This window comes from Taudactylus pleione, unplaced genomic scaffold (genome assembly GCF_031769625.1).
Source record: "Taudactylus pleione unplaced genomic scaffold, aTauple2 ptg000406l, whole genome shotgun sequence".
Lineage (NCBI taxonomy): Eukaryota > Metazoa > Chordata > Amphibia > Anura > Myobatrachidae > Taudactylus > Taudactylus pleione.
Genome location: NW_028284808.1, coordinates 4510128 through 4582216, shown reverse-complemented (window position 1 = coordinate 4582216; position 72089 = coordinate 4510128).

Sequence of the window (72089 nt, the reverse complement as noted above, 5' to 3'; positions counted from 1 at the left end):
TTACATCACCAATAGTACAGATGATCCAAAGAAGGTGATTGAGTAGAAAATGGACGAAATACAGCAGCTGAAGTGGGAATTTAGGAGGAAGCACAACCTCACTTTAGCTGCCATGGGCAAGGAATTAACTGGATGGGTCACCTGTAGTTCTCTGGGATAGGATAGTCGACACCAGAAATGGTGGCGAATGTAGGGAAACATTTACTCTGTATCCTGGGTGTCATCATACTTATCGGCCTGATATTCAAATGTGTTCCAATTCTGACCTGGTGAAAGAGGCTAACCAGAAATGCAAATTTAATGAGTCTAAGGAGGGGCAATGTTGAAAATGTGGCAGATTTGTTGTATAATCCTGAAATCGAAAGCACAATGAAGTAATAGAAATGTGAATAGGTTTAGTCAATGTTTAATTATATGTATAGTTAATGTTACATCGGACATCATAGAAAATGAAGTGCTAATTTCCCCAAGCATTCTTTATAGGTTAGATGAGTTTCCATGTCCTACCGATCCGTTGATTGCGTATAAAGGTTGACTTACCATTACCCCTGTAGTCCCCAACACAAATGTAATAGTCGATGTCTGACTTGCAATATAAATATGTATACATATACTTAAGTTATTAATTAGTATTTGTATGTATTAATATGTTTTTTTGAGGTATAATAGTTTATGGAGGCTATGAAAGGATGGGCTGTCAAAGTCCGAAAATATTTAAATATACTAAAAAATAACTCATATCCAGACATTAACATTAACTGGCATATTCTCATGACATATTTCAAAAAGCCATAACCTGTGTGTATTTTTGTGATCTATACACATATACCACTTTCTTTTAAGGAACCATATTCCATTCTATTGAAGTAACAAGTTCCAAGGTTTCATAAACAATAAGGCTTGTTGTTCCCCCAAGCAGACAGGGTGTCATAAAATGTGATATTTATTCATCAGTTATCCTCCTTTGGTTGTGTTTGATGTGTAAATAAGTATGTCATGCCTGGGGTCTTAATACCAATATATAGTACCTCTTGTCTGTTGTTGTCATGGCTCCTCTTTTGACCCATACTGGACAATAGACATGTCAGTTTATGATTGCCAAGGGTACAATACTTTGATCCTGATTAGAACTGAAGGCATACACTTATGCATACCACTATCTGTGTGCATTTTAAATGATCTAAACAGTAAAAACCTATTTCTTATAACAATGACCCATAGTCTCAATGTAAAGCAAATACATCTATATGCATGCTACAAAACATTTATACAGTCAAACCTATTTAATCTATTTCTCACTTTAATATATATATATATATATATATATATATATATATATATATATATACAGTATATCTAAAATAACAATTAATGATGTTATCAATTTAGGCAATGTATCTCATCCTCATATTCCTAAGGTATATTTCATTTTACAATTGATTACCAGCTAGCTGCGGTGACAAGTTCCCCCTTGTGGCCGTGAGAGATTAACTTGATTTGCTACACATTAACCTAACGTACTTGTTCTCAATGCATTTTTAGGTATTTCTTGTAACCATACTTTCCTTTCATAATCATGATTTTACTATAACCATTGTACCACTGTAATGGTTGCATATTTACTCTAAGATAACACCAAAAATACAAATATATATTGAAGAGAAGAATACCAGCTATACATGTAGTCCAGGGATGGAACCACATATTAACATTGTGTTTGGGGTCATAATGTACAGAATTGTGTTAGCATAAATCTGGTGATTGCGAATATATTGTCGCACATTGCGGCAAGCAGATATTGGCAATGATGGATTTATGTTTATTAATAGCAAATAACAATGGTTGATTTGAGCTAGTTTTATCGGAGGGAACCCAGAGGTGAACTCCTGTAACAGCATCATGAGCCTAGGCATCACCCACTGTTTGGACCAACCAATGACCCCCAGTGAACTGGCAACGACCCACCCCTGGACCAATGGGAGAAGACACAACTTGCTATTATACACACCCATAAATTAACTATATAAATTGGGCTCCCTGGATCCAGAGAGTAGTAGCTATATTATTCCAGTCATCTTTTGACGACTGACGATCCAGGGAGCACATGTGAACGTATGTATACTGGTTTGTAACTCTGACCTTTTGTTTCTTGAACTATATTGTACCACTGTATAACTTGTAATAATTAATGTTATATATACTTTCAATACAATATTTACTTTTGTGCAGTGGACCACAGAAACTGGTGTGTGTGTGTGTGTTCACTTGCTTTCACAATAAGGTTATCATAACAAGATATATATATATATATATATATATATATATATATATAATGTATATTGCACTATAATTCATATTGTATTTTGATATGAAGATAGCAACTATTATGCACACTGTTGGTGTTACAATAAGGGAAGGTATTGCGTATGCATCACATGTTGAATATACTGTGCATTCATATTTGCATATCGCCATATGCAAGGTGCGCCCACATGGTATCAACAGCCGTAGAGAGATTTAAAGTAGGATTTCACACTATCTATCTATCTCATATCTATCTATCTATCTATCATATCTATCTATCTATCTAGCTCTCATATCTATCTATCTATCTATCCAGGGGTGGATTGGACCGCCGGGACACCATGTCGGTTCCTGCTGGGCCAGTCCCAACATTGGCCGGTGGCCACCCAACACTTACCCCCACTGCCGCGATCGGAGCTCAGCTCTGATCAGGCAGCACAAATGTAAAAATAAAAGGCTGATGGGATAGCTGCTGCACAGCCGCAGCAGGCCCTCCCACAAGCCTCTGCGGAGCAGAACCTGTCAATCTCCACTGATGGCTCCACCTCAGTCCAGGTCCTCTGCAGCCCACCCGACCCCCCACCTCCAGGACAGGACAGCATCCTGCACAATGATGCTGCAGCTGAGAGAAGCAGCAGGCAGCCAAAAGGAGCAGGTAAATTGCAACAGCAGTGTCTGTATGGGGGAGGGGCAAAGTAGAGACAAACACAGATCATGGGGGGAATGAGGCTGACACACATTTGGGCTGGGGCTCACGGGCTGAAAGATGTGCTGGGGTGAATGAGGCTGACACATTGGGGCTGTGGCACACAGGCTGAAAGAGGTGCTGGGGGAATGAGGCTGACACATTGGGGCTGTGGCACATGGGCTGAAAAAGGTGCAGGCGGGAATGAGGCTGACACATTGGGGCTGGGGCACATGGGCTGAAAGACGTGCTGGGGGAATGAGGCTGACACATTGGGGCTGGGGAAGAATGAGGCTGACACATTGGGGCTGTGGCACACAGGCTAAAATAGGTGCTGGGGAGAATGAAGCTGACACATTGGGAGTGGGGCACATGGGCTGAAAGAGGTGTAGAGGTGAATGAGGCTAACATACACTGGGGTTGAGACACACTGGGACTGGTAGGAATGAGGCTGACACATACTGGGGCTGGGGGGAATGAGGCTGACACACACTGGGGCTGAGACACACACTGGGGCTGCGGGGAATGAGGCTGACACACCCTGGGACTGGGAGGAATGAGGCTGACACATACTGGGGCTGGGGGGAAAGAGGCTGACACACACTGGGGCTGAGATACACACTGGGGCTGAGACACACACTGGGGCTGGGGGGAATGAGGCTGACACACATTGGAGCTTAGACACAGATTGGAGCTAGTGGAGTTACAGTAGTCTGAAAGACACACACTGGGTCTGGGGGAATGGGTCTGAAAGATGAACACTGGGGCCCGGGGAATAGGTCTGGGAGACATGCACTGGGTCTGGGGAATGGGTCTGAGAAACGCACACTGGGTCTGAGAGAATGGGGTTGAGAGAGACTCTGGGTCTGGGGGAATGGGGCAGAGACACACTGGGTCTAAGGAATGAGGCTGAGACTCACTTGGGCTGGAAGAATGAGGCTGAGAGCTGCATGTGGGCCTGGGTATGGAGAGACACAGGGGGTCCTGAGAGAGACATGGAGGCCTGGAGATGGAGAGACACAGGGAGTCTGGAGAACCACAGGGGGGCCAGGGATGGTGAGACGTAGGGAGGTCAGGGAAATTCACATTTTGCCCTGCACAAACACTTTACTGTTACTATACATTATCTAGTAATAATGAAGATATTGGTTATATTTCTACGTAAACAGGCATCTTCCAGACAGTGTGATTTACATGATTAGTGAATACCGGCTGAAGACACTGCCCAGTGAGGATCAAACTATTTAGAGGTTCCCTGTTGCAGAGGAACACCATATCAGTATGAAAAAAGACTTCCAGACTGACTGGCCTGTACCTAGTGCAGAGGGATGGGGGTCCCCAAAGAGAGTCTATTGTTCACCAAGATTTCTGTTGCCGACCCAGCTCCCCTCAGTGGCTTGCAAAAGCCCCTCCAGGCCCTAAGAGGAGGGAGTATCCTGCCCTCCTCTACAGACCCTGACCCCTCCACAGACCCTGCCCCCTCCACAGACCCGCCCCCTCCACAGACTCGCCCCAATAAGGTCTGCTTCCAGAAATTTCCTGGGCTGGTTTTCCATGCCAATCTGCCCCTGTATCTATCTATCTATCTATCTATCTATCTATCTATCTATCTATCTATCTATCTATCTATCTGTCTGTTTGTCTGTCTATCTGTTGGTAACCAAGAATTTGGAAACTCCCCTTTCAAAATCCTACGTTTGTCACTGCACCCCTACATCAACTCCACATAGAACTATTTTGTAACAACAGGGATTATTTTATAAGATATAAATATATCACTTTTGGGTGTGTGGTCACACATTGGGTGGTTGAATATTAAGACATGTACATTATATCAGAGCGTGACCACACTCATCCAAATCACTCACTGTTGCCCAGGTGCTCTCAAAAACAAAGTTAATGAAAGATGAATAAATCTGAAATGTTGGACTGAGCATCTGCTGTGATTGTCATTTTGTTTGTATAGTGCAGGTCCTGTGAGTGCTGCCTAAAAAACAAATCAGTGCTTTATTAATGTTTACACTTATCCCTAAATGGAGAATTGCTGGCACACAAGTACTGTCTGCTTACTGCCATTACAGTTTAATACAGTATCTCTGAACATTACATACACCATAGGTTTGGACACATTCCAGACTATGATGCCATGTTCATGTTATTGATGTCAGCGACTTTTACTAGTATAAAAGCAGGAGCCTCTTACTGGCTGCCACATATACTGTGTGCTGAACTCTGGTGTCTGCAACATGAAGCTCATCACACTGTTTATGCTGGTTGGTGTAACCCTTTGTCAGGAGGCAGGTATGTATATTATAGGATACAGCTACATCTGTATTTGCAACTTTATATTATTTCTATTCCCACATCTAAGGGATGTAGTTATAGTTCTGGTGACCAGGATGCCGACACTCAGAATGTCAGTGCTGGGATCCCGACACCAGTCAGAATGCCGGCACCAGCATCCCGACCACTGACATCCAGATGGAAAGTATTAGGGTTAAGTAAAGTGTTAGGGATTAGAGTTAGGCTGTGGGGAGAGGGTTAGGGATAGGCTGAGGGTGGGAGGGTTAGGATGTGGGGACATGGTTAAGTTTATTTTGTATGGAGAGAGGGTTAGGTTTAGGGGTTAGAGTTGGGGTAGGTTTATCCAACTTACCTGTAGGAATCGGCCATGTAACGCAGTCGGGATGCCAGTGTCATATTTCTGTGCACCAGAATCCTAAGCGCAGCATTCTGTAACCAACCCGTTAATTATGTTTTCTGTTTCTTATAATATATTAGTTGATAACCGCTGCCCTGAAAAAAATCGTCCCTATGATAAAGATTGGGACTGCCTTATAACTGCATTATCAGTAAGTATTATTGTACTTATATGACATATATCAGCTGCTTCAGACTTCATTCCCTCTACCCACCTCTTTCTTTTTCCTGCAATCACTCAATCTACTCCACAAGATTTCCTTCTCTCCATGTTGTTATGGTCTCTCTCTCGCGCTCTCGCTCTCTCTCTCCCTCTCTATATATATATTTATAGATATAATCTCCATCATATATTTTCTATTTGGTTCAGCTTTACATTATATTACATTACATTAATTCTGACTATAAAGAGAACTGTATAAAAAATGTATTGTTCTTGGGGTGAGACCACAGTGAGGCCCCTTCCCCAAAATTGAATGTCCCTCTTTGCCCCCTAATAAGAGGGTAGATTCAAGGTTCAAGTCCTGACCATGAATAACTGAGAAAGTTCAAATGACATTTATTTTTCACTTCTCCCATCGATGCTCCAACCTCTTGATTCCGTTTAGGAATAGTCTGGTGAATAGTCCTCACTCCAGTCTTGTACAGCAGTCATGACATCATCATCAGATGGAAAAGTCTTTCCACAACTGTGTTCCTTGAGCAAGAGTGTGAATGTCAGTCAGCATCATCTTCTTGAGTTGCAGTTATTTAATTATGGCTCGAATTTCAGTTTTCTCCATTTTTCAGTATTCTTTATTTTTTTGCTTTTAGTGATATTGTTCTATTTATTATTTAATACCTGAAAAAATAAAAGAAGAATTGTGCTGTCATTTTCCACAGTTTTCTACTAAGACCTAGTACATACACACATCTACTACTCTGTCAAGACACAGACTTTTGGATCCACTCTCATACTTCTCCTTTTATCCTTGTCCACTCTCCATAAACCCCACCTCCCTGTCCACCCATCCAGGCATCACATGTTCAAAACAGTTTGCTGCAAGCATTGATTTTATATTCACTCCTATGGAGAAGGGTGTCAGGGAGGATACAGGAAGCGAGAACGGCTAAGGGGTATTGGTAAAATAAACAATGGTGTCATCTGCGCAACATAAAGAAGAATGTTGTCTTTGGATGTGTAAAGGGGCCTATCCATTAAACTACTTTGTGAACGATCCTACCAAAACCTGGGGGTTTTGGTCGGATTTTTCAAAAAGTCGTCTAATTGATATGCTGCAAATGTCCTGTGCCACACACTCCCACAATGACAAAATAATTATTTTGCCGTTTGAACACACTGGTCAATTTCTGCTTATTGCTGAACGACTTTAGAAAAGTCGTTCAGTTGATATGCAGTAAACAACCAATGACAAACAGCATACAAATTTTTTAATGAATATTCACACCATTCATTCAAAATTGCCACTCCCTTTTCTCTTCACCGACAATCCTTGGTCCTCGGTCTTTAAAGAAATCATTCACAAAGTATTTCTTGTTTTTGAAAAAAATTTTGCAGGAAAGACTTTAAGGGTCTATCCATTAGACGACCTGAAAAACTGAACGACTAGTGTTCAGTCCTTCAGGTCGCTGGGAGTGGTGCCCGCACTGAACAGCATTCACTAATCATCATTCAGTGTAGAAGACCGACCTCTTATCTGGGTACATGTGGAACCTGATGATTGTCATCAGGTTGACAAGCATGTTCCACAGATAGTCGATGTCGGCAAGGTTCTCAGCATACACGCACATCGCTGGTCCTTGCCATCTATCCATTAGACAACTTTCTGAACAATGCAACCAAAACCTACTGGTTTTGGTTAGATCGTTCAAAAATTTGTCTAAAGAATAGGCCCCTTTAGTTGGCAGGAAAAGTCTTTGGTCTTTCACAAAAAAAATCTTCAAATTAATAGGCCCCTTAAGACTCATGGAAGGTTGAGCAATTGCAAAAAATTCACCAAGATAAGTGATAATGATGTTAGGAAATGTATCAAATGTAGTGATAAATATCCTGGTACTGTTGTAGAAAATACTTAAAAAAAATGACATAACAACATTTATTGCTTAAAGCATTTAAGGGCCTACTCATCATCACTTATTTTTCACAAAAGCATGTAAAAATTAAAATTTTCACATACTTTTGTAAAAATTAAGTGTCAGGGCTATTCATCAAGTTCCGAAAAAGCATTTTTTTTCAGAACTTGATGATGTTACTGAACGCCACTTTCAGATGGCATTCAGCCACTTATAATCTACACAGGCTGTTGTTTACACAACAGCCTGTGAAGATTTACATGGCAACCACAGCAGAGGAATCTATTCAGATCCCTCCCTGCTGCATCTGCTATGCAGAGCGCTGCAGATATGTGACCTGGACTCACAGACTGAACACAGCAGGTGAGCCGGAGAGGGAGAAGATGCAGCGGCTCCGGATTGGACTCCTGTGGGGTGGGAGGATTTGTCCGCATTTGGGCCCCATGCAGAGGGGCTGTTGATCAGACATCCCCATCTGGAAGGAGAGTCCGCGCCAGATACCCGCAGAGGGAGTGGGGTCCATATGGGACTCCTGTGGGGGAGGGGGTTTCCACATCCAGCTTTACAAGGATGGGGGGATGACAGACACTGGCAGGGTTAAGTTGGAGCCGGCCTCTATTCCCAGCTTCTCTTCAAGCTGCACATGTGACAGGCAGTGAATGTTTCTCACTTATGAAAAACTGCTTCGTGGAAACGGCAGTTTTTCAGAAGTGATAATTAGGGGCAAGAGGCATGATGAAAACTTCCTAAACAGTGTTGGAACTCGCAGCAAGTTTAAAACATAATTATCACAAGTGAGAATTATGTTTTTATGAATAGGCCCCTTAGTGAAATATTATTAAAATGAAATAAATATAGTTTAATATTCATAAAATTTGTTTTCATCAAACTTATGAGACATATAACATAAAAACTGCAACTATTTCACCTAAATGTATAAGACCATTCTCTCCATTTCCATTTTTTATTATTCTTAGCATATTCTGCACTCTCGCTTTTACAGTAATTGATTATCATATTGTCAGTTTTTATGCTTGTTAGTTTACTGTACTTTATCTCCCTGACATTTAAATATTTTATTAATGTTTTATTTCTGATTGTATTTTTCAATAGAACAATAAAGCTTTATTTGCGGGACTTCTAAGCTATCTTTGTGTAGCTAAAGAATACACGGTACTGTAAATAATCTCTATATATTTTGCATGTGCATATAGATAAAAATAAAAAGAAACACAATACAAACATGTAGCACATTCCTGACAACATTCCCACCTGGAAAGTTAAGATAAAGTAGCCCATGCCTGTGATCCACACAAAACATGCCTATATGGACAGATCAAGCACCTTCACAATTAAAATAGCTAAAAATACATTATACCCCATTTACACAGAATAAGAATCAGACGATTGTTGCGTTCTGCGCATGTATCACAGTGAGAGAGCGCGAACCAGCCACTGCGATCAGGACTGTGATCACAGTGGCTACGCAGACCCATCTCAGAGTGACTGACAGGAAGTGCTATTTGTGGATGGTGACAGGAGGGTGGTCAGGGTAACGTAGGCGTGCCAGTGCATTTGCACCCAGTTTCAGGGACGTGCATAAATTTGTCACTGCGATATCTTATGCAATCTGAGGTCTCTTAATGTGCGTAGATGTTAGCAATTTCTGAGTAAGGTCAGGGCTTGTGCAAGTGAGACTGCGATGATACTTGTTTGTACCAATGGTTTTGCAGTCTTGCTAAACAGTACGTATGTGTCCTGAGTAAAGTGGGCATCCCTGTGCAGTGCTGCAACGTCATTGCAATAGCAATGATTAGCAATGGATTAGCATAATATCACAGTTGATCTGAGTGCATAATCACTATTGCATTCACATTTGCGTACAGTAGTGAACCAGGCCCTGAGTTAGTAAACAGAGTTATTGGTCAGTTAACCATAAAACTATTGTTAGTCAGTAAAATATAATCAGTTAGTAAATGACAAGATTATTGATAGTCAGTATACTATATTTAGACAGTACATTGTTAGACATAGAAAGTAAAATATACGTTTTGTCTGTTTGCTGTTACTCATTTTGTCAGTTCATTACTTACAATTTGTCATGCAGTTTGTTACACAGTCTGCAAGTGATATATAGTTAAGTCATCAGTTTACTTACAGAGGATCAGTTACACTGTACACAATGCTTTTCCTAAATCATAGTTTCTTATTTTGGTACATAGCACAGAATACACTGTGGCAGAAGATATATTTATATGCTTACACTATAACTGACATCTGGTCATAAAACACAGGACATATAGTACTAATTAAGTGGGAAAAAACACAATTGGAAATATTAGCTATAGAATGGTAAGCAGTCACATTCCCTGTTATACTATCCATACTGTAATTGCATAGACTTATGAAAGACCATCTACTTCTTATGAGACTCTAAAAGAGCAATGGAATTAGTCCTTAGATAGGATCACACTGGTGCATTTACTGTAGAATAATAAGGAATACTGTATATTCTTTATTTTCTTTTTTAAAATTGTATGTGTTCTGTATATCCCTCTGTGTAGTATTTGTTAAACATATTTTATTTAACTTATTATTCCTATTTATTACAGACTGGAAAAAAGACTGACAAAGAATTTACAAAATGTACTAAAGTGATATATGCAACACTTGTAAGTACAAGTTTCTTTATAAACAGATAATAACACTAAGAATAATACTGTATTAGTGCATGTGACAGTGCATGGTATTATGTAGAGGAGGAAGAGGGTCAGTGTAGTTTAGCACATCACCAAGCATTAGGCATGCTCCAATGACATGTGCCATGGTTCAGGTACATAATTTCCTGATTTGTGCAGTGACAATGTTGGGAGATATGGAATCAGTGTAATGTACATATGACAGCAGCTGACAGGTCAGTCACTGATAGGTGCAGACCCCCCTATAACTATGAGCACTAACAGGCAGAGGTATCTGAGACAGATCTCCCAAGTAGCTTTCTGACACATAGGAAATTACTTATTGCTGTAATCATTGTGATGCCACATTAATTCCTGTAACAAACAGGGAAAATCAGTCTTCCCCATTGAGCTGTACAACAAATATATCTCATTAAAGGAAATTATAGTATGTTTAAATTGAAGTAGAATCAAAACTCAAATGCTTACAATGAAGGTTAAGGCCACATCAGAGAGTAGCGCAAACCCAGTGGTGACATGCAGCTATGTAAAAGTACAACTATGAGTAGGTGACACTGTGCATGTATATATGTGCTGTATGGGGGGGAGAGAGAGAGATCATTTATATGTGGAAATTATTACATGTTCAACATGATATTTATTATGAAAGTAAATTATTTACATCTTGTTAATTCTGATCATTTCACAGAAAAATGTTGATTGTGACCTTACTAAGTTCTTGGGATCAGAAACTGCAATTGTAAGTTTATATATATCAAATACATATGCACAGTGATATCATAATATCATAATATATATTTTTAAAGCTCTGTCCATGTGAATGCCCACGGCATGCTTCTCACTGTATTTTTCATGAAGATGATGTTCGCGCATGTGCCGCCGGCATATCCAACGCCTCCCCCCTGTACATCCGTGATTAAGCTGCTACATCAACTTACTTCCCATCTCCTATATATTATATAAAATTCAATATACAAATTCTAAAATATTTGTTATAGTATTGATAGTATTTAGGACTACGGCCCTGAATAAGCAGCAGACAGAAGTGCATTGCTGAAAGCAGATTCCTGATGGTTTGGAATCTGCGCAGGTGCCTGACCCAGACTGTACATGGCAATACCGGTCCTGTGTGATTGCACACAGAGCGGCAGCAGACTGTCAGTGTTTGATAGGCTGCTGCAGTTTGTGGGTGGGGTTGGGGTGGTGATGGCCTCTGCTTCCCAAAATGTAGGCATTTGGCAGCCGATGGGGGGAGGGAAGAAGTCAGGATCTCCATTGGCTGAGTCACTCAGCCAGCCAATGTAATTGCAAATTATCCAATGCTGCATCCTTGGACGCAGTTCTGATAAAAAATAATGTATGCAGGAGGCATGACGTCTCCTGCTGCATCACCATATTGCAGCTATCACAGTTGCTTACATGTTAGCAGCTGTGATAGCTATTACATCCTCTGCTGAAACACCCCCTATGTGAATAAAACATTTTGCTATTGGACTAAATTTAGAAGAGGAGGAATATACACTCAGAACGTATTTATGTTTACAGGTGCAGTAGAATGTGTTGCTTCATAGTACTGAGCTCATGCTGAGTTTGAAACAAATATAGCTAAAGGCTACAAGCTTGAATAAAATGTGTTGGAAGAAATGTAAATGCATTTTATTTGGATGCAGGAAAAATGCTGCCTGCTTTAGTATATAGCACACTACTACTGGGCAGCTTTATTATTACCCTGCTATCTATAGTATAGTATAGTAATTGTGCTCTCTCAGAGTCGCATCTGACCACTTATTTTACATTTTCCCCCTTCAGAGCAGCATGGTTTTGCCATGGTGCAAAATTGTTCTTCTAACTGAATTTAATCCTAACTCTACATGAGGTCCTGCTACACCACTCAGATACATGTCACACGACTGCAGATTTTCCACTTCATTAACTTGGTCTTTTAGTCACTGGCAATATTGTTAGGGATAAATACAATTAGAATATAGTAGATTGATGACACATCTTTTAATGAATCACTAAATTTCATCTAATTTGAGAAACTGAAATGATGTTTACATACTTACATGATTATTATCATCTTATAATCAGAATGCCTGCTGTGATAATACCAATCATATGTGAGTAAATGGTGATATACATACTGATAATTGATCATGAGTTATACTCACAAAGCCCCTGACTTGTAAATGAACAGTGTTTCAAATATAAATAAAATAGTATGTACAGTATCAACCTGTGATGTGAATAATACCTAAGGATATACTGGAGAATATCCCCTGTCAATTGATAGCAGCTTCACATTTACACTGATCTATGCTCATTTAAGTATGAATATTTGAACAGGGTTCGAAACCGGATCAGACCCAAAATTTAGCTGGCGCAAACAAAGGATATTTCCGACGTTCACACTGTGAACCTCATTCAGAGTCGGTCGTTGCGGCTGCACGGTCGTTCTGGAAAAGGGGCCGGATATGCAAATGATGCACTCGCATGTTGCGTCCCTAAGGTCGGATCGTTAGCTGGCCGACAAAGGGGGGGAAGCGGTCGGATCACAAAAATACGCCCCCATCTTGTACGCCTTACACATCATCTCCGGCCATATAAGGATTAATCGCGACCATCGGGAACCATCGGAACTGGTCGTAGAGCTTAAGGTTGACCATACCCTCTCTTAAGCTCTACGATCATGTCAGTGTAAAACCTCCCATGTCACGTGTGCCATGACACTACTTTGTAATTTATGCACTCCCATAAATCGCCGTTCGCATAATTAGGCACGCCTGCGTTTGAATCTCCACTCCCCCGTTTTCAAGCACCTTCCCCTATTACCACCCACAAACGCCTCAATCTGTCAATCAAACTACCGACCTGGCTGTGTTCTAGGAGAGAGAAATTTCTGATCGTAGTGGCTAGTTTGCGCACGTGCATTGCGAACTTTATGCATGCACAGTTTAACGAACATCAGTAGCGTACAACCATGCGGCCGCAATGACCGACTCTGAATGAGGTCCTGTATCTGGGTCTGCAGTGACCCGGCTCTGCTGGTGTGGAAGTGAACACTTGGAGATGACGTCAGGTCATTGTGACCCGGATCGCTCCATTTACACTGCAGGGTTTCACGGGTCATTCCCGTGTTGATCCCTGTAAGTTACCTGGGTTGGATTGCCGGGTCACTCATCCCAGGTATTCAACCCTGTCCCCTTTTACCCGGGTTAACCCTGAAATAACCCAGGTTTTAGCTCTGGTGTAAAAGGGGCGTTATAAAATACTAGGTAACATTCTAATCTAAGGGGATCTGACACTGTTTCAAAATTTGTAAATCATAGTATGTGATTAAAAATTATGAAAACACAGCATCTCACAGACTACACAGATTGCTTATACTACACATCTGAGGAAATACACTTTTGGCTAGTAGATGAGCATCATTATCTATAAATATTTGTATTGTTGGAATTAATCAAGCTGACTTTATTTAGGAAGGATATACTAAATAATATAAACTGAAGTTAATATAACACGGGATTTGACTATATACTGTATGCCTCATAATTTACTAACCTTTTCAAATGTGCACATATTCAATACTAGAGATCAAAGACACTCTTAATGGTTAATAGCATTAATAAGCAAACAAAGTAATAGCGAAACAGACTTTTAAAAAAATTATTCTCTTTATTATATGTTCACCAACTTCACAACTTTTCTTTTGTATGTTAAATGTTCCTTTTAATTTTTCACTGCAGAGGCAGACATTTTAATTAAGAAATAAAAGTTATATTTTATATATGTTCTTTCAGTGCGCCATTGAGAGATGATTCTTTTCTATTTCTTGTTTATATTTAAACTGACCCATTGTCCATGGCAGCACCCCCATTAGATAAAAATAAACAATTGATTACTAGATATTGGGGCTACAACCACAATAGATATAAATCACCTAATAGTGCAGAAGATATTTCCCCCTTTTTCCCTATCCCTGTTAATAAAAGGCAAATATGCAAACATTAGGATCTAATGAGGGGAGCATAGGAGCAGTGAACTTAATATTTACCCATACATAGGTCCAGAAAGCAAAAACACCAGGACAATCCCAAAGCAGATGCCAGAACTCAGCAGTGTACGGCCCCACATTAAGGAGAGCTAGAGTCAGGGCCGAATCAATTTGGGCTAAGTAAAAAAGAGAATGGTACATCCTATCTAGGACATATTAATGAATCTGATGGTACCGAACATAGGGACTTGCATCCTCAAGTGACCCCAGTCTTCATCAGATAGGGGACCAAGGTTGACTTCCCACCTCAGTTTCGAGTGAAGTAGAACAACCTGGTAAATAGCGGGCATTAAGGCCAGAATATACACTAAAAACTTGCTTCTTGGGGTCAGTCAGAGTAGCATAGTCTTCGGAAGGGACATGTGACCATTCCCAAATTGAGCATGCACAGCATGACAGAACGGTGTCTATAAAAGGCTGTGTGTGAGAGGCTGGATTCTCTTAGCAGTTGTGCAAATGTTTTAAAAATACCATCCATATAAAGTTGTACAATAGAGAAGACACCATATAATAACCAAATGTTTTCAGTACTTAGCATGCCAACCTCAGGATAGACACTGATATGGACAGTTTTTAGTGAATAGTTTTTATTGATAATATTATATGTATGCATAGATATGTTTCTGTATACTGTAGTCTAATAGTATCCATTGTTTACTAACCAAAATGACCTTACCCTTAAACTAACTTTATCATGCTAAACATACTTCTAAGAACATGGGCCATGTATTGGATATGCTTTCAACAATTTTTTCAACATGTTAAATCAAAATGCTAAATAGAAGGTGCATCAAAAAAATCAAAGATAATCAACATTTATAGACATTGTGAGTGATTTTTGTGATATTACAATAACGAGTTAATGTTGCTGACATAATATTTGTTCTGCTTCCTGTGCTATTGTGCACATTTGTAAAGGAATCACATGCTAGCACCTGGAGATGTTATAACATATTACTCTGTTTTACATGGGGGCTGATACTGTTTATATAAATAATAGAGAAAGGAGAAAATTCCAATTGGAGGGATTATTCCTAGTTTGTAGATAGCTAAAAAATATATGATTTTTCCCAGTTTACTGTATATAGATTTGCCATACAGTATTAATATTTAATCCAGTAAAACAGTGAATTTGTTGTGCTGTGGTACAATATTGAATGTTCGGGCTAACATGCTGCATGGTTGTTCATGATCATGCTACAGTACTTCTAAAAACATTTAATTAATTTATGGTCAAAAATCGATAGTTGAAATGACTTTAAAGGATTACAGCATATTACTTTATCAGGCACATACATTCACGTTTAGGTTTCAATCCTACAAATAATAGTTCAATGCATCTAAGCAGAGACACTTGTCAAAAGCAAAACCTAAATGTATGCATGTACACACAGGACAAATAAGAGCATTTGTGTAACATGTATGTATGGCAGATCTGCACTTTTGCAGTTTCATAAATGATCTATTTTATCTTGATATATTGCTTTATAGAGTTTGTACTATTTTAAACATTTCAAAGGTGTTGTTTACTAAAATTATACATGTGAATGCCTGAGTGAGCCACCATATAGTACATACTGTTATATGTATAAGGGTATCAGCTATAAATGTGAAAGTTTTAAAATATATAATGAATATTATATTCTAAGGTATTCCTAATCAGGACTTGTCACAGTACTGTATATCTATAATGTTTAATTCTCATTTTAGAAAAACATTTCCACTTGTTCTACAGTCGTTGAGGAAGCGGTAAAAATAATAAAAGTTATTACTGTAAGTTATTTTTATTATTTTTTAATTGTTTTTTATATTGCAAAAACACAGTTAGACAAAGTTAAATAATGGAAATTAAAGCTATTGCTGTAAAATGTCACACTCTTGATGATGATATAAGACCTGTATCATTGAAATCATAATATTATTGTGACACATAATAAAGACATCAGTATAAGGCTTGTACAAAGGTTGTTTAAAAACAACACAAATGAATTGTGAATGACAATGATGCAAAGTGCATTCACATCATATATGAGGAACAGTAACACTGCACTAAAGGATGCAGCTCAAAGCTCCCCTGTATTTAGTGTCATACACACATCAGGTGGTCACTGATACCTGCTTGCTAACAACTGCTGAATGATTGTTGCCATAGACCGCCATTGTGCTTAATGGTTTGAAATTAAGCAGCCAAAATCTAAATTCACACAAAGTAGTAATAGAATACAATCAGACTGTGGGGTTGTGTACAGTATATTCATCATTATGCCCCTAAACCCCCCCCCCATTAATTACATATTCGACTTGGCAGTAAGGGATAGGAAGGGATAATGAATGAGTTTCTCTTACATATAATGGTGGACTATTAGTGTTATAACACTTTTAATATGCTTTGAGATTGTGTGCATTAAAATTAACCCCAAGTTTTACAAACCTAAGGTACAGTAGATTTCCCTGTGTTAATATGGTACTGTAAGCTCTTTGGCCAAGTGTTTAAGTGAAAAATGCATTCAGAGCTCCTACCAGTAATTCATATTCTACACAGAAGATACAAACAAAGCTGTTTATTTGCTGTTGTACTACTGCTTCATCATTAAATGCATTTTTATTAATATTGTATTAGGGTGATGAGTTTTCTCAAATAAAGTATAATAGAATAGAATAATTTATTGTTGTCACTAAAACATTAAATAATGCATAAGTGAATTTATAATGCAATACACTTACAACTCACATAAAATGTAAAAATACACAGTATTAAAGGTTCAGATGATTATAGAAGGATAAAAAACTGTTATGCAACCTGCTGGTTCAGCATCTAAGACATCTATAGCATTTATTGGAGCGCAGCAATGTAAAGAGTCAGTAACATGGATGGCTTGGATCAGAAATAATTTTCTTGGCTTTTGCTATACTCCTCCTAGAGAAAATATCATCCAACTTTGGCAGAGATTGGCCAATAATTCTCTAAGCAGCTTTAACGACCCTATTACCCTATTCAAAGAGTTGCTATCAGAACACTTGCAATTCTCATACCACACCGTAATAGCATAAGTCAGAAGACTCTCAATCACGCAGCAGTAAAAATTTACAAAGCCCACTAATCAAAGCCTTTGTTGAAAGAAAAGGCATTACTAAGCCTTACCACCCATAGCTGCAATGTGGGAGGACCATGATAAATCCTCAGTAAAGTTAATACCTAAAAACTTAATCCCAATAACCGTCTCTAACTTCTTCTCATTCAAAAACAATGGCTGTGGAGTAGATTTCCTAGATATTCTATAATCTGTAACCACCTCCATGTTTTTTTTACTATCTAGCAACAAATTGTTATTCTGCCCCCTCTTAACCAGCTGCCTTACCTCCTCCCTATAACTGTCCTCATCTCCCTTACTAGTCAGACTCACAAGAGTAGTATCATCTGCAAATTTTACAATAAAATCGGACTCCGTTTTAGTAGTACAGTCGGAAGTATATAGTGAATATAAAAAAGGTCTTAAAACACATCCTTGAGGGACTCCTGTGTTCAGTACAAGCTTAGACAAAACAGTATTACCCATCCTTACTGACTGCGGGCGATTGGTCAAAAATCTATTAACCAGTTACATATAGCCACATCAAAGCCAATCTCTCAGAGTTTAGCAATTATCACCGCTGGTACAACAGTATTAAAAGCAGAACCATAGTCAACAAATAACAATCTAACATAAGAATCCTTGTTCTCCAAATGACAAATAATCTTATGAAGAAGTGTAAGAGCAGCATCCTCGGTGGACATGTTTAACCTGTACGCAAACTGATGGAAGTTGAAACCCACCGATACGCTACTCATAAGGTGGCCCAAGACAGATCTATCAAAACACTTCATCAATAATGATGTAAGCGCAATTGGGTGATAGTCATTCAGGTCCATTACTGTTGTAGATTTAGTGACAGGAATAATTGTTGACATTTTAAAACATTGCGTAACAATACATTGAGCTAATGAAAGATTAAAAATATTGGTGAAAATTTCTGCTAACTGATCAGCACACACCTGCAAGACCCTACCCAGCATGCATTCCGGACCTGGTGACTTACTAGCATTAGTTCTACATAAGCAAAACCTGACCTCAGACTCCAATAATTCCAATAGACTATATAATGGGTATCACATATTTGTATTGCAGGAATGGAGTTAGCCTCCTCAAACCTAGAATAAAATGTATTAAAATCATCTGCTAAGGGGCCATCTTTTCCAAAGGTACGGGAATTTAAGCCTTTATAGTCAGTTAAATGCTTAATCCCTTGCCACATTGACCTAGCATCACCAAACTCTCTAAAATTACTCAACATTTTATTTGAGTATGCCTCTTTAGCCAAGTGAATACCCATTTTCAAATTTGAACGGGTAATCTCATAAGCCATACTATCTTTTTCCCTAAATGCCCTATACCTAGATCTTAATAGAGACTGAAGCTCACTATTCATCAATGGCTTCTTGTTTGGAAATAGTCGAATTACCTTTTTCCTTGTTACACTCTCTATGCAACAATTTAAATACATCAAAACCATAGAGGCCAATACATCTTTATTGAGGAGGCAATGGTGGATTCATGTATTAATGTAGAAGTCCCAGTCAGAATACTCAAAACAGCCCTGCAAACTTAAGAGAGATCCCTCGGGCCAAACAGTGACATTCCTAATAACCAGGCTAGACCTTTTAATCACTGGAATGGAATAAGTTATTAAATCTCCAAATACCTTCCTGGCAGATAATACTGATCACAGACAGCACCATTCAGCTGTGCAATCTAGATTTTCCAGCTTGCTCCCAATGCCATATAACCAGGGTAGTCTTAACAGCAGTGTGGGCCCTGGGCAAAGCAATGCACTGGGGCCCCTACCTACCCATTCACAGGAAAAAAATCTAAATGGTCAATAAAATGTAACCGTCCTACATGCCCATCAGACCTCCCACACATGCAGAGAGATGCTGTCTGACTGTTCTGAAGGCGGTGGATGAAATGAAACTGGACAGAGATGAGTACTCATCATGGGGGGATGGGATGGGGCAGGTTAGATCAGAATACAGTGCACCGATGGCCATCTTATAAAAATATCACAAATTTACCAACTGGCTGCTGCTGCAGGGGGGCAGGTTGGTTGGCCCCTACAAGCTTCAGGCCCTTGGGCATCTGTCCAACAAGCCCAATGGAAGAGATGGCCCTGCATATAACCTCTCAGTAAACCTCTTAGTAAAATCCTTGATACAGCTTTTCCTATACCAGAGAAATGCTGTCATCCTGCTAGACATCACTACTGTATAGTACATCTTACCTTAAGTTCTGATTTACACAGATACAGATCTATCTGTAACTAAACAAATAAATATTTTTCTTTAGATATGACAAATACTGTATGCACACACATAACCTGGTTATCTCCACTTTACATTTGATGACTAACTTGCCCAAATCTCTACAGTTCCAGTATCCCACACCGTATTACATTTTACCCTTAGACTTTATAAGGAATCTTGCTTTATACTGGATCTTTTATCTTTTGCATACTGTATGTTCTAGGAGAATATAGGATATCCTAACTTGAATCTGGATCTAATCTGTGCATTTGTAAGTCTATATTTACACTGTAACAATTATTTTTCATTGCTATCACTACAGTATATTATAGAATGTAGTCATTGATTTATCTCTCTGTCATGTTCTGTATTTTAAGAGTTAATCCTTTTTCCAATGCTTGAGGGCTGAATACAGCAGTTAGTGCAGTTTTTATAATTGTGATTGGATGTCTTAGCCAACCAATAGGTTTTATCAAAACATTGTATTAGATGATGAATTTAATAAAACATCTTCACTGCATTACATGCATATACTGTATGTAGGGACTGTGGGAGGCTTGGACGTAAAAGACTGATTTTATACACTCACTTTCAGTATTCCAGTAAATGGAAAAAAAATAAATGAACATAGTGTATAGGACTTAAAAGGCAATATAAATGGTCTGTCCAGTGGCATAACTAGGGTATTTGGAGCCCAGGGCAAGTTAAATAAATGGAGTTATATACACATACATACATATTAACACATACATACACATATATACACATACATACACATATATATACACAAAAACTCATATACACAACATATATACACATAAACTAGGGGTGAGCGGGTTCGGTTCTACTCGGTTCCGTTCGGATTTAAAAACCGAATCTTATTGGCTATCCAAAACTCGTGACAGCTGATAGCCAATAAGATTCGGTTTTTAAATCTGAACGGAACTGAGTAGAACCGAACCCGCTCACCCCTAACATAAACACACACATACACACACATACACATACATACACATAAATAAAAAATAAAACCGTACACATACACTTACATTTTATGCAGCTGCTGTTACCTTCATTAGGCTCTGCCCCCTCATGCCATAATCCCTCAATTCATGGGTCATATGGGCAGTGGGACTTACCATATTGGTTTCGGCCTTGATAGCTGCAGGCCAGGGAAGTTGCTCTGCCAGCAGGCACTAGAGGTGGAGGCCCCTCTGTGTGTGGGGGCCCCGAGATGACCGCCCTTGTCGCCCCTTCTTAATCCAGCCCTGCATGTATGGATGTAATGATTGAAGTCCAGAAATGTCTAAGTCCATCTGAACTTTAGAAGCTTAATCATTTGTTAATATGAAAATGCATAGCAAAGATTAAGAGCAAAGGTGGTAGAACAATATGAAATGCAAACATGTGAAACCAAATTATAGACTGGCAGGAGGGTCACCGTATATTCAAAACCTAGAATTACACCAATGATCCTAGATCTTATGGTACAGTATTATGGGAGGGCACGCCTGTTGATGCACCTGTATCTTTCATGATTAGAAGCCTCATTAACCAGAGCTCTCTATTTAAAGAGGTCAGAGTATTCCTAAGCAAACCATGTCCTGGCAATTATGACTTTAGCAAGGGCAGTAAGGCTAAGTGAATATTTATGGAGTACTTTATTGTATTGCTCTTCCAGACTAAAAGCAAAAAAAGCAAAATTTAGGATCTAATGAGGGGAGCATAAGTTTTGTGAACTTAATATCTGCCCATACACAAGTCCAAAAAGCAACAACACCAGGAAAATTCCAAAGCAAATGCCAGAACCTAGAGTGTACGGCCCCACATTAAGGAGAGCTAGAGACAGGGCAGAATCCATTTGGACTAAGGAAAAAAGAGAATGGTACACCCTATCTAAGACATATTAATGAATCTGATGGTACCGAACACAGGGACTTGCATCCTTAAGTGACCCCAGTCTTCATCAGATAGGGGACCAATGTCCACTTCCCACATCAGTTTCGAGTGAAATAGAACAACCGGTAAATAGCGGGCATTAAGGTCAGAATATACACTAGAAACTTGCTTCTTGGGGCCAGTCAGAGTAGCATAGTCTTCAGAAGGGACATGTGACCATTCCCAAATTGAGCATGCACAGCATGACAGAACGGTATCTATAAAAGGCTGTGTGTGAGAGGCTGGATTCTCTTAGCAGTTGTGCAAATGTTTTAGAAAGACCATCCACATAAAGTTGTACTACAGAGGAGACACCATATATTAACCAAATGTTTTCAGTACTTAGCATGGCAACATCAGGATAGGCACTGACATGTACAGAATTTGGTAAATAGTTTTTATTGATAATATTATATGTATGCATAGATATGTTTCTGTATACTGTAGTCTAATAGTATCCATTGTTTACTAACACAAAATGACCTTACCCCTAACTTAACTGTATCATGCTAAACATACTTCTAAGAACATGGGCCATGTATTGGATATGCTTTCAACAATTTTATCAACATGTTAAATCAAAATGCTAAATAGAAGGTGCATCAAAAAAATCAAAGATAATCAACATTTTCAGACATTGTGAGTGTTTTTTGTGATACTACAATAACGAGTTAATGTTGCTGACATACTATTTGTTCTGCTTCCTGTGCTATTGTGCACATTTGTAAAGTAATCATATGCTAGCACCTGGGAATAATATAACCTACAGATTGAGTCTCCCATATCCAAATATTCTGAAATACGGAATATTTCAAAATACGGAATATTTTTAGCATGATTGAGATAGTTACACCTTTGCATTTTGATTATTTAATATACACAAACTTTGTTTCAGGCACAAAATTATTGAAAATATTGTATAGAATTACCTACAGACTGTGTGTAGATGGTATATATGAAACATAAATTAATTATGTGTTTAGATTTGGGTACCATTACCAAGATACTTCATTATGGTATGCAAATATTCCAAAATATGGAATATTCCGATATCCAAAATACCCTTGGTCCCTAGCATTTTGAATATGGGAGACTCAACCTGTATTACTCCATCTTACATGCTGAGATATATGAATAACAGAGAAAGGAGAATGTGCTAATTGGAGAGATTATTCCTAGTCAGTAGATATCTAAAAAAGACAGGATTTTTCCCAGTTTATATAGATGAGCCATACAGTATTAATTATTAATCCAGTAAAACAGTGAATTTGTTGTGCTGTGGTGCAATATTGAATGGTCGGGCTGACATGCTGCATGGTTGTTATTGATCACACTACAGTATTTCTAAAAAAAAAAAATTAATTAATCTATGGTCTAAAAGCAATAGTTGAAATTATTTTAAAGGGATTATAGTATATGACTTATTTAGGCACATGTATTCACATCTAGGTTTCAATCCTACAAATAATAGTGCAAATTATCTAAGCAGAGATATTCGTCAAAAGCAAAAATGAAATGTATGCATGTACACGCAGGACAAATAAGAGCATTTGTGTAACATGTATGTGTGGCAGATCTGCACTTTTACAGTTTCATAAATAATCTTTTTTATCATTATACTTTTTATATTGCACTAACACAGTTAGACAATGTTAAATACTGGAAATTAAAGCTATTGATGCAAAATGTCAAACTCTTGATAATGTTATAAGACCTGTATCATTGAAATCATAAAGATAATTTAATGCTTGTACAAAGGTTGTTTAAAAACAACACAAATTAATTGTGAAAGACAAAACCTTGAATAGTGAAGTAAAGCATGTTCACATCATGTATGAAGAACAGTAACACTACAAAGAAGTAAAGGATGCAGCTCAAAGCTCCACTGTATTTAGTGTCATACACACATCAGGTGGTCACTGATACCTGATTGCTAACAACTGCTGAATGAGTGTTGCCATAAACCTCCTTTGTGCTTAATGGTTTGAAATGAAGCAGCCAAAATCTAAATTCACACAAAGTAGAGAACAACAATATATTACAATCAGACTGTGGGGTTGTATACAGTATATTCATCATTATGCTCCTAAAGCTGCCCACACACATAGCAATATTTTACATAATTTGTCCGATATCGATGAAGCGTGATGACAAATCATGTAAAATATGCCCAAATCGTGAGAATCCACTCACGATCACGATGTCAATGCACGTCCCCACTAGTCGCACATCTCATCTTCAGATCTGCCATGCTATAGGGCAGATTTGCCAATCTAGGACACAATGCACTGGATGCACGATAGATTTTAAGTCAGATTGGACATTTTTTACTCCAAATCGTGTGTAGGACAGCCGGGGAGGTGCCCGGGAAATCGCAGACATCGTGGGATTGTGTGCAGATCGCTATGTGTGTGGGCACCTTAAAGCCCCCTATTAATTACTTATTCAACTTGGCAGTAATGCTGTATACACACAGAACAACTAGAACAATGATAGATATCGTTGATAGATTCCCCTCCAACTTTCTGTAGTGCAGGTCAAATGATTTTGGTTGTACACACTTATACCTCTTTTCCACCAAAAACCCAGGTCCGACCTGGGTTTTTGGACATGGTTCCAACCCTGGTCAGACCCAGGTCAGACCCATTTACACTGCACCTTTGATCTGGGTTACTCCCAGGTCAGCCCTGTTCACACTGAACTCAGGTCTGCCCTGCTAAACCTGTGAGGTCATAAAAAGTGGAAGGTGAATGCTCCACAACCACCAGTCAGCTAATTTTAGGCATGACCAAGGTCGGATAACCTGGGTTGCACCGTTTACACTGCACCATTACCTGGGTCCATCCTGGGTCCAACCCTGGTAGCTACCTGGGTTGGATTGCAGGGTCACTTGACCCAGGTTATTTTTCAGGGACCCTTTTACACTGAGCTGCGACCAGGGTAGACCCAGCAAAAACCCAGGTTTTTGCTCTGGTGTAAAAGGGGTATAACAGATATCTATGATAGATACAGTATCTATGATAGATATTTCAGTGAAGCTATCTTTTTTACAGCCAAATCTTTACAAAATCATCCAAGTTGGCCTGCATGCATGAATGACCATAGATATTGTTATCCTTCAAATCGCTCATAAAAGTCGTACTACAGTATGTGTACGCACCATTAGGGACAACAAGGGATAATGAATGAGTTTCCCTTACATATCATGGTGGGCTATTAGTGTCATAACACTTTTCATATGCTTTGAGATTGTGTGCATTAAAATTAAACCTATGTGTAAGAAACCTAAGGTATAGCAGCTTTCCCTGTGTTAATATGGTACTGTTAGCTCTTTGGCCAAGTGTGCAGGAGAAAACAGCATTTCTAGCTCATACGAGGAATTCATATTCTGCACAGAAGACACAAACAAAACTGTGTATTTGCTGTTGTACTACTGCTTTATCATTAAATGCATTTTTATTAATATTGCATTAGGGTGATAAGTTTTCTCTAGGGGTGTGCACCGGCCACTTTTCGTGTTTTGTGTTTTGGTTTTGGATCTGGATCTTTCTTCGTGTTTTGGATCTGGATTGGTTTTGCCAAAACCACCCTTCCGTGTTTTGGGTTCTGGGTTTTGTGTTTTGGATCTGTATTTTTTTGAAAAAAAGCATAAAAACAGCTAAAATCACAGAATTTGTAGGTTTTTCTGCTCCTATGCTATTATTAACCTCAATAACCTTAATTTCCACTCATTTCCAGTCTATTCTGAACACCTCACACCTCACAATAGTGTTTTTATGTCCAAAAGGTTGCATCGAGGTAGCTGGATGACTATGCTAAGAGATACAAGTGGGTGGCACAAACACGTGGTCCATCTAGGAGTGGCACTGCAGTGGCAGACAGGATGGCTGTTTGAAAAACTAGGCCCCAAACTAAACATAATACAAAGAAAAAAAAGAGGTGCAAGATGGAATTGTCCTTGGGCCCTCCCACCCTTATGTTGTATAAACAGGACATGCACACTTTAACAAACCAAACATTTCAGCGCCAGGGTCTGCCACACGACTGTGGCTGAAATGATTGGTTCGTTTGGGCCCCCACAAAACAAGCTGGCAATTAATCTGTCCCTGCACAAACTGGCTCTACGGAGGCAAGATGTCGTCCTCATCCTCCTCATCCACCGATACCTCACCCTCTTCAGTGTTGTGTACATCCTCATCCTCACAGAGTATTAATTCGTCCCCGCTGGAATCCACAACCACAGGTCCCTCTGTACGTTCTGGAGGCTGGTCTCCCTGGAAGAGTTGATAATTCATTTTATGAACATCATCTTCTCCACATTTTGTGGAAGCAACCTCCTACGCCTTTCACTGACAAGGTTCCCGGCTGCACTAAACACTCTTTCGGAGTACACACTGGAGGGGGGGCAACTCAGGTAAAATAGAGCCAGTTTGTACAGGGACCTCCAAATTGTTTCTATTTCCTGCCTGTACAGGTACCGACTGTCTGACATGCCTACTTGGATGCTGTCACCGATGTAATCCTTTAACAGACAGACGCACACTTGTCGCTGCTGCTTTGAGGATGCAAGTGCGGCTACAGCCCACACAATTCACAAAGACAGAAAAAAGAAGAAGAATATTTTTTTTGTTTGTGTAGCACACTTTGAGGGTGTCACCACCCTTTAACAGACAGACGCACGCTTGTCGCTGCTGCTTTGAGGATGCAAGTGTTGCTACATCGCACACAAGCCACAAACAACTTAAAAAAATAGTTTTTTATTTTTTGGAGCACTTTGAGAGTTACACCACCCTTTAACAGACAGACGCACGCTTGTCGCTGCTGCTTTGAGGATGCAGGTGGAATCTAGACGGGATTTGGAACCGGGGACACACTACCTCCATCAATTGTCTAAATCCCACTGCACTAATGGCGGATACCGGACGCACGTCTAACACCAACATAGCAGTCAAGGCCTCAGTTATACGTTTTGCTTCAGGATGACTGCTGTTGTACATCATCCTCATCGCTAGGGACTGTTGGAGGGTCAATTGTTTAGTAAAAGTATTGATGTTCCTACTTCCTCTCTGGGATGATGAACAACTCCCAGCAGCAGCAACAGCACTAGGAGGAAGTGGTTCTTGATCTTTCCCTATTTTATTTTTATCAGAGAAAGTTTGGTCCTCCATTTATGTTATATTGATATATACGTGCGGCTAAAGCGCACACAAACACAGAAAATATTTTTTTATTTTTGCTGGTGAGTAGTGCACTTTGTGGGTTACACCACCCTTTAAGAAATGAGCCAGCCGGCTCTTTACTTATGGGACACAGGCGCACACTTGGCGCTGCTCCTTTGTTGATGCACGTGCAGCCACAGTGCACACAATTCACAAACACAGAAAATATTTTTTTTTTTGGTTTGGACTTGAGTGTACTTTGTGGGTTACAGCACCCTTTAACAGTCAAGCCAGCCGGCCCTTTACTTATGACACAGGCGCACGCTTGGCACTACTTTGTTGATGCACGTGCGGCTACTGCGCACACAATTCACAAACACAGAAAATATATATTTTTTTGGTTTGGACTGGAGTGTACTTTGGGGGTTACAGCACCCTTTAACGGTCAAGCCAGCTGGCCCTTTACTTATGACACAGGTGCACGCTTGGCACTACTTTGTTGATGCACGTGCGGCTACTGCGCACACAATTCACAATCACAGAAAATATATATTTTTTTGGTTTGAACTGGAGTGTACTTTGGGGGTTACAGCACCCTTTAACGGTCAAGCCAGCCGGCCCTTTACTTATGACACAGGCGCACGCTTGGCACTACTTTGTTGATGCACGTGCGGCTACTGCGCACACAATTCACAAACAGAAAATATATTTTTTTTTGGTTTGGACTGGAGTGTACTTTGGGGGTTACAGCACCCTTTAATGGTCAAGCCAGCCGGCCCTTTACTTATGACACAGGCGCACGATTGGCACTACTTTATTGATGCACGTGCGGCTACTGCGCACACAATTCACAAACACAGAAAATATATAATTTTTTTAGCACTTGGGGGGAGCACCCCTGATGGACAGAGCACCCCCTGGACAACACTACAGCACCCCTTTAGGACTGGGACACTGCACAGGACTTTGGAGTTGACACAGCCCCTATGGAGAACTGACTGCACAACACAGTCCAGCCAGCCATTATGGACTTTGAAGTAGTGGACACAGCCCCTATTAACAACAGCAGCACAGCACAACACAGCCAGCCCCTATGGACTTTGAAGTAGTGGACAACAGCAGCACTACACTACACTACACAGCCCAGCCAGCCCTAACTCCCACCCTCCCTCTTCACTGTCCACAGCCGAGTGAGAAAATGGCGCCGACGCTGGTACCTTATATAGGATCCAAAACCCGCGAGACTCGGAAGGCGGGATAAAGACGTTTTGCCTCGATTTCAGATCCGAGTCAGGCTGGAAAAGTCGAGCCTGACTCGGATCGGACTCGGATCGGGGGGGCTCGGGGAGGTTCGGATTTCAGAAATCTGAACCCGCTCACCCCTAGTTTTCTCACATTAAGTATAAGTTATTATATCTCCAACTACCTTCCTGCCAGATAATACTGATTTATTCAGCTGTGCGGTATTGATTTCCCAGCTTGCTCCCAATTCCATATTACCTCTCAGTAAAACCCTTGATACAGCTGTCTTTATACCAGGGAATTGCTATCTTCCTGCTAGACGTCACTATATCTCACTTTAAGATCTGATTTACACAGATGCAGCTCTATCTGTAACTATACAAAGAAATACAAACTTTCTCTTTAGATAGGACAAATACTGTATGCACACACATAACCTGGTTATCTCCACTTTACATTTGAAGCTAACTTGTCCAAATCTCTACAGTTCCAGTTTCCCACACCATATTACATTTGGCCCTTAGATTTTATAAGTAATCTTGCTTTATACTGGATGTTTTACCTTTTGCATATTGTATGTTCTAGGAAAAGGCAGGGCATGCTGAAGGGATTCTGAAACCTCTCTGTGATCAGGTACGTCTATATTTATACTCTAACAATTTATTTTTCATTGTGATTACTATAGTATATTACAGAATGTATTAATTGGTTTATCTCTGTCATGTTCTGTATTTTAAGAGTTAATCCTCTTTCCGATGCTCGAGGGCTGAATACAGTATTTAGGGCCTGATTCAGACCCACTCGCAAGCGGCTGTCCGCTCGCAAGTGGGTCGATGTTGTGCACTGCGCATGCGCACGACGGCGGGAGCTCCGTCGCGTGCATGCGCCAGACGCGACGAGCGAAGGACTTTCCTTCGCTCGTTGTGTCTGATCAAAGGGGGCGTGCTGTCGATGTTGATTGACAGCACGCCCCCTTTGGTGTGCGTGCCGGGGGCATGCCTCCTTGATGGGGGCGTTCCCAAGGGAACACCTAACATCAGAAGCCGGCCCACTGACATCACTAGTGATGTCAATGGGAGTGATTTTGGCTCTGATAGAGCCAAAATCACTCTGGGCCTTGCGGTTGAAAAACTCAACCGCAGGCTCCGGCTCGCAGTGGTGATGGTCGCGATGGTCAAGACCATCGCGGCCATCAAACTGCACGCTCGTATAGGCTGTGGGTGGTGACCCACAGCTATACGAGCGTCCAGGAGGACGCTCCATAATTATGGAGGACGGCCCTCATTCAGAGCGTGCGCTCTGCTCAGAGCGTACGGCTCTGAATGAGGGCCTTAGTGCAGTGTTATCATAATCGTGATTGGATGTCTTAGCCATCCAATGGGTATTATCAAAACATTGCATTAGATGATGTATTCGATAAAATGTCTTCACTGCATTTGGCCTATGAGAGGGACCCATTACAAGCTTGTATGTAGGGACTGTGGGTGGCTTGGACATAAAAGACTGATTATAGGACTTAAAAGGCTAAATAAATGGTCTGTGTTCAGTGTTTTGTACAGTACATTCTGAATATAGGATAAATTAGTACATACTTCCAGCATGCAGAGCATAAATGGGACTGTGCAGTCTTATATATATATATATATATATATATATATATATATATATACTGTAAGTTTTAAAATAAAATTTCCCTTTACATAAAAAGCAAGCAGGATAGGCAGTGTGAGATGTATACATGACAGTATAAGTACTTGCTTGGAATCAATCAAGGATGCAGAAACTGAGTGGTAATGTGTAGCTGTCAATTTAAATACTGTAATCTTGGATTTATGGCCACAGGGATCTGGGTTTTGGCATCCAAAATAGTAGGAGCATCTTACTTACTGTTGTGTGTGAGTTGTTAAAGTCCAATTGGCTAATTTCAAGTTCAGTGTGTTTTATTTCCTTTTTTATATTTTCTTATAATATATTCCACTTGCAGGATGGTAACAAATGTATTTTTTTTATTTCTAGTAGAATACATTTATTTATTTATTTTGAATATGGGATGAGATGGCTGCTGAGGTCCATGCGCAAACCTAAATATTATATATCCTGGAAATGTAGCACAGATAGAAACTCTTTAATAGTAATGTGTATTTATAGCACACATACTTTTCTTAAGTTTATTCACTCCTGGTTCTCTGGTTCTCCTATAGGTACTGTATATATTCTACAAAATGTCTTCTCTCATGTTGGTTTACACCTGGCTGTCACTTTCTCTCTTTCCTATTCTATCTTATTTCTTATTCTGTTGTTTCTTTCTTCCACTGTAGACTGTCTCCCATTCTGTCTGTGGTCTTTTTTTCTGAGTCTTGGGGCCTATCCACTAGGTGACCTGAACAACTGAATGACTAGCATTCAGTCTTTCAGGTCACCTAGGTGCAGTGCCCACACTGAGTGGCGTTGACTGAATGTCATTCAGTGCAGGAGACCAACCTCCTATCTCTGAACATGCTGAACCTGACAATCATTGTCAGGTTGACGGGCATGTTCAATAGATAGTCAGGGTCGGCAAGGACCCAGCGTGCACACGCATCGCTAGTCCTTGCCAGCTATCTATTACATGACTTTGTGAACAATGCAACCAAAACCTCCTGGTTTTGGTCGGATTATTCAAAAAGTTATGTAATGGATAGGCCCCTTTATATAATCTCCCATCTGTCATCACTATGCTCTAACCTGACTACAGAACTGGATTAATGCTTCAGATTCCTGGGGTAATGAATAAATAACACCAAGCCCAAGGTCAGACTAGCCCACAGGGGTACAGGGGAAAACCCAAGTGGGCCACACTGCCTGAGTGCTCATCCCCTCTTCTAGGAATCAGGTTCCACACTGTGCACTTGAATTATACATTTTACCTATGTTACATTAAACAGCAGAAGACTCTGGTGGTTCTTCTACAATGCAGTTATTAATCAGGTACATTATCATGCATGCACTAGCAGTATTTAATATATATATTTTTATATCCTGATTAAATCTTGGTACAATCCTGCCTATAAACCAATAAACATTCCTGCCTATAATGGATGAAGGAGGTGAACCGCGCTCACTGATTTGGTTGTTGGGTATGGGGAGAGAGGGGTGAGGGTGGGGGAAGGGGGGGTGAATGGAAGAGAGAGGGGTAGGGAAGGGGATGTGTGTGTGTCTAGATGGGGGGGTTGGGGGAGGGTAAGTGCTGTGCCTGTGGTAGGAGTACCGGATCCTACCTGGATAGCGGACAAGTAATAGGGGGGTAAGGCGCGCTCTTCTGTGGGAAGTGGGAGTGTGTGCTGCGTGTGGGTGTGTACGAGATGTCTAAAAGAGAGACTGAGTCGGTAATGTTTGGTCAAAGGCTTTATTTGAGTAGGCACAGTGCTGCTTGAAAAACAAATGACCCTGGGGTGTAAGGGGGTGTAGATAGATGCGTGCACGAGGGGGGAAGGTGGGTGGACCCTTTTAGGGGGCTCCTTGCCGTGCAGTTCTTGACCAGCACGTAATCCCTGCTGGACCTTTGGTCAACAGTCTTAATGCCCGGCAATGTGGTAGTGGAGGGTGTGGTGGCGGCGTCCCGCACAGTGTGCAACTTACCTTCCAGTAGGTGCCTGGGTAGGCGTTGCGATATGGAGATGGTGATCGGCAGTCTCTGGTTGTTGTGCAGCATTGTGGCTGTAGACTGTTCTTTTTGTACTGTGTCTCTTGGAGCAGTTGTGTAACGTGCTGATGGTGATGGTGGTGGCATTCTTAATGGCAGACTGGTGATGTCTGCGTCAGCTCGGTGTCTGTACCCGGTATGGGTGGGCGGACTGTGATGGGCTGGCGGCACCTGGGATCGGTATGCATGCTTGTGCCGAAGTGTAGGTTTTCGGCGTGTTTGCCTTATTCAACCTCCATGAATAAGGCAACACGCCGAAACGCGTTGGAAAATCCACACCTACCACCGTCTACTCATCCAAGTCTGCACTCTGCTCAGCTAAACAATTCCCCCAGCTGAACACAGGGTGGTGCGTCACAAGGAGCCGCCAGCACCTTCGGCGAGCGGCACCCCCGCCTTGTGCACACACCACTTCCGGTGGCAACCCAGTGACCTCATTGTCAGGAGCCACGAGCAGCCGCCAGACTCAACACCCGTCTGCCCCGCTGGCACACGCGGCACATGGTCCAGCCAGCAGCGCGCCTCCCGCACCTCGGAGCCGCTACCCCGCCGGTATCCGCCCTCTACCCGGGCACAGGCACACCCGGCTTCCAGCAGCACCTACACCAAACTCCCACCCCCGGTCGTCCCGCCGGCACACGCAGAACCTACACTTCGGCACAAGCGTGCATACCGATCCCAGGTGCCGCCAGCCCGTCACAGTCCGCCCACCCATACCGGGTACAGACACTGAGCTGACACAGACATCTCCAGTCTGCCATCAAGAACGCCACCACCATCACCATCAGCACGTGGCACAACCGCTCCAAGAGACACAGTACAGAAAGAATAGTCTACAGCCACAACGCTGCACAACAACCAGAGACTGGCGATCACCATCTCCATATCGCAATGCCTACCCAGGCACCTACGGGTAGGTAAGTTGCACACTGTGTGGGACTCCGCCACCACACCCTCCACTACCACATTGCCGGGCATTAAGACTGTTGACCAAATGTCCAGCAGGGATTACGTGCTGGTCAAGAACTGCACAGCAAGGAGCCCCCTAAATGGGTCCACCCACCTTCCCCCCTCGTGCACGCATCTATCTACACCCCCTTACACCCCAGGGTCATTTATTTTTCAAGCAGCACTGTGCCTACTCAAATAAAGCCTTTGACCAAACATTACCGACTCAGTCTCTCTTTTAGACATCTCATACACACCCACACGCAGCACACACTCCCACTTCCCACAGAAGAGCACACCTTACCCCCCCATTATTAATCATTCCTGCCTATAAACCTCTAAACAATCCTACCTATAAACCTCTAAACATAGATGGCGCTAAGTAGCGCTATGACCAGTCACACACCCCAATAAATGCTTAAAGATTTTGAATGTGGTTCCAACGCACAAAAGTTATTATTCAAGAAAAGTACAGATAGTTACATGCTGTGATCTAAATACAATAAGCGCAAATAAATTTATACAATGACTAGGTACAGTTGATATACATATGCATAAAACAGTGATTGAACTTCAAAATACAACCATACAATGAGATAGAGGGGGAGAGAGAAAGAGGGGGAGAGAGCGAGAGAGGGGGAGAGAGAGAGAGGGGGAGAGAGAGGGGGAGAGAGAGAGAGAGAGAGAGGGGGAGAGAGAGGTCTGCTGAGAGCACATGTCCAAGATGACTGATGAGGGGGTGTGCGGGGGTGTGTGTGGGTGTGTGTGTGTGGCAGGTTGGAAATGACACATGCCCTATTGTCCAAACCACATGGTCTCTAGACAAAATCCATTTTGAAAACTCACTTAATACACTTCATTTTGAAAGTAAGAAAACTCACATTATGTTGTAACTCTATAAATCATATATCCATTAATGATCACAATTATAATAACTACAACAACCTATTTGTACTATACAACAACAAAACTGAGTAGAATTATAACTATAATCACAAGACTATTAATTCACAACTTCCATGAATCAAGCACATGTTTCAGTGGGGGGAGGGGAGTATCACATTTTATGCCATTGTCTAACCCACTTGCTGGCAGCCATCTTTAACAAAACTGCAGACTACCTTACACACGGTTATTACTTGTACCATTCAAAGCTGTTATTAATTAAACTTCCATGATATAACACTGATACCAGCCTATGATTACATTCATGATACTATACAAACTTATTCAGATAGTAAAGACCATATAGTACCCAAAATACCAGTACTCACAGTACACAATTCTATCATAACACTGAAATAACACCAAACCTATGCCAGTCTTATTGCCATAATCACACTACTAATAATTCACCATTCCAATGAATCAAGTACTTGGTTCCAGGTCCTAACACAGCTCACCAGCGGATCTCAAACAGTTATATCAACCAACACCGATCATTACAAATACCATAGTTCTGTTTCACACACTACAAAAACAATTGTACACTGCAGCATGGATGATAATCTTACAAGCTAGATCACACTATATCATCCACTGTATGCTAACACAGACTTAAGAATTCCTTTAACTACAAACTTGTTACATACAATCTTAATAAGCTACATTATAGATAAAAACACACAACTAGCTACAGAGACCCAAATAGACTAACTACTGTACAGTTTAACAACAATATACTTAGCCATATTCCAGGGGTACAAAGTCCCATTTTTGGTTGTCTTGTGAGAGGAAGACCTCTCTCTCAGTTCACTGCTCCAAGTGTGTCTGCCAGCATGTATGTTCTCAACCTATTTTCTCTGGGAGTGTCCCCAGTGTGAATGGCTTACTCCTCCCCTCACCTGTGATACCATTTCCATAAAAGGGCCTCCCAAACCCCCACCTTGAAACTCTTATCCCAACAGTGTGAGAGCAGGCCACTTGTATACAAATACTAATTAGGTTGTAGTTTCAGTTAGAAACCAGCATATCAATAGATGGCTATGTAAACTTGATCTGGGACCTGACTCTGGGATGTGATTACACACCCATTTATATATTTGGTTCTAGTTGTATAAGTATTTGTTTTAATATATTTTGGTCTTAATATATTCTATATTATATGGTGATATTGATATACCCTCTGTACAAAATGCAAACAGGTAAACACAATATCATTGGAGAAGCATTCAACAGTTTCTTGGTCTTCTGTTACAGGACATTTAACAGGTCACTTCAAATGGACACAGGTCAGCCTCCAACAGCCTTTTGTCTCATTTTTCCCGCTGCATGCAAATCTAAGCTGCTAACATTACATAGTATATTTTAGTGTTTTAACTCTATACAGTTCATAAGTTGCGGACACGTTGCGATCTTTTCACCGATGAGACCGGAAAGCTGTTGGGACAGAGTTGATCAGTACAACACCAAACATGGACCGCTTATCATGTACTAAACCTTAGATACCAAATAGTCTTTATTTCACAACATTAGTAATAAATGAATAAACCTTGAATATTATACTTTGAAACTATGGAACCTTTTATGTAAGTGTGCATTGTGTAAGTATGAGGGGTTTGGGAAAAAGGGCGTGTCTGTATTTATGTAGTGAGGACTTTTAACTTGGGGCAGATGCATATGCATGAAGCTAATAAACAGCATTCGCATGTGGGGTATTATGCATTTGCTAATGTGCATCATGTTAACAGCACAACTGTGCATACTTAATGTGTATATGGGGTATGATGAGATATGCGATCGCATGATGCTAATAATAGCATCGCCGTAGGTACTTAAAATGGTGAGTTTCACTAAAATGACGCTGGGCGGCCAGTCACAAAATGGTGTCTCATTGCCATTCGCAAAATGGCGTCGCACAGATCTAATTTTAAACTGATCCTGTCTCAGCCAATTATCCGGCTTTGACTATATATATATATATATATATATATATACACAGAATAAAGGGTCCCCAACCATGCACATTCTAATGGTTAACCAAGCCTCTGTTTAGGCTGGCCACACCTTTTCTGGAGGCTGGCCACACCCTAGTTATGGGTTCCTATCACTGCACTACTCCAGTGGATCCTTTATGCCCCAGTCTGACACTGCCCAAGGCAAATAATATGCCTTTGTCAGAACTTTATATGTGTCTAACAAATAGTCCAACCTTTACAGACTTTTGTTGTTTATGATTTAGCCAGGTGACAGACAGTAAAGCTGGCCACACATCTAAAGATTATCTGTCCAACCAGCCAACTCACCAACCGTCCAACTTGTCTGTCCAACTAAAACTCTTCCCCACACATCTAACCAACTTTTCATCCAACCAGGCAACCTGCCAACTTTTTCAACAGACCAGCCAACTTCTGTCCAACTTGTGATGTCACAGAAGTAGGCGGATACTGCCATGCCTACTTCTGCATGTTTTGAATAAATATATTGAACACACACACACACACACATACATGTCTGTGCATGTTTAAATATATGTGTATATATATGTGTAAAACACACACATAAAATACATTTTATATATATATATATATATACATACACACTTATACATACACATACATACAACTGGGGGGATAACTCGTGCGGGGGAAGGGGTGCACCTATGATGGAGACCTATGATGGAAAGGGGGGGGGAAGACCGGCGGGGCGGTAGACCTGTGATCGCGGGGGGGAGGGGGGGGAGGAGAACACCAGCGGGCGGCCAGACCTGTGATCGCGGGGGAAGGAGTGCGGGCATGGGACAGTGAAGGTGCAGCTGCGGGTGGTGATCGTGGAGGGGTGCACTCGTGGGGAGGGGGTGAGGGCAGTGCACACTGAAGCTGCAACAGTGGGTGGTGATGTGGGGATGGCAGTGGAGACCAGTGCAGTTGTCAGGGTCCGGGGGGGGACTACGTACTTACTGGTGACTGGTGAGAGACTGTAGTGCTGCAGCTCCACCAATCCTCTCCTACGCTGCACCTGCCCCATCCCCTATACAAACAATGTCACACAGACATACATGGAGGAAAGGACAGATATATACACATACAGTACATACACACACTGGCAAGCAGGGTCGTACTGTACATAGACACATACATACAGACAAGGAGGGTCACTCATATACACGTACAGGCAGGGTGGTTCACACATAGGCACATACATACATACAGGCAGGGTGGTTCACACATTCAAACATACATACATACAGGCAAGGAGGCTCACACAGACACATACATACGGACAGGGAGGGACGATCACAGATACATACAGGCAGACATGGAGGTTCACACAGACACATACATACAGTCATACATACACGGAGGTAGGATCTCACATACATACATATTCATATAAATATATATATATATATATATATATATATACACAGGCAGGCAAGGAGGCTCACAGACACATACATACAGGAAGGCTCACACATACACACATGCATACAGGGAGGTAGGATCACACATACACATATAGGCAGGCAAGGAGGCTCACACAGACATACATACAGGGAGGATCACACAGACAGACATATACACATGATACATACATACATATTCACATGATACATACATGTATACATATAGATATATATATATATATATATATATATACACATACTGTAGATATACACACACAATATGGGGCAGCAGGAACAACCTCCTGAAGAGGGATGCCATCCACAGCACTCCAGGGATAGGAGGTCAGCCAGGCAGCACCCTGTCAGGTGCCACAGAAGTGAGAGGATGAAGGTCTGGAGCTTCATCAATGCACTGGTGATAGAGCAGGTGAGTATGTATCGGGCTCTGGGAAGAGGGTTGGTCGGCACCAGGGCGGCAGATGCAGTTGTGATCGCGGGGGTACACCCACGGGGAGCGGGGGGGGCTAGTGCACTCGCGGACATTGCAGTTGTCAACGCAGGAGTCTGTACCCATGGGGGGAGGTGGGGTGCAGCACTGCAGCTTTGATCGAGGTTGGAGAGGGGGTGCAGCTGTGGTCGCGGGGGGGGAGGGGGTGGTGTGCACCGGCGGTGGGTGGCAACTGTGATCGCGGGGGTTTGCACCAGCGGGGGGGCAGCACTGCAGTTTTGATCGAGGCTGGAGAGGGGGTGCAGCTGTGATCGTGGGGGGAGGGGACGGTGTGCACCCGCGGCGGGTGGCAACTGTGATCGCGGGGGCTTGTACCAGCGGCGGGAGGGTGGGGGGATGTGCAGCTCTGATCAAAGGAGAGGTGCTGCAGCTGTGATCACGGGGGGAGGGGAGGGGGGTATTGGTGCTGCTGTGATCACGTACCTGGTCTGTGCAGCAGCTGTACGGGTCCTCTCCTCCGCTCAGCGGCCCGCTGACAAGGGCAGTACAGTCAGCAGGTGGTGAAGTAGGCGGACACTACTGACCAGTGTCCACCTACTTATCGTTCAGTCAGGGGGAACTATCCCCCTACACTGGAACGATAGTTGGTGAGAATCAAACATGTTTGATTTTCACCAACTAGTTGGAACGACCGTTTCTGGCCGTTTTTCAGCGTGTGGGAGCAAACGGCTGACTATCGTTTGCTCCCACACACAGGACGATTATCATTCCAACCTGCCAACTAGTTGGCTGGTTGGAACGATATCGTTCTGGTGTGTGGGGGCCTTTACACTTGCTCCTGCTCTGTTAATTCCAATAGCCAGGGGAAAATGTTTCAAATTTTGGAGAGTGGTTGCCTAAAGCAACCAATCAGATTTAACTGTCATTTTAAAAACTGTGATAGATAATTAACAGCTACTTGGTTTCTTTGGGTAATTCTCTATTTTATCACCCACAAGGCATGATACATCTCTCCCTCAATCTGGCAGTGCACTCTAATGCCACGTATCCACTAAACGATTTGCTCCAAGGGCAATATAATTTAGTGTGTCCCCGGCAATGGTGTGCTCAATGTCATTAATGATATGATTCAGTGCCAGTACCCTCCCTCATCCCCGAACCTGCACATCCTGCCGATATCATCAGGTTGGGCAGCAAGTTCGGGAGATGAGCAACATCGTGAACGACCAGCGGAAGAGCGCAACGCTGGTCATTGATGGCATATCCACTGGAAGATATAGTGAATGACTGAATTATAATGATATTGTTATTGTTCAGTCCTTCAAAATATTGTCTAGTGGATACGGGGCTTAAGTCAATGATGGCTTCATTCAACAACACCATTAGCCATTTAGTATAATTTTGTTCAGTGCATCTCACAGTGAAACTTACTAATATGCCACTGGTATTTATCATGTGTTTCCTGTCTGGCGAAGACCAGTCCTGTCTCTCTCGTTTGCGGTATCCCCAATGTGTTGTCATCAGCTTTGCACTGCTGGGGTCAGGTTACTAACAAATGCTCAGGGATTCATATGTATAGACATATCTTGCTGCTGCATGATGTAATATTTGTATATATTTTTACATTTTGGACTATAAAGCATCACATTGATATTAAAATGATGACTGCTTGTCGCTCATGGAAACCTACTGTAACTGTATACATATGTACTAATATTATAAGAATGCTGTGTATTTCTGTTTGTTCCAACACTTTTTGTATCCGTGGTACCATAATAAATATGAGACAAAACAGAAAAAAAAAATTATATATAAATCAATCACACATACTCTGCACTCACTTTTTTTTCAAACTGTAATGACTTTCAATACAGGGAATGTTAGTTCCAAAATATTGTAATAATTTGTCAAGCTGGCCAACTACTTCACGCTCTTCCCATCTGGCCAGTCCCTACACTGACTCTTAAGCTGGCCACACACTAGACCAACTTACATCCAACCATCCAACTAGTTGATTGGTTGGAATGAAAATCTGGTAAGGAATGAAAGCAAATGACAATCAGCAATTTGCTCCCTAACACCGGAAAATGGACAAAAACTGTTGTTTGAACAAATTGTAGATCAAACATTTAACAAACTTTTCTGAATGAACATTTTCATCTGTTTTCTGGCATTTAGGAGCAAATTTCTGATCATCATTTAATCCCATACGTTACCAGATTTTCATTCCAACCAATCAACAAGTTGGCTGGTTGGATGTAAGTTGGTCTAGTGTGTGGCCAGCTTTAGATATATGATCTTTGCTCTGCCGCATTTCGCTCATGCTAGCACACACATTTTAAACATTAGTATGGTCAGTTTACACTATAGACTATTACATTTTGACCATGATGTTTCAACTAGTGGCAGATTTTGCCTTGGGGTAGCAGGGTTGCAGCCCCCTCAGTAAAATCTGCCATCTCAGTGTATTCAGTGCAATCCAGGACTGCACTGGCTACACTGTGAATGGCAGTGGCTTCCCGTTGGAGGCGCTACCTGCCAGTCACATAAACAACAGGCAGTCTCAGGGGCAGGGCGGGTACTACCATTAGGCAAACTTAGGCAGCTGCCTAAGGGCACCAGCCACTGGAGGGCACCGCTGAGACCACAAAAAAAATGAATGGCATAATTCATGGTTGAGTGGAATATAATGAATTTGTGGCAGTGTTATGAGGTACATTATGATTTTGGTGTTCTGCTGTGTGTAATATTCTATATAGTATATTATGAATTTGGGACACTGCTGTGTGGCATGTTATTTAACTGGGGAGACTGATGCGTGGCATATTATGAATTGGAGGGAGCAGGGGCAGTTGGTGAAATGCTGCCTAAGGCACCCGGAAACTTTGCACTGGCCCTGCTGAAATAAGCTGATTCTTTGCCTTTCTGCCAGCTCTACCCGGCTTCTAGGGGCTGAAGACGATGCAGCCCTTTAGAAAGCCGGTGATATGCAGGGCTTCCTGCCACTAGTGCACATGCAAGGTTCCCCCCCACTGTCAGGATGATTGTGCAGGTGCCAGGACCCGACCATGAGGAGCCGGTGAGTGTTTATTTTTACAGTATTTACCCTCTCGTTTTCAGCAGTGGCAGACACCCTTATCTGAAAGGGTAGGAGCCGCCAATGGTTTCAACTATTTCCATTCTGAACTGCTTATCTTAAGGCAATTATTTGTAGGCACCCTTTAAATAGATGCAATATTTTCAGAAACACTTTAAGTCAGATAATGTAAGTTCAAGATGCAAGAAATAGTATGGAAATTTTATATACGTATTTTTGAACAACAAACTAACCTATAGTGCTTGAGCCTTGTTTCTGCACTTTGAGAGGAAAACTATAAGTTGTCATGTTCTTTTCTTACTAATAAAACCAATGCAGTAAACATGTGTGCTTATACAGCTAGAATATTTGTGCTATATGGCACAATATGCTTGGCACAACTTAAATAAAGCACCAAAGATAGCGAGATTTGTATTTTTGCATTTTTCTGCATCAAATTGCATCTTATTCACAGAACTGCCACATTCCAGCAGACTTGTATTGTACTGGAGACTTAGGGGGAGATTTATCAAAGCTTGGAGATAAAGTATCAACCAATTAGCTCCTGTCATTTTTCAAACACGGCCTGTAAAATGACAGATAAAATTTGATTGGTTGGTAGTTTATCTCTCTCTACACTTTTATAAATCTCCCCCTTATTATTTTCACTTTTCTTGCAATTGTGGCAGTGTAAATATGCACAGTGATTTATGGCAGGATGCATGGTGGGGTTAAGTGATATTGGTCCCTAGTTTCTAGCCTTTTTTCTCAGATTAATGTCACACAGCTATACCACACAAATGCACTAGTGATGTACAGGGTATGCATACCTTGTGCTTTTATGGCATAAGCAGTGTTACAAATATTCCAATTTAGTCACATATTGAGCAAAAGATATGGTGCAGCTTAATTGTATTTTTGATGTTGTGCCAAATTGGGCCCTTTGGCACAATCCAAGGATAGGTGTATGTGCGGACATCTATACAAGATCTGAGTCTGACACATCTCTGCGGACAATGTTTTTTCTACTATGTGCTGTTTGGAGAAGTATAGAAGACATCTACCAAAACATTACTGACAATATTAAGCTCATGTGGGACATTTTTGAGAGATACTGTACCTCTATGCATGGAAAATCCCACCGCATTCCTAGTAAACCATCCAAGGGAAATACCTTTTTCCTTTTATTTTACAATCTAATTAATTACAAATATATAGACCATGGCCTCACATTGCTCAGAGTAAAATAAATTTCCATATGACAATCAGTAGATGAGCATCATATGACTACATAGACTTTTGTCCAGGAATGATGATGTTCGTCCATGCAAGATGACGTTTTGCCTCTTTCTGAGTTCCGTTTTTTTGGAGGGAAAAATCAGAACACAACGTGCAAACTCGAACCTATCTGAGCCTGCACATCCCTAATCTATATATATATATATATATATATACATATATATATATATATATATATATATATTAGGGGTGTGCACCGGCCACTTTTCGTGTTTTGTGTTTTGGTTTTGGATTTGGATCTTTCTTCGTGTATTGGATCTGGAATGGTTTTGCCAAAACCACCCTTCCTTGTTTTGGGTTCTGGGTTTTGTGTTTTGGATCTGTATTTTTTTGAAAAAAAGCATAAAAACAGCTAAAATCACAGAATTGGTGGGTTTTTCTGCTCCTATGCTATTATTAACCTCAATAACCTTAATTTCCACTCATTACCAGTCTATTCTGAACACCTCACAATAGTGTTTTTATGTCCAAAAGGTTGCACCGAGGTAGCTGGATGACTATGCTAAGAGATACGAGTGGGCGGCACAAACACGTGGTCCATCTAGGAGTGGCACTGCAGTGGCAGATAGGATGGCAGTTTGAAAAACTAGGCCCCAAACTATACATAATGCAAAGAAAAAAAAGAGGTGCAAGATGGAATTGTCCTTGGGCCCTCCCACCCACCCTTATGTTGTATAAACAGGACATGCACACTTTAACAAACCAAACATTTCAGCGCCAGGGTCTGCCACACAACTGTGGCTGAAATGATTGGTTCGTTTGGGCACCCACAAAACAAGCTGGCAAATAATCTGTCCCTGCACAAACTGGCTCTACGGAGGCAAGATGTCGTCCTCATCCTCCTCATCCACCGATTCCTCACCCTCTTCAGTGTTGTGTACATCCTCATCCTCACAGAGTATTAATTCGTCCCCGCTGGAATCCACAACCACAGGTCCCTCTGTACGTTCTGGAGGCTGGTCTCCCTGGAAGAGTTGATAATTCATTTTATGAACATCATCTTCTCCACATTTTGTGGAAGCAACCTCCTACGCCTTTTGCTGACAAGGTTCCCGGCTGCACTAAACACTCATTTGGAGTACACACTGGAGGGGGGGCAACTCAGGTAAAATAGAGCCAGTTTGTACAGGGACCTCCAAATTGCTTCTTTTTCCAGCCAGTACAGGTACGGACTGTCTGACATGCCTACTTGGATGCTGTCACCAATGTAATCCTTTAACAGACAGACGCACGCTTGTCGCTGCTGCTTTGAGGATGCAAGTGCGGCTACAGCCCACACAATTCACAAAGACAGAAAAAAAAAGAAGAATATTTTTATTGTTTGTGGAGCGCACTTTGAGGGTTACACCACCCATTAACAGACAGACGCACGCTTGTCGCTGCTGCTTTGAGGATGCAAGTGCGGCTACAGCCCACACAATTCACAAAGACAGAAAAAAGAAGAAGAATATTTTTATTGTTTGTGTAGCACACTTTGAGGGTCTCACCACCCTTTAACAGACAGACGCATGCTTGTCGCTGCTGCTTTGAGGATGCAAGTGCGGCTACATCGCACACAAGTCACAAACACATTAAAAAAATAGTTTTTTATTTTTTGGAGCACTTTCAGAGTTACACAACCCTTCAACAGACAGACGCACGCTTGTCGCTGCTGCTTTGAGGATGCAAGTGCGGCTACAGCCCACACAATTCACAAAGACAGAAAAAAAAAGAATATTTTTATTGTTTGTGGAGCGCACTTTGAGGGTTACACCACCCATTAACAGACAGACGCACGCTTGTCGCTGCTGCTTTGAGGATGCAAGTGCGGCTACAGCCCACACATTTCACAAAGACAGAAAAAAAAGAACAATATTTTTATTGTATGTGTAGCACACTTTGAGGGTGTCACCACCCTTTTACAGACAGACGCACGCTTGTCGCTGCTGCTTTGAGGACAGTATCATATGCAGTTACAGTAGACTTGTCAGAAATTGTTGGCACGTCCTTCAGTCCGGACCAGATGTCCAAACCAGCCCTTGACTTATGACACAGGCGCACGCTTGGCACTACTTTGTTGATGCACGTGCGGCTACTGCGCACACAATTCACAAACACAGAAAATATATATTTTTTTGGTTTGGAGTGTACTTTGGGGGTTACAGCACCCTTTAACGGTCAAGCCAGCTGGCCCTTTACTTATGACACAGGCGCACGCTTGGCACTACTTTGTTGATGCACGTGCGGCTACTGCGCACACAATTCACAAACACAGAAAATATATATTTTTTTGGTTTGGAGTGTACTTTGGGGGTTACAGCACCCTTTAACGGTCAAGCCAGCCGGCCATTTACTTATGACACAGGCGCACGCTTGGCACTACTTTGTTGATGCACGTGCGGCTACTGCGCACACAATTCACAAACACAGAAAATATATATTTTTTTGGTTTGGAGTGTACTTTGGGGGTTACAGCACCCTTTAACGGTCAAGCCAGCTGGCACTTTACTTATGACACAGGCGCACGCTTGGCACTACTTTGTTGATGCACGTGCAGCTACTGCGCACACAATTCACAAACACACAAAAAATATTATTTTTTTAGCACTTGGGGGGAGCACCCCTGATGGACAGAGCACCCCCTGGACAACACTACAGCACCCCTTTAGGACTGGGACACTGCACAGGACTTTGGAGTGGACACAGTCCCTATGGAGAACTGACTGCACAACACAGTCCAGCCAGCCCCTATGGACTTTGAAGTAGTGGACACAGCCCCTATTAACAACAGCAGCACAGCACAACACAGCCAGCCCCTATGGACTTTGAAGTAGTGGACAACAGCAGCACAGCGCAGCGCAGCACAGCACAGCACAGCACAGCACAACACTACTCTGCACTACACTACACTACACTACACAGCCCAGCCAGCCCTAACTCCCACCCTCCCTCTTCACTGTCCACAGCCAAGTGAGAAAATGGCGCCGACGCGGGTACCTTATATAGGATCCAAAAACCGGGAGACTCGATAGGCGGGATGATGACGTTTTGCCTCGATTTCAGATCCGAGTCAGGCGGGAAAAGTCGAGCCTGACTCGGATCTGCCTCGGATCGGGGGGCTCGGGGGGGTTCGGCTTTCAGAAATCCGAACCCGCTCACCCCTAATATATATATATATATATATATTTATATATCGTAACGTGCGGCACTCCATGCATCCATAAACGACCAAACAGGCAGCTTTCAGGTGTTAACGTTTCAATGCTTTATCGCATTTTCGTCAGATAAAGCATTGAAACGTTAACACCTGAAAGCTGCCTGTTTGGTCGTTTATGGATGCATGGAGTGCCGCACGCTACGATCTACATATTCTCTATTACAGTGGGGGTAACCAGCTAAGTAATATTTTATGATTCAGTGTGCTGGACTTCTGCTGTTTATATATATATATATATATATATATATACATACACAGTATATATGTGTATATATAGATATATATATATATAGATTTATATATATATATATACATATATATACAAGCATGTTTATACATGTAGATAGATGGCAGCCCCCAACCAATGTTAAGGAAACATTGGCAGCTGTGGTCACAATTGATGTTTCTATCGATGGCCATCACTACTATATACCAAAAAAATTGTCATTTTTATGGTATACAGCATTTAAAAAAATATATTTTTTATTACAAAATTGTGTTGGAAAAGTTTTAAAAATCTTTTCCTGACCTAATTCAATCACAAAAAAATTAGAATTTCGGAGCGGTTATTGGAAAAAGAATTCGTCAGTTAAGTGGTTAAGGAAGGTGATAAGTGGAAAACTGCAGGAAATTTTGCAATTTCTGAGTAACGTCTACCTTGTGTAATTGTGTGTGTGGCTCCATTGTTACATGATGGTACCAATGTTTTCACAGACTTGCAAGTTATTACAGATGTGAGACAGGGGAAGTGTGTGTCTTTATATTGGCCTGTGAAGGCATTGCAATTGCAGACATTAGCATAATTTCACAGCAGAATTACATAAGCGATTGCTACCACGATCACACCTGTGATCCATGCTGAATCAGGCCCCGAGTTTGTTGTTTAGATACTGTCATTCTCCGGACACATAATACCAATTTGTTTATATCTCCGATGCAAGCTAGTGCTGAGGTCCACTTGTGATGTGCATCACTCCCGGATAGCACAGAGGTCCGCTCACATTACACATCACTCCGTGATGGTGCTGAGGTCTTCCTGTGCTGCTCCTGTCCAATCCACTCACTGTCCTGTTACTGAGCAGGAATATGGCTCTCCACAGTCCCATGCTCACAGCGTGTCTACCCAGCATCGTGGTACACAAGATGTAATCCAGAGTTCCCTTCAGGACCACAGTATGGGTGCATAAAGTACATGCTTAAGTTACAGCTCTGTGCTAAGCTCCCTGGTACTCAGTATTTGAATGGTCCCAGGGCCTGATTCAGCATGGATCACAACTGCAACAGCATACACAGTCGGCTGATTGTTGATTACTGCACATGCATATACATAGCAGTGTGCATGCACAAACAATGAACTGCAATCACTTTTTTTGGCAATAAAGGGTGTCATACATGAAAGGTGCTTATCCCAAGGAACCATGCAGAGACATATGATGTATGGTAAAAAAAAAATGGGGTTTATGCCACAGGTGTGTAACAGAATAGATGAACAGACAATCAATTAATCAAAAAACAAATTGATATACAATGTAGTAATTGATATACAATGTGGCAGGAAATATGCCTAGAAAAACACATATATATTATGGCAAGTAGAATGCCCAGAAATGTCTCGAACGGGCCTCTAACAAAGGTGATGTATTTTGATTGTGGCATCAAATATCCGGATAGCACAGTGGTGGGCCAATGTGTTTTGAGACACTTCCTGGTCTTTTCGTCAAGGAACTGTAGGCCTGATTCAGAGCTGAACGCTCTGACCAGAGCGCTCGCTCTGAATCAGGGCCCTCCTACATGAAAATGGAGCGGCCTTATGGACGCTCGCATAGCTGTGGGTTACCATCCACAGCTCGTCCATGATGATGGTCATTCAGACCTGCTCGCGACCTTCAGGCTTGCGATGGAGACCCTGCAGTAGGGTCTCACTGCCGCAAGCCGTGGAGTGATTTTGGCTCTATCAGAGCCAAAATCACTCCCACTGACATCATTAGTGATGTCAGTGGGGCCTGCTTCAGACGGTAGGCGTTCCCATGGGAACGCCTCTGTCTGGCAGCCACGCCCCTGGCATGCCCACCAAAGGGGGCGTGCTGTCAATCAACATCGACAGCACGCCCCCTTTGGTGCGAGACCCGGAGCGACGGAGAGCCCGTCGCTATTCAGGTCTCGCGCATGCGCACGACGGAGCTCTCTCCGTCGTGCGCATGCGCAGTGGGGCAACATCGACCCGCATGCGAGCGTCCTTTGCTTGCGAGCGGGTCTGAATGACCCCCTGTGATCACACTGCAATAAAGCAGAGCATGAAAAGCCATCATAGAGTGAGTGACAGGCAGAGAGCATTTGGGGGTGGTGACGGGGGGTGGTTGGAGAAATGCAGGTGTGTCTTTCCATTTAAATGCCACTACATGGGTGTGCATTAAATAGCCACTGCAGGGGCATATGCATATTGAGCGAGTATTCACTGCATGCAGAATAGTTAGCAAAGAGTTAGGTCTGACTTGCTGTAATTGTGCATGAGGCTCCAATGTACTTTGATATTACCAATGTTTTGGCTGGATTGCAAGGCAGTGAGATAGGGGAAGCCGTTGACTTTATGTTGGCCATGCGATGGCTTTGCGATTGTAACATTAGCATTTTTTCGCAGTTGACCTGCATGTGCGATGGCAGCCACAATCACATTAGCTATGTCCACATAGCTTAGTCCATTATATCCCGTTCCTAAACCTGGTCATTTTATATTCTTCAATACCATCTTGCAATCCAGTCTGCTTTTATCACTGAGCCTTGTTCTTACTGCCTCCATCAGCACCAGCCGATACCTCCAATCATTGGTCTCATTCAGTACCTTCAAACAGTGGGGGTCATTCAGACCTGCTCACAAGGGAAGTTCGCTCGCAAGCGGGTCGATGTTGTGCGCATGCCCATGATGGAGGGAGCTCCGTCATGCGCATGCGCGAGACCCGGCGAGCGATGAGAGATACGTCACTCGGGGTCTCACACCAAAGGGGGTATGCTGTCGATGGTGACTGACAGCACACCCCCTTTGGTGGGCATGCTGGGGGCGTGGCTGCCAGATGGAGGCATTCCCATGGAAAGCCTACCGTCTGAGTCTGGCCCCACTGACATCAGTAATGATGTCAGTGGGAGTGACTTTGGCTCTATCAGAGCCAAAATCACTCCCACTGACATCATTAGTGATGTCAGTGGGGCCGGCTTCAGACGGTAGGCGTTCCCATGGGAACGCCTCTGTCTGGCAGCCACGCCCCTGGCATGCCCACCAAAGGGGGCGTGCTGTCAATCAACATCGACAGCACGCCCCCTTTGGTGCGAGACCCGGAGCGACGGAGAGCCCGTCGCTATTCAGGTCTCGCGCATGCGCACGACGGAGCTCTCTCCGTCGTGCGCATGCGCAGTGGGGCAACATCGACCCACCTGCGAGTGTCCTTTGCTTGCGAGCGGGGCTGAATGACCCCCTGTGATCACACTGCAATAAAGCAGAGCATGAAAAGCCATCATAGAGTGAGTGACAGGCAGAGAGCATTTGGGGGTGGTGACGGGGGGTGGTTGGAGAAATGCAGGTGTGTCTTTCCATTTAAATGCCACTACATGGGTGTGCATTAAATAGCCACTGCAGGGGCATATGCATATTGAGCGAGTATTCACTGCATGCAGAATAGTTAGCAAAGAGTTAGGTCTGACTTGCTGTAATTGTGCTTGAGGCTCCAATGTACTTTGATATTACCAATGTTTTGGCTGGATTGCAAGGCAGTGAGATAGGGGAAGCCGTTGACTTTATGTTGGCCATGCGATGGCTTTGCGATTGTAACATTAGCATTTTTTCGCAGTTGACCTGCATGTGCGATGGCAGCCACAATCACATTAGCTATGTCCACATAGCTTAGTCCATTATATCCCGTTCCTAAACCTGGTCATTTTATATTCTTCAATACCATCTTGCAATCCAGTCTGCTTTTATCACTGAGCCTTGTTCTTACTGCCTCCATCAGCACCAGCCGATACCTCCAATCATTGGTCTCATTCAGTACCTTCAAACAGTGGGGGTCATTCAGACCTGCTCACAAGGGAAGTTCACTCGCAAGCGGGTCGATGTTGTGCGCATGCCCATGATGGAGGGAGCTCCGTCATGCGCATGCGCGAGACCCGGCGAGCGATGAGAAATACGTCACTCGGGGTCTCGCACCAAAGGGGGTATGCTGTCGATGGTGACTGACAGCACACCCCCTTTGGTGGGCATGCTGGGGGCGTGGCTGCCAGATGGAGGCATTCCCATGGAACGCCTACCGTCTGAGTCTGGCCCCACTGACATCAGTAATGATGTCAGTGGGAGTGACTTTGGCTATGATAGAGCCAAAATCACTCCTGGGCTTGCAGCAGCGAGACCCTACTGCAGGGTCTTGTCGCAAGTCCGATGGTTGCGATGGTCTTTGACCATCGCGACCATCATCATGGACGCTCGCATAAGCTGTGGGTGGTAACCCACAGCTATGCGAGCGTCCAAGAGGCCGCTACACATTTAAATAGGACAGCCCTGATTCAGAGCGAGCACTCTGGTCAGAGCATTCAGCTCTGAATCAGACCCAGTGGTCTCATTTAATACCTTCAAACATTAGTCTCATTCAATACCTCCAATCATCGCTCCCATCTGATGCCTCCATTCATCAGTCTCACTCAATACCGCCAATCATCGGTCTCATCCAATCTCCAATCATCAATTCCAGCTATCATCTTCAAATATCGGTCCCATACAATACATTCATCATCGGTTCCAAACTGATTCAGAAATCCAATTCATCATCGGTCTCAAACCACTCCAGGATATCAACTCATCATCATCATCTCAAACCGATTCAGAACTTCAAATCACTAGCATAGTTCTCCAACCATTTCATTCTCAAACTGATCCAGCTCTACAGTTCAGTTTTACCCATCATTCCGGCCTTACTCAACAATCCAGTATCATCAGTCCCAACTCGATTCTGCTCATCTACTGTATACAGTTTCATTATCTCCAGTTCTCATTCCTACTAGCTGTTAATAAAGACATTGCATTCTGGTTCTTGCCTTAGGGCCCATCATCCTCTACAGCTCCTCTAACTTCTAACCTCATACAAGAGGAATTCTTAGTTCATGCCTCCCAACTTCATCCACTCCTCCCAAGTTTCCACTTCAGCCTCCCATATCTGCTCTGACCAACTCCAAACCTCAGACGTGACACTTTGCCACTTTTTGGTGTTCTAGATGAGCAACAAAGAGTCAGATGTTTCAGTTCTTCTAAAAACTGACTAACTGGCTAGATAGCATTCCATCAACTTTTAGAGCAGTGATGTCAAACTCGGGCCTTTCAGCTGCAGTGGAACTACACACCCCAGCATGCACTGCCAGAGTTTTGCTATTAGGGCATGCTAAAACTGTGGCAGGGCATGCTAAGATATGTAGTCCCACAGCATCTGGAGAGCCTGAGTTTAACACCACTGTTTTAGAGGCTCAGGAGCTGCCGCTGCATCCATTCTGATTTCTCAGGTTTGTGTTTCCTCAGCCGCACCCTATCTGCACAATCCTACTACTGTAAAATTTGATGGGAATCCCAAGAATTATAAGGGTTTCTTAAACCAATGTAAATTTCAGTTTGAGCTCCAACCCAGCAATTTTCCCACACACCATACCAATGTGGCATATATCATCTCACTGTTATCTGGATCTGCCTTGGACTGGGTTTACCCTTATTGGAAAAATCTGATTTCATCCTAACCTTACAAGGAGTTTGTCACACCATTCTGACGAATCTTCGGTGAGCCTAGGTGAGTGGAATCTGCATCTTTTGACCTCCTACATCTATGCCAGGCTTCAAATTATGTAAGCCAGTATCTGGTGCAGTTTGGAATACTGGCATTAGAGCTCTTTTGGAATGATAGAACATTCTATGCAGCTTTCTGTAATGGCTTATCAGATAAGATGAAATATGTTCTTGTTGCCCAAAATCTTTTGGACAAATTAGAGGACTTGATCTCTCTGTGCACCACAGTGGACTTACATTTTAATGAATGAGCTATTGAGAGAGGGAGATTCGTTCATTCTAAACCTCGGGCGATAATCTTGCTTTAGTCAGTTTCTCCTCCCAATCAGGAAGAATGACAAAAATAACAGTTTGAGAGTCTCCGCCTATACTGTTCTCCTCATTCTCATCAACTCAACTATTGTCCCAAGCATACAGAAAACTACTACTCCGTACTTGACAAGGAGAGGCTAAGGGGTATATTTACTAAAGTAACAGTTTTTAGAAGGGAAGATGTTGCCCATATCAACCAATCAGTTTATAGCTAGTATCTTCTAGAAGGTCCTAGTTAAGTGTTAAGTACAATGTTATTGGTTGCTATGGGCAACATCTCCACTTCTAAAAACTCTCACTTTAGTAAATATACCTCTGAGTTAGAAGTAGTTCATTCCTCTCCAATGAAAACCGATTGCACTCTCTAAGTTTCTCTTCTAGTAGCCAAGTGCTTCAAGCAAGTCTCTGCTATGTTGGATTCAGGCTCAGCTAGCAACTTTGTAACATCTGATGAAGTCCAGCGATAGGCATTACCTACCAAGAGTCAGCTTCATCATCCTCACAGCGGTTGATGGAAGCTGTATCCTAGGGTTACAATTACCCTTCAGACTCGACCTCTGCGAGTTCAGATTGGTGCTCTGCACTTTAAACTTTTAAGTTTCCTTGTCATACCCAGGGCATTGTATTCCATAGTTCTGGTTTTGCCCTGGATCCTTCTATATAATCCTTAAATTGACAGGGCAATCTCACAAATTATCACCTGGGGATTTTCAGGATTCAGTTCTTGTCTTCAAAAGGTTCTTCCAGTATGCTCTGCAGTACCATTTCTTTTGGTTATTCCTCCTCCTCCTTATCAAGAATTCACTGATGTCTTCAGTAAAGGCAGTGCTGATGTACTGCTTCCTCACCATGTATGGGATTGTCCATTTGATTTAATCCCTGGGAAATCTCCTTCCAGAGGGTGAATTTATCCACTATTGCTCCAGAAACAAAGGCAATGACTGACTACAGTATATCCAAGAGAATTTGAAAAAATAGTTCATTCACCCTTCCATCTCTCCTCATGGTGAGGGCTTCTTTTTCATCAAAAATGATGGAGCTTTGCACCCCTGCTATAACTACAGGGGTCTGAATGACATCACCATTAAAAACCCGTATCATCTCCCTTGGATCACAGAGCTTTTTGGCCCAGTCATTTGAGCAAGCATCTTCACCAAATTGAACTTTTGAGGAGCACATAATCTCACATAAATTTGGGAAGGAGACAAGTGGAAGACCACATTTAACACACATGATGGTCACAATGAGTACCTTTTTATATAATTCAGTCTCAACAATGCTCACGCAGTATTCCAGCACCATGTCAATGAGATCTTCCACGATCTGTTGTACAAACATATTGTTGTTTATCTTGACAATATTCTCATATTGGCCAAAGATCTGGAGAACATTGCCTGCAAGTAAAGGTGCTTCTGACACATCTACTTTCCAATCACCTTTTTTCCAAATTGGAGAGGTGTGTCTTTAGAGTCAAGTCTATTTGTTTTTGGTTTTTAAAATGGATTCAGAAAAGCTCCAAACAATTCAGGAGTGGCCACTTCCTAAAACTCTCATGTCTGTTCAGCGATTCCTGGGGTTTGAAAATTACTATCATAAATTCAGAAAGATATTTTCAACCATCATTGCACCTATTACCACTCTCACCCAGAAAAGTGCCAATCCATCTAGATGGTCAGAGGAAGAAAAGAAAGCTTTCGAAAAAATCAAACAGAAATTCAATTCTGCTCCTGTTGTTCTCCAACTTGATGACACACAGCCATTTGTCTTGGAAGTTGATGCTTCTTCCACAGGAGTCAGTGCTGTGCTCTTTGAATGCGCTTATGATGGTCTTCTTCACCCCTGTGGATTCTTCTCTAGGAAATTCACTCTGGCTCACTGCAACTACTCTATTGGGGATCAAAAACTTCTTGCTAGTAAGTTATTTTTGGTAGAGTGGTGCTATCTTTTAGAAGGAGCTGTACATCCCATTTCTATTCTGACAGACCACAAAAACCTTTTTTACCTAAAGACAGCCCATTGTTTGAATCCGAGACAAACCAGATGGACTTTCTTCTTCTCAATCTTCAACTTAAAATAGTCATTTCACCCAGGGCACCAGAACCAATAGGCTGATGCCCTCTCTCACTCCAATGAGCAAGAAAATTAGACTGCATCTATAGAGAAACATCTCATCATTGATCCAGTGGCCTTCTTTGCAGTCATTGAAGAATCCTCACCACCTGTTGAGAAAACCCTTGTCAAGCCCACAATACTCAATAAACTGCTACTTTAGATTCACATTTCATGCTTTGCAGGGCATGCAGACATACAAAAGACTTTCAAGTTCATTTCCAGCTCTTACTTACGGCCCCCTCTTAGAAAAGATGTCCAAGATTTTAGTGTCTCTTGTAATAAATGTGCCCAGCATAAAGTGCCTCGACAGTCTTCACCTGGGCAGTAACTTCCTCTTTCTGTTCCACATCAACACTGGACACATCTGTCAATGGACTTCATTACTGATCTTCTGGTTTAAAATAAGTTCAACACCATCTGGGTGGTAGTTGACCAGTTCACCAAGATGGCTCCCTTCATACTCCTAACCAGTCTTATGTCAGCTGCCAAATTGGCTCAATTATTCATACAATAAATCTTCAGACTCCATGGACTACCTCTGAAAATAATTTCTGACAGGGGAGAGCAGTTTGTCACCAAGTTTTGGCATTCCTTGTGTTTCTAATACTCAATTTCTCCACTGCCTTTCACCCCCTGTCCAATGGTCAGACAGGAAGAGTCAATCAAGACCTAGAGTAATTTCTTAGTTTATATATATATATGCTCCTCTTAGAAAAACTGGGATAACCTGCTTCCTTGGGCTGAATTTTTTCATAACAATCAGTACTATTTTTTATATGGTTACATGTCCTTTTATGCCATATATGGCCTACAACCTTTCAGCCTTTTCCTTCCTCACAGGTTCCAACTGCTGCCTGTACCGTGTAGCACTTTTCCAAGATTTGGAAAGAGATCAGGTCCTAACTTGTGAAGGCTTCTAAGCAGCAAAGAAGTTTGCTGACAGGAAGAGGAGAACAGTTGCCAGTCTCAAAGAAGGTGATCAAGTTTGGCTCTCTACACAAAATCTATGGTTGAGTGCAATCCATGAAATTTGCACCCTGCTACATTGGGCTATTCACGATTGAGCATGAAATTACCCAGTTTCATTCAAACCCAAGCTACTTTTCTTCCTAAGGATATCAATTCCTTCCACATTTCCTTACTGAAACCACTCATACTCAATTGGGTTCATTCTGAACTTCCAAAGGAACCCAAAGTCCAGGATCATCATGGAGTTGAGTACAAAGTGCCAAATATTATGGACTCTGGAATCTGTTATGGATGTCTCCAATACTTAATTGACTGAAAGGACTACAGCACAGAATAACTTTCCTGGGCCTTTGCCTTTGATGTCCACACTCCGTAGTTGATACAAGCATTCCATGCCAAGTTTCCATGAAAACCTAAGAGGTGTCCTGTGGCCACCATGCACCAGACACATAAAACCACTTTCTTACCTCTCTGATGACTATTCAGTCTAATGATGAGGCCCTGTCATGCTGTGTATCACTCCTGGATATCACATTGATCCGCTATGTTGCATATGTCTGTCTGCACTGCTCCTTTCCTGTCCACTCAGTGTCTTGTCACTGAGCATGAAGATGGCTCTCCACAGTCCCATGCTCACAGCGTGTCTCCCCAACATGGTGGTAAACAATCTGCAAGCCAGAGTTCCCTCCAAGACCATGGTATGGGCACAGCCTCATTGGACATTGTCACCTGCCACTCTTGCTCCACTGAAGCTGCATCTAGACCAGATGACTGCAGCATCCAATCCCTGGGGATCCACCCCTTTAAATTCCATTTCCTGACAGGCTCACATTGCCAATAAATGTTACATCTTTCTCTGTGCTGTGTGCCCAGATACTCATTATCTGAACAGTCCCAGTCTGTTATATAAAGTTTCTAAATCTGGTAAACAGGTCTTCATTACCTTCTTGCACTACAGTTTGAGTTTACCACAGATACTTTTTCCTACTGTCTCCATTGGCCCCTTGAGAAACCTCTAATCATTGGTCCCATACGATGCCTCCAATACTTTCAAACATCTGTCTCTTTCAATACCTTCATAAATTGGACTCATTCAATACCTCCAATCATTTATCCCATCCAATACCTAAAATAATCGGTCTCATTCTATACCTCCAATCATAGGTCTCATCTGATTCCTCCAATCATCGATTCGAGCTGTCATCTCCAAACATCGGTCCTATCTGATACATTAATTAGCAGTCATAAATTAATTCAGAAATCAAATTCATCATCATCTGTCAAACCGATTCAGAACTTCAAAATACCTTCATCGATCTCCGACCGATTCAAAGCTCCAGTTAATCACTATCACTCTCAAACTGATCCAGGTCTTCAGTTCACCATTACTGGTCATTCTGGCCCTAGTCAACAATCTAGCATCACCAGTCACTATCCAATTCTGCACATCTCTATACTATCATTTTCTCCAGTTCTCAGCCCTACTCAATGCTAATAAAGACATTTCATTGCTGTCCTCACCTATGGGCCCATCATCCTCTACAGCTACTTTAACTCCTCACCTCATACAAGAGGATATCTTGGCTCAAGCCTCTCAACTTAATCCATGCCTCCCAAGTCTTCACTTCAGCCTCCCATGCCTGTTCCAACCAACTCCAACCCTCAGGCAGACAGATACCACCCATAATCAAATTGTCAGAGAATTAATCAGTCATTAAAACAATATCTAAGATGTTACATTTCCAATCTTCAAAATTACTGGGTGGAACATTTACAGTTGGTGGAGTTCGCTAGTAACAATATGTGTCATTCATGCACTACAGTTTCTCTGTTTGTTTGCAACTATGGATACCATCAAAGAGCAAATTAATGTTCCTCAGTAATTCCTGGTGCAGTATATTCAAATGTAAACATGACTTCTCATCTTAAAGTTATCTGGGAGAAAGTACTTTCTGCTCTTAACAAGGCTTCATTCCACTCAAAAGCCTTTGCAGATAGACTTCACAGTCCATTTATTTTTTAAGTGGATGACAAAGTATTGTTGTCCACCCGGACCAGTAAACTTAGACAACCATCACAGAAGTTTGGTCACAGATACATTGGACCATTCCAAATATTTAAAAAACTGAATGCAGTGGCTATCCAAATCCCTTAAGATCTTCAACACCTTCCATTTTTCTCTGCTGAAACCAATGTTGATGTCCAGTGAATTCAAGTCTGTCTGGCATAGAGTACATTGTGGAAAAAGATCCTTAATTCCAAATGTGTTCAAAAGTTAATTTCTTGGTACACTGGAAGGTGTATGGACCAGAGGAAATATCATGGATTCCTGTGTAAACACTTTAAAGGAAGCTTTCTTCACTTAGTTCCCAGATAAAACCGGGTCTAGGGGTTCTTTATCTCCTTCTAAAGGGGGAGGCGGGTACTGTTATGAGCAGTCATGACAGCTCATGTCTGCTGCAGGTTCCAAACAGAGTTGAGAGGTTTAACAGTCAAAGACAGCCACAGTGAGTTTTGGTACAGGTTGATTGCTACCAGCAGGGAAAACTTTGCTAACATGCAGAACTCAGCTACTCATAGTGGTAATTACCTGAGCAAGGTCTCATTTGCTCACATGGGACTGGCTCTGACTTTTGTTAAAGGGCAGCCAGACCATTCATGCCTTGCCAGAGGTAGTTTCTTGTGGATGTCGTGCTATATGGTTGTTGTTCCTGTAACTGCTGTTTGATATCCCTGGTTCCTGTCCTGGCATTGCCTTGCATTTCCTGTACCTGTAGCAAGCATACATTGAAAATCCATTATGCTGTAAATCCACTCAGAAGGCCATTTGTGTTGTGTATTTTTGCTATTTCACATATTTCATATATTCAAGCAATATACATACATATCTCTTCCTGCTACTATACTCTGAAAAACACATGCTGGCTAATATATTGCTATTCCAATCTGCATTATATGTTCGGCTACGCTTCCACACAGCAGGCTGCATGTGAATCTGAGTTTATTGCTATACCATCTTGCAATAAATATATTGTCTGTGATTACCACTATTTTATGTAGTTGTGTTTATTTGCAATAGTATTCTGTTATTGTCTGCAGTGCATACTTCTCTGTGGTAATTACCCTGTGATATTATTACTTAATATTGCTGATATTCACAATACCTGTTATTAATGTGCATTCTATCTTGCTCATGTCCATGGCTGCAGGCTGCTCCTTGGTTAATATTACATTTGTACTACTTCTAAAATTTTACCGTGGGAACTCTTGCTGTTTGTATAAGCTCCTACTGTCTGGAGGTTAAGACCTGGTGGCATCCTACGTACTGGTGAGTGTGTCATACTCTATGGGAACAGCAGGCAGTTGCTATAGGTAAAAGACCTCCCTAGAGTGACTGTAGGGGATTTATGCAAATACAGAGGATATTCATTACAAGCCAGTGGCATCCCCACCCCCTCCTCCACTGGTTAAGAATCATTTGACAACTATAGAACAAGCAGCCTCTGCTGCTCTGTCCCTGGCAACCCACCCTTTCCTCATTCAGCTCTACTACCCTTATCTGTCCCTGGCCCCTCCTTACAACATCAGCTCCACCTCTTGCCCTCCCTGTATCCCGATCACTGCTGGACACAGTGATTGGGCAGAGTATTTTGTTTGAATACTCATAAATATATATATATATATATATATATATATATATATGTAAAAGTACAAAGAAAGGGGGGCACCACATCGTGCATCATATGGACTAAAATTATTTGCAATTCATGCACAGTCTAATATAGCATGCATACCAAAACATGCGGCTCCAACCACCACCGGTATAACAAGCATAAACAGTGGAAGTATTTACCTGGCTGGTGTGTCCTGAACGTCTCCAGGAACTCCTCCCGGGGTAAATTCTCAACAAACAACAAAGGATGGAATCACCAAGCCACTCCACTATGGGTTTCATTATCGCAGTTTGTCAGGAGGCTGTCTGGTGATCAGTAGAGCTCATCTAAATAGGGCTGGTGGGCCAATGGTATCATCTGTTCTAATTGCCGCACCTGCAGCTTTTTACTTGTCATTTAAACAGGAAATGCAGACAAGGTTTACATATAAAAGAAGGCGCTGGTGCTTACACATACACTATTACAGTGATAAAGTATCATTTAATTCAATAAATTACGTACAATGTACTAGTCTGTACTAGTTTGCAGCATGAACTAATTGCTATACGGAAAACATTAAAAAGAAACATATCCTTACATAAAAGCAAATAAATAAGGTTAGTAACATAATTTAATCTGTGCACACAGCCGCACTGGAATCAGTATGAAATGCCGCCACCCACATGGTTCAATTCCCGGCAGCACCTGGCCAACAAAAGCAGAGTTCCCGGGAGCAGAAGCCCAACAGCACTGGATATCCCCATTGTCGATAGGTAAGTACTTACTAACCTAACCTAACCCCCTAACCCTCCTTTGGGGTGCCTAACCCTAACCTCCCCCCCAAGTACCTAACCCCAATCCCCCCTCTAAGTGCCTAACCCTAACCCGCCCCTTCCCCGCTGCCTAAACCTAAGTCTCCTGGGGGGTGCCTAACCCTAACCCTCCCTCCCCCTAGCCTAACCCTAACCCACCCAAGGGGGTACCTAACCCTGAGTCCGCCCCAGGTGCCCTAAACCTAGCCCTCCCCCCTGCAGCTGTCTGCTCACGGCACCTGGCATCCCTTCGATCGGGATGGCAGGCACCTGTCTCCCAGCATCGGGAAAATTTCAGGCGTCTACATCTAGATGACCGGCATTTCACCCTCATCGGGATATGACAGTCGGGAAAACGGCTGTCGGTATTAAGGCAGACGGCTTCCCTATTGTATACCGCCACACCTGCAGCTTCTTTTGTTTCATTAACATAGTTTACCCACATTAGTTTTATATAAATAAAACTGCTAATGCTTGCAGATACTCTATTGCAATATCATAACATCATTACATTGAATAAATTACATAAAATACATCTATTACTGGCAACACATTACAATATAGACTATTACTATGCTAAAAACTTTGTTAACAAATGTATCATATACATAACATTGAGCTTGTCAGAATCCATTAGCTAGACACAATAATAATATATCAAAATAAGGAAGCATAGAGTTCAATAGGCATAAATAATAAACAAATATTAATGTGAATATATATTAAATTAGATATAGAATACAAATAACATAATTTAATAAAATTTAAAAAAAATATGACATGGAGTCAAAGGTAGGAATATAGATAAATACACATATACATAATGAATTACATATAAGCGTAAATATATTTGCAGGTCAATGAATGACCGCCACACATTTGATGCACTAGATACAATTGGCTGCCGTAATTGTCTCTTAGTATTAAAATATCAAAAGTTGCAAGGCTTGAAAATAGATAAAACTTCCTCTGAAAGAATTTAGGACAATGGACAATTCCAAATGTTATTGGACAAGAGAGCTGATCCAAAAAGTCCCTCTGTCAATCAGCCAATAAGTGCCTGGTAGTAAACAAAAAATGCTCTTTGCCTGATGAATGTTCCCTTTGCTCCACAGAGCACCACAAGAAGCTCCACTTTAATTGATATCAGTATTCCAAAAATCCATAATGGTCAAAAAGTCACATCTCAGTGATGTTTAAATAAATGGTGTACTCACAGTTGCTATCAGTTTTCAGCATATTGGCGTATTGGCTTTAATGGAAAAAATCCAGGTACCTGCATTATGCACTTCCCTGGTGGCTCCGTTCCACTGGGAGCTGTAGTATGGTCACAAATCAGACCTACAGGGCTGGCGTGTAGTGGCCGTGGACTGAAACCAGTGACTGAGTGAAGTCGCCGGACACGGGCACTATGGTCCATGCACTGCAATGTGGGTGCACATGGCTGCAAAGGCACATGGCGATGAGCAGTGAGCAGCACAGGGTAATGGGACAGGAGCAGTGAGGGGGATGCCTCTGATGTCACTGGGGGTGTGTCAGTGATGTGACATAGGTCGTTTTCTCACAGCTGTATTTTCATCATGCTGGAATCTTGTCTTAAAAGACCATAAGTGGCCAATCACAATAATCCATCAATTAAGTATGAAATCAGGTAGAATAGATCCCTGACAACAGGGAATCTAGAAACAATTATACACTAAAAATCCAGAAATTGAAGCATTCAGACAGAAGCCAATGAAAAATAGTATTATATTAAATAAGGTCTAAAAAGAAAAATATAAAAAAAAATCAATATACTTAAGTATAATAAATGAAGACTTTTATAAACAGTGTTAGTATATGGGAAAAAGAATAATAATAACATGTAATATACTAAAGATATATTAAATAAATATATATTAATTATTAAGAAATATATATAAATATGTATATATAAATATATACATATAAACGTGAATGGTAATAATATAAGTAATCAATAATTCAAAAGTACCACTTGGTGGGAAAGAGAGAGATAAAGAAACTCTAAATAACATAAAAATCAATAACAAACAAAAAGACGGAGGTATTAGCCACATCTAATTGAATAATTTTTGTTCAAATTGGCTCTAGGGCTGAACACCTATCTCCAGGGAAGTGGAGTAAATACAGCAGGTAGGTCAGCCATCAAGCCAAACTAAACAAAGGGGAGAAAAAAAAACAAATGGGAGGACATACCACAGGAGGAATCATAATGGTTCCCCAAAAAAGACCCAGGTTATATATGACACAATTGTATGTGTCCCTATGAAAATGCTTAATCAATTATTAAACATGTAGACAAAACAATATTGTCCAAATATAATCCACATAATACACAATTCTCTAAAAAGGTTGCACATTTCAATATTGCATGTATCCCTATGTAGCAGTTATTTAATCATGAATAATGAGCATTTAAACATAACAATGCCAGTTCAACATATTCCACATAATTGCACAAATCCCTCAAAATATATTGCACATATCCTTGTGTGGTAATGTATTTAGTCATACAGTCTTTAGATGAAATAAATGATCATATGATACAATTGCATATATCCCTGTAAAAGTGCGGAATTAATTAATATAAAAATACATCAATATTGCATGTATCCCTGTATAATAGTTATTTAATCAAATAGAATAAACATATTGTCATAACGATGTTATCCAGCATAATCAACACAATTGCACAATTCCCTAAAAAGATTGCAACTAGGTATTGCACATTTCAATATTGCACGTACCCCTGTGTAATGGTTATATAATCCTACAAAATGAGCATTATTAACATAATGATGTTAACCAACATAATTTACACAATTGCACAGATTTCTGAATAAATATAGCATGCATCCCTGAAATGTTTGCACATATCACATTATATTGTACATATCCTTATTCGATTTTTGTTCATATGCATTAATAAACCAATTGGGTTATTATCTATGGCAATATTGCACTTATCCCTGTAAAGTGTGAAGTGCTGTAAACAGTTTATAAATATTTGGCTAATTGGATACCGCTTATAGTGGTAGTTACAAGTGGCAGGTCTTGTTTGCTCACACAGGATTGCCTCTGACTTCTGTTATAGTGCAACCAGCCCATTCTTGCATTGCTGGAGATAGTTTATTGTGGACGTCATGCCATCTGGTCCCTGATCCTGTATCTGCTGTTTGGTATTCCTGGTTCCTGTCATGGCCCTGCCTTTCATTACCTTTACCTGTAGCAAGTATACCTGGAACGTTCATTGTGCTTCAAATCTACTCTGAAACCACTGGTTTTGTGTACTGTTGCTATTCCATACTATTATATATGCATATATTGCACCCTGAGGCAGTATCATAACACTGCAGAACCTTTAAGTGCTGGCCAACTGACTGTGGATGGAGCAATCTGGCTCTCCATTAAATGAAGTAGAGGAGATTAATTTGATCATACATCTGGTCTCTTCTAAAAATTCTGTGTTAGTACTTGCTCAGTTATCATTCAAGCAACATGTAGTGCATATCTCTGCTTTTGTGGATAGTGGAGCAGCAGGAAATTTTCTGGACACTAAGCTTGCACAGTCACTAGAAATAACATTTCTGAAATAAACTCCTGAAATTACCATTTGTGGTCTTGATTGTAATTCTCTCCTTAAAGGAAAGATATTTTATAAATCCCATTGGAAGATTCATGCAGTCTTAAGGACTGATGTGAACTTGACTGAGGTGTGGTCTAGTGCCGAGTTGCAACCTTGAGGGCTGACGTGTACTTAGCTGATTGCAGCCTTGAGGGCTGATGTGTACTGGCTGGTTGCATCCTTGAGGGCTGAGGCAGCAAGGATATAAATTGCAAGAATTTATTCTGACACTGCAGTGCAACAGAGACTGCCGGCATGACACAGATGTGCGATCAAGACTGCTGAGATTTTAGTATCAGATAACCCACTCAGATGCAGAAATGCGGCTGAGACTGCTCAGATGTTTGTAACAGATAATCTACTCAGATGCAGATGTGCGTCTGAGATTGCTGAGATGTTAGTGACAGATTTTCCACTTTGATGCTGACATTCAGCTGAGACTTCTGAGATACACGCTGGACAAGAGAAACTGGAACACACACGAGGAAGAATTTCAGGTTAAATATTATTAAGTTCAATGGTATCATTGAGGCCTGTGGGGGCTAAGGTATTTAATTTAAAGATCCAGAATGCCTCTTTCTTACAGAGATGCTGGAATATATTCCCTCTTCTCTTTGTTGGTTTCATCTGTTCAATGGCCATCACTTTCAAATTATCAATGCAACCTTCAGAGCAAAAAGAAGAATGTCGAAGTATACTATAGTTGTTCAGCTTCCTAATGACTCCCCGTCTATGTTGCAATCCACTTCTTTGGTATAAGTGGATGGATTCAGCTAATTATCCTCAATCATAACAGTAATGTCCAAATGATTAATATTCCGTGGACTACAGAAATGTGTAAATTTTAGACCAAAATCATTATGATTTAAGTGATCCACAAATTGTGTGACCTAAAGTGCATCCCCATCCCAAATGAAAAATAAATCATCTATATATATCTGCAGTAAAGGACAAGGTTCACCCCAAACGTGCCACCCCAAACATGGTGCTCTTCAAAATGACCCATATAGAGGTTGGCAAAGCTCAGGGTGAACCTTGTACCCATCACAGTCCCACACACCCATAAAAAGAATTGAGAATCAAACTTGAAATAATAGTATCTGTTCAATGACCATCACTTTCAAATTATCAATGCAACCTTCAGAGCAAAAAAGAAGAATGTCGAAGTACACTATAGTTGTTTAGCTTCCTAATGACTCCCCGTCTATGTTCTAAAAATATATTAAGCGTAAGGATATCAAGCGTACGTGTTGTCTGACCAAAATATTGAATCCCACATCCACATTGTAAGACATAAATTACATATGTGAATTTTCAATTCAAGAAACAATCTGAAAAGTTTCTCCATTGGAAAAAGATGTAACACTGGTGCTTCTATGATAAGCATGTGGACAAGTCAAACAACAACTATACCCACACTTAAAAAAAACATTTGATTTAGAGGGAAGCAAAGCTAAATACATAGTATTAGTGATATTTATGTTTTTATTTTTGGTTCCATTTTTCAAGGAACTTGGTGCTAGTTTTTGTTTTAAAGTGTCTGCTCGCCTAAAAACTACTCTAGAAGCTTCTGAGATCACAGGGGCCAGAAGTTTATCCATCCTCAATAAGGAAAAATTCCTTGTTATAATTTTCTTTATTTCATGCGCTGACATGTTATATTGAGTTATAAAAGCCAAGGAGCGATCCTCTACCTTGGAACCTGATGGGCTGGCCGGGTGGGATAGAGAACTCATCTGATGTTTTGGCATTAGAAGGCTATTTCTATCCATCTGTTTCACTTGGTCCAGTACTCTATCTAAGATGTAATGCGGATAGCCTTGATCAAAAAAGGCAAGATACATGGTATTTGATTGTTGAAGAAACATTTCTTCATCCGAACAGTTGCTTCGTAACTGGAGGAATTGTCCCTTCAGTATATTCTTCTTCCAGCTCTGAAGATGGCAACTCTTATAATTAAGATATTTGTTGCAATCCACTACTTTGGTAAAAGTGGATGTATTCAGCTTATTATCCTCAATCATAACAGTAATGTCCAAATATTTAATATTCCGTGGACTACAGAAATGTGTAAATTTTAGACCAAAATCATTATGATTTAAGTAATCCACAAATTGTGTGACCGAAAGTGCATCCCCATCCCAAATGAAAAATAAATCATCTATATATATCTGCAATAAAGGACAAGGTTCACCCCAAACGTGCCACCTCAAACATGGTGCTCTTCAAAATGCCCCATATAGAGGTTGGCAAAGCTCGGGGTGAACCTTGTCCCCATCACAGTCCCACACACCCGTAAAAAGAATTGAGAATCAAATGTGAAATAATTGTATTTCAAAAATATACTTAATTGAAGAAAGAACATACTCTCGTGATGTCTCAGAGAGGTCGTGATCAAGTAAGAGAAAAGACTCCACTGCTGCAATCCCTTGTTCATGGGGATATTAGTACAAAGTGTGTCAACATCACATGCGACTAATAAAAAACTCACCTTCCATGGAATATTTTTGATATTGTTTAGAAAATCTCTGGTATCTTTGATATGGGACTGAAGAGACACCACGTGAGTCTATAAGTGAGAGTCCACTTACATAGATAAATTGGAAGTGAGGGACCCTATACCAGAAATAATAGGATGCCCAGGGGGTGAGGTGATGGATTTGTGAATCTTAGCTAAGTGATAATGCAAAGGAACCACTGGATGTGTAATAAACAAGAATTGCCAAACATCTTTGGACAGTACATTATTAGTCAGAGCCTAATATAAAAGATTTTCAAATCAAATTGGAATCTCTCAGTTGGATTATGGGTCAATTTCTCATAAAAAATAGAGTTACTCAACTGTCTCAAGGCCTCCTGCATATAATCCTGTAGGTCTTGAATTATAAGACCACCCCCTTCATCAGCCTCCTTAAGCACAATACTGTGATCCATTGTGAGTTTTTTTAGGGCAGATCTCTCCTGTCTTGTTAAATTATCTTTATTGTAGTTATTAGACTACACCCTTCTACATAGAGTTCTAAAGTCTTCCATAGTGGTAGAGTAAAATCTTTCCACAAAAGGACCCCTACAGAATATTGAAGAGGCTAAAAGTTTGTAGAGGCTTTAAACTTCTTTTTATTTGGGAAGACATCAAATACCTTAGTAGTTTCCAACTGAGAAATAGACCCATTCTCCAAGAGCATAGATTCCAAAATATCCAATGGGAATTGGTCCTCTGAGTTCAAACTTATTGGGGAACCATCAATACCCTTTTTCTTGAAGGATTTAAGCACAAAATATATTTTGCAACTCAATGTTCTAACAGATTTGTTTATATATAAATATTGCACTTATCCCTGTGTATCTGTGTTCATGTCATAATCATTTTTTTTACGTTAAAATGTTACAAGGATCTAAAAAAACCAATAATTAATTTTAATGCAAGCACTTTCGTGAGATTTAAACTGGAAGAGAGAAAATTATAATATCTAATATATATTTATACATATCATGTACTGCTCTGGGCAGAGTGCATTGTTATTATCACCATAAGAGTAGGCAGAAAAAATATACAATATAATACTAACACAGGTCATGTAGTTGTTAGCACTGAATAGGTAAAAAGTAGGGCACAATAAGTGTCCCCCACTTCTGCTTTCACTTGTTGTACATCTGGCCTTGCATTGGACAAGGAATGACAGAGTGGGAGAATGGGTGTCCACAGAAAATGAAGTATAGTAGTGGGTTGTTAAAGATCTTAGTAGGGATTTAGGTGGTCACTGGTGCCAGAGGTATTGCAGGGACCAGATTCACCCTAGATCAGTCAGGTTGCCACTTGGAAAAGGAAAGATAAGTGCTTGTTTTACCTGTGAGATGGTCTGCCTGTAAATGGATCAGATGGCTGTTAAGATATGCATGTCACCTGTCAGCTGTTTATCAGCTGTCACAACTGTCTCCCCAGACACTGTTTCCCCACATGGCTGTGATCTGACTGCCGAACAGCTGGTGCTGTAAGAGGGAAAATCCCCCAGTCACGTCAGCTGCCTGTCAGCTGTTGATTCACTCCGTGTGGTTACTATATATGCGGCTGGTGTCTGGCCGCCCAGCTATTGGTGCTGACGGAGGGGTATTGCAGATTTAGCTAGTCAGCTGTTTCTGCTTCTCTCGCTCCGTGTAGTGTCTCTAAATGCGGCTATGTTCCAGCTGCCAACTGCTGGTACTTGCGGGGAAATTCCCCCTCAGTACAGGGTCAGCTAAAATGAAGGGAGCATGTGCTCATGCTACTGGTGTTTGGGGAGGAAATCCCCGTCAGTGTAGAATCAGCCAGATTGAAGGGAGCATGTGCTCGGGCAGCAGGTCAGCTGATCGGATCTTTGGTGGGGGGGTTTGTAATTTGATGTGTGTTTTGCCTATTTGCTTGTTCACAAACAAGACCTAATCACCATAGTACTGTTATCTTTGTTTAAAGTCTGAATCAGCCAATAACGGCTGTCCGGGGAATTGATTGACTGGCTTGAAAGCCAATCATAATCAGTTGGCTCTAAATACCAAAGACAGGATAAAAATAATGATGGACAGTTTCTCCAACCCATTAGATACTATAATAAGAATTATCCAGCTAATTGCTGGAAAAGAAAAAGGAAAGAAAATACATTATACAGCATGATCAGAGGATTAGTGAATTGGAGATATTGAGGATATCACTAAAGCAGCAATTATGTATCAGAGAGGTGTAACATGATGATATTATATATATTTATTAGAAAGTTACTACTATAGCAGAAATTACTATGATTTGTAAACATGTTGTCCCAATAGTAGTATCACTATCTTATTAAAGTGTAAAAAAATAAATTAAATCTATAAGTATATATAGGAAAATTATACACATAAGTGTACAAAGTTATTTAGGAGTGTTGGAAATTAAAACAAAGTGAAAACTGGTGAAGAAAATGTATGAACAGAAATGTGAAAGTGATGATTATATTTAGAATAAAAGGGAATGAATAATATTAGTTTAAAAGTAATACTAATTATTAATAGTTGTATAAAGTGCATTGGTGCTGAGGCTAAAGTGCAAAATGATCAACCATTATATGAATCTCTTAGGATAAAATATGATTTATTTTGTGAAAGGTGAACCATGATAAAAAAATAAATTAAAAAATCTCATGAAAGTGCTTGCATTCAATTAATTATTGGTCGTTTTTAGATCCATGTAAAATTTTAATGTAAAAAAAATGATTATGACATGAACAGATACACATAGATAAGTATAATATTTATATACTGTTTACAGCACTTCACACTTTACTGAGATAAGTGCAATATTGCCATAGATAATAACCCTATTGGTTTATTAATGCATATGACCAAAAATCGAATAAGGATATGTACAGTATAGTGTGATATGTGCAAACATTTCAGGGATGCATGCTATATTTATTCAGAAATCTGTGCAATTGTATTAATTATGTTGGTTAACATCATTATGTTAATAAAGCTCATTTTGTAGGATTATATAACCATTACACAGGAATACGTGCAATATTGATATGTGCAATACCTAGTTGCAATCTTTTTAGGGAATTGTGCAATTGTGTGGATTATGCTGGATAACATCGTTATGACAAAATGTTTATTCTATATGATTAAATAACTATTATACAGGGATACATGCAATATTGATGTATTTTTATATTAATTAATTCAACACTTTTACAGGGATATATGCAATTGTATCATATGATCATTTATTTAATCTACAGATTGTATGACTAAATACATTATCACACAAGGATATGTGCAATATCTTTTGAGTGATTTGTGCAATTATGTGGAATATGTTGAACTGGCATTGTTATGTTTAAATGCTCATTATTCATGATTAAATAACTGCTACATAGGGATACATGCAATATTGAAATTTGCAATGTCTAATTGCAACCTTTTTAGGGAATTGTGTATTATGTGGATTATGTTTGGACAATATTGTTTTGTCTACATGTTCAATAATTGATTAAGCAGTTTCATAGGGACACGTACAATTGTGTCATATATAACTGTAAATTTTACGGAAAGTACACCTTTGTGGATTATACAGGCTTACTTTCTACAAAGGGAGATATATACATACCTTTCCCTCATTGTGGAATATAGACAACAGACAGATGGTATTACAATTTTGACCGTATATATATATATATATATATATATATATATATATTATTTTCCCCATTTAATATTTGAATGTTATCAACACACAAATTACTACTGAGTTGAGTGTACCCATTTTTCTATTTCATTTTCCTGTTTTATATGTTCGCCTTTCTACTTATGCAGTGACGTGAATTTCCGTTACTTACTTTTCTAAATATATTTAATAAAAGGAATGTTTTAACAAACACAATCATATTATAAGAGTTATCTATAGAAAGAGTGCCCCCAAAAGGAAATTTCTTCTTTTTGCCTGTGCAATATTGAATAGAAGATTAAAAGGCACAGAATGCCATCGCAATTTTACTGGTGTCATGGTGAGTCAGATCCCTATCATCCTTATAGAGGATATAAATGAGAGAGCACTCTGCGCATATAGTGCAAGCTAAAATTTTTCCAGGTTTGTTGTCTCATTTATAATATCTGCTACAATATTTTCTATAAGAATATTTAACTTTATCAAAAAGGAGCTTATTCAATGCTGTATGTGCAGCTACTAATTCAACATAGATATCAGAAGTAATGGAAGCTTTATGAGAAGACTCAAAGTTCTGTATCTTCTGCAACAAATTCTCAATTTGGGCCTTCCTTTGTTTTTTCAAATAAGCACCAAACTGGATACACTTTCCACTAAGTACACATTTGTGTGCCTCCCAAATAGAAAGCCTCGATATGTCAGGGGTAATATTACAACCAATATACCCATCAATAGTCTCTTCAAATTGGGATCTACAATAAGGGTCAATCAGTAGGAATTAATTAAATTTCCAAGATCAGCATAAGGACTCAACTACTCCTTGGGATAGGTCCATCAGGACTGTGGCATGATCTGACCAAGTCATCAAGCCTATAGTGCACTATGCTCGAAGTGGAGATATATATGGCCTAATAATATATAATATATCCTGGAATTGGACTGATATGGTTGTGAGAAATTAGTAAAATTCCTATATGTGGGATGAAGAATATGCCAAACATCGGACAGCTGATGAGAGTGGAGCAGACACCTCACCTTGCAAGACATACATTTGGGGAAGGTAAAGGAACCAGAGAACTCATGCAGTTGGTTATCTCGAACCCAGTTTAAATCACTCCTGACCACTAGGAACCCTCCTTGGAGAGAGCAATCTTGTAAAACACCTTTTTGAGGAAGGCCGGTTGACCCTGATTCGGGGCATAACTATTAACAATGGTGAAGACTTGGGTAAATACAGTGCAGTTAACAAATGGGCACCTCCCCTTTTCCAACCTATGGTCTACTTCATTGGATACAGGTAAATATTTGGCAAACAAAATTGCCACACTTAGATTGGATGTAATTGCCATAACAGACCATGGGGTAGAATCTATTACCAAGGTGAGGAGTTGAATCAGAATGATGTGAGTTTCTAGGACAATATCCGCTCTTTCAGCATGAAAAGAATGTAGCGCCTTAAGCCTCTTTTCAGAAACATTCAGCCCTCTGTCATTACCATAATATACTCTAAGAGAGGCAGCCATGGGTAGGGAAAGAGGAGAACAAGGAAAGCTTTGAGAGTCCAGAGCTGTAGGAAATGAAAAATAATGGTGAGCGGTGAAAGAAAAATCAGAGAATAAATAAAAGGGGAGGGAAAATAGGGCAAAGAAACACAAACACAAAATGACAGTGAAAACGTGAAAAAACCATATCTAACAAAAAGGGAACCACGAGGGTATCCATGTCACAGAGAAAAAAATTGCAGTAGGGGGCACACGCAGAGGCAATGACTTTGTCAACCAAGTCAATAAAATAAAAAGTAGCCAACATATAGAACAGTGCTAACTGCTAAATCTATAACACTCAATGTAACTTAATGAAATTACATATCTACACAAAGGAGAAAATACTGTAAAGGGCTAACAGCCACCTGCCAAGTTTCGAAAGACCCATATGGTGAGGTCAGGGAACAAGGACCTCAAGGGCCTGGACAAAGTTCTGGCAATGGCCAACATGGACAACATGTAACTAACTTGATAAATATACCTGACAATAGACTGACAGGGAAATATAATGACTCTCAGTAACAACAGAAAGATACATGGAAATACAAAAAAGATAGATTATATTATATATATATATTTAAATATATATTGGAGTCATATAATGGAGTTATTAGATTGACCAGTTGTAGTTTATGTGTGGATCAGCCCCACAAGGGGAATAATCTCCTCTAGATTCTTCTTGGGGAAGACTAGGAGGTAATGTGTTGGGGAGAGTGAGAGCCTGCCAATCAAGAAGAGTTATGGCATCCAGTCCCGATGCTAAGCAAAAATCAGGGAGATTCAAGGGAGCCTGGAGAGTGAGGGATCTACTGCCATGAGAAACCTGGAGGGACAGTGGAAAACCCCATCTATATTTGACTTCCTTCCTATGAAGCACTTCTGTAAGGCACTTCAATAACCTTTGTTGCTGGAGCATATGCCACAAGAAGTCCTGGAAAATCTATAAAAGGGTGCTGTTAAATTCCACACCCTCCAAGTTGCGGACCTTGCAGAGAATATCTTCTTTATGCAAAAAGTAGTGAGCCTGGAAGATTACAATCTTGTGCTCAATCAGAGACAGGACCCTTTGGACAGAGAGGAATGTGAGCTCAGTCGAATTCAATGGAATAATTTGGGTCTAGGGCCAGAATCTCCCTGAAAATGTTATTAAGGACATCCTTAAGGCCCAAAGGAGGAATATGCTCTGGGAGGCAGCAAATTCAAATGTTGTTTCTATGACCTTTATTGTCCAAATCATCCAACCTGTTTTTCATGGCCCTTATATCCCTATACTGCTGAGTGATTGTCTCATGAAGAAAGGATAGCTGAGAATGTACAGTATCTCTTTCCTTTTCCAAATTAATCCCATGAGAACCCAAATGGGTGACATCGATTTACCAGAAAAATCTGAGTTTATAGATACTTATGAAGTCAAGATTCCAATGTTTGCATATCTTGTTTGGAATGGAGGGACTAGACATAGGACAGGATCTCCACAATTTCATTTCTCAGCTGTGATATATGATCTTGAGTACCTCTGGAGGGAGGAGCAGCGGCCATTGTAGGGTAGCTGGTAATGACCCAGAGTGGCACCTCAGTGGAGTCTGTAGAGTTTGAAGTAGACAAATAGGAGTGCAAGTTCTGTTGGAAGGCACTATCTCTGAATTCCAGGGGAGTCTTACTCTGATCCCCTTTCCCTGATTTGCCCATTAGAGAAATAAAATAGTGGAAGTTACTTAGAAATAGAGCACTGTGAACAAAAAGGATGACGAAGGTCACATTCCCCTGTTAGTGGAGTGTTATAGTATATAGAAAGTGCCTACATGAGGCCTCGGACATTGGCAATTTGAGATAACTTTGAAGGTCAACTGGGGGGAGGGTGCAGACAA